This window comes from Primulina eburnea, chromosome 16 (genome assembly GCF_022965805.1).
Source record: "Primulina eburnea isolate SZY01 chromosome 16, ASM2296580v1, whole genome shotgun sequence".
NCBI classification, from domain to species: domain Eukaryota; kingdom Viridiplantae; phylum Streptophyta; class Magnoliopsida; order Lamiales; family Gesneriaceae; genus Primulina; species Primulina eburnea.
The window spans coordinates 29725173-29797261 of NC_133116.1; the positions used below are offsets into that span (position 1 = coordinate 29725173).

General features: G+C 36.7%; 1 protein-coding gene and 1 pseudogene across 1 annotated transcript; both read right to left on the reverse strand.

Annotated features, from left to right (window-relative positions):
- Window positions 1-10872: 10872 nt before the first annotated feature.
- On the reverse strand, window positions 10873-22701 carry LOC140817399 (uncharacterized). The gene is made up of 4 exons (XM_073177061.1): window positions 22409-22701; window positions 22222-22341; window positions 11536-11766; window positions 10873-11449 (listed from the first exon to the last, which is right to left on the reverse strand). Exons 1-4 carry the CDS (start codon window positions 22601-22603, stop codon window positions 11084-11086), a joined length of 912 nt encoding a protein of 303 aa, XP_073033162.1. The 5' UTR covers window positions 22604-22701; the 3' UTR covers window positions 10873-11083.
- Window positions 15067-17855, reverse strand: LOC140817228 (uncharacterized; annotated as a pseudogene).
- Window positions 22702-72089: the final 49388 nt, after the last annotated feature.

A 72089-nucleotide genomic window follows, 5' to 3' on the forward strand; every position in this document is an offset into this window, starting at 1 on the left:
ACGGAACGGAGTGGACCGGGAAGGGTGAGAAAGACGCAAAATATATGAGCAAGGAGGTGTGCTCGCGCACATGCGCGAAGTGATGCGCGAGCCATGTGCGGAGTGGACAGAAGACCCCGCGCATATGCGCGGCGTGTGGGCGCGCATATGCGCGAGGTGTCCAGTATCCTAGTGGAGTGCTCGGCGCATATGCGCGATGTGAACGGCGCATATGCGCGAGCAGGGCAGTGGGTTCGGCGCACATGCGCGACGGAAGGCGCGCATCTGCGCGAGAGATGCCGAGACACACGCGCCGAGAAATTGTGTCTCGCGCATATGCGATGAAATATGTCGCGCATATGCGCGAGACCTGTTATGCAAAAGAGGGGGCCGCTTCCCTTGCTGCATTCGTGATAATATATATATATATATATATATATATATATATATATATATATATATATATATATATATATATATAAACATTCAAATTGCTTCAGAAGAAAGAAAAAGGAAACGAGGGAATCGAGAAAAGTTTTAGTAAGATTGTAGAAAATCCTTACGCCTTTTGTGAGCAATCCGTCCGTCTGATTTTGAATCCGACTTCAGTACTGGATTCTTAGCGACGACAGCTACAACTGGACGTAAGTTTTGTTACGTTTAGACATGATTTGAAATTATGATATTGTCAGAATCAAACATGAATCATATATGGTGTTTCTGATACATTAGACATTGTATATTTGAAGTCAGATTGAAGAACAGACTGTTTCTGTAATTGTTATGATTTTCGGAGTCGATTTGACTGGGATTTGATATCAGATTTGTACTGTGATTGAGATTATGAATTGTACTGATATTGATTTTGAGTTCTGGTATTATGTCTGTGATGTTGAGACTGACGGGGTTATCGAGATTGTATTATTATGCCGTCGAAACATCCGTAAATTTATATTGATCAGATTTAGTAATGATTTCGATTATATCGTGATATCGTCGATATAGATTAGATTATGTTTTGAATTGAGTATTGATCAGAACAGGTTCTGAATTGAGTGATATATTGATATTGTGTCTGTTCGGTATTGTTATTACCAGATTGAGAATGGACAGGGTTGAATTCAGGACTTCGTCTTCGTCAGAGCGGGAAGATAAAGGTATAAGTCAATGTGGTATTGGGAGATCGACTTGAGTCGGTTTAGACTTGAGTTTCCCTAAATCACATACTTTACTTTATAACATTGATATTGCATTGATTGAATTGATGTACTTGTTCTTTTGATTTATAGATAGCAGGTATTAGAAGAGTAATCTTATGACAGAAGTGCCTGATTGTGGTAGGATCGCCACGGGCACATTGCACGATGTCATAAGATAGTGTATTGGCGATTGTGCCAAAGTCTGTCACTGGAGGATTGGCTATCGATGTGGATAGAATTGTAGCTTTTTCTATTACTGGTGATCGGTACCGTATCGATGTGGATAGAATTATAACTTCTTCTATTACTGATGATCGATGTCATACCGATATGGATAGAACCGGAGTTTCTTCTATTACTGGTTATCGATATTATGCCGATGTGGATAGAATCAGAGCTTCTTCTATTACTGGTGATCGATACTATATCGACGTGAGTAGAACTGGAGTCTTTTCTATTACTGTTGGTTGATATAGTAATGCCAACTTCTAAAAACCGGGATCCCTAGACTAGGATTGAGTCTAGTCTGAATTGTAGAGTTACGAGCATTGTCGACAGTCTGTGATTGATTATGTTTCAGATTTTGATACATATTGATGTTACCTGTTACATGCTGTATATTTGTTTATATGATTACATGTTTCGTTGATTTATACTGGGATTTATTCTCACCGGAGTTATCCGGCTGTTGTCTTGTCTGTATGTGTACATGACTACAGGTGGGACAGGTTCAGGGTTGAGGAGATGAAGAGAGATCGTGATTAGAGTGGCGGCTCCGGACTTGGATTAGAGATAGGGTTGGACACTTGATATTAGCGGTTAAACCTTAGTTGAATAAATGTATGTGATACAAGATTTGTACTTTTATATACTGAGATGTATATATATGTTTTTATGTCACTACGTTCCGCATTATTTTTTAAAAAAAATTTAGACCATGTTTATTATAATTGATTAATTAAGGCCCAATGATGATTAAGAACATGATTAGCGTCCGGGTCCCCGCAGAACCCTGGCTCTGATACCAGCTATAAAGGCCCGAAAATTCGTGTTTGAAAATTTGTGGAAAAATTTGAAAATTTTCTCTTTAAATAAATAAAAGGCCTCGTTCATAATTAAATTGATAAATAAAGTTAAAGTTTTAAAAATGGCAGCGGAAGTATTCAATGTTTGCAAAATAACCGTAAAAAAAATAATCCAACGACAGATAAAAATATTTGATCATAAAATAATAAATGCTGAAAAATGAGGTCCTCGGGTTCCACTACGGCCGACCCAAGCTAACTCACTGGTCCCCGCCCTCGTTCCCGACATCATCAGTACCTACAACAATCAAGTCTAGTGAGTTTAAAGACTCAGCATGCATATATCGTAAATAACAAGTAAATAATATAGTAAAATTTGCATGGGATAAAAATATCATGTCATGAGGCATAATGTGAAAATAACTTGCCATGAGCAATTATAATACGAGCATAACTGAAATGAAAATCATAGTGAAAATGTTTGCTCCTTGGAGCCCTGTAATAAAATAGTATGTCTTATGTTGAGATTATGGTCTACGCAAGTGGCCTCTGAACTGAACTGAACTGACCGGTAACTGGCGACCGGACCGGTAACTGCCGACCGGATTTAATAATGCACCTATAACCGGTAACTGACGATCGGACCGGTAACTGCGACCGGATTTAATCATGATAGTAAAGTGACCACAAGAAATATCGCATAAATCTCAAAATGAATATTTTGCACGTAATATAATTAACCAACATAATTAAATATGAACAATTTCGATCTTCTTCCATTAAAATCATGTACTTGCGATATTTAAAAATACCTATATAGCTTGATTGAAGAGGGAAAGAAGATATAAAGATGCCTTGGTTTGTTTTGACATGAAACAAACGAAATAAAGACGCGGCGCGGCGGAGACGGAGTGCTCTTCACTTTCTCACTTTTTCTCTCTTAGTTCCTTTAAACAAGCATGCACCATAATTATTATAATAGCGTAAATATCATAAACGTGATGCATGAACATTTAAAAATATCATGATTTGTGCTTAGGACGCTGCCATGACTCAAATCTCACCTCGGGTGCAAAATGACCATTTTGCCCCTGGAAACCCAAATATTATCGTTTTAACCCTGGACCCTCTAAAATTGACCCGAAGCTTACCCAACTCATTAAAATGTCCCAAAATTTTTTAAAAGAATTTCTTAGACGTAAAATCGAGCTCAAATTCATAACTTAACAGATTCGTTTTAAAACTTGGACCGAGGTCCCGGTTTTAACCCGAACCGAACCGAAACTTAACCAAAACTTTCCCAAATTTTTATCATATTTTAAATACACTATAATGGTCCTAAAATCTTATCCTCAGGCCCTTGAACATACGGCTAATAGTCCAGCAAGGCATACAATTCTCGGCCAACCCATAATTGATTTCCTATCACAACACATGGCCCCCAATCCTTAACCATTCGGTCCCCTCCAATCTCCCCACTTGTCCAGCATTTTAATATCATTCTTAAGGCTCTAAGAGACCCCCTAAACCAAGCTTAGCCGCTGTCGAGCAAACGAAAGTAGAAATGATCGCTTACACCATTGCAACAGAAGGCCCTATTCCCTTGGCTCGCAAGTTTCGATCCTAGCAACCCGATGGAACCAACCACTAACCAAACTCAAGCAGACCACCAGCATATAAAACGTATGTGATGCGTAAATAAGTGATACAAATGCGTGCCTGCTGATTTTTGAATGAACAAATGCTAGAAGAGTCACGGCCGAGACACGGGGAAGGCTTGCTCTCAAAGGACAAAATGAAACCGTCTCCTTGCTGATGCAGCTCACGGGGAGAATGGTGAGTGGAGGGGGTGGGCGGCTTTTTAGTGGTAATTAGGTTTAGGGTAGGTTTAGCATAATATTTAATTAGTTAATCAAAATATTATGGGCCTAAATTTGGTTTTAAAAGATATTAAAATGGGTTGGGGGTCCATTTAGCTTAAAAGTAAGCCCATTAAGTCCAAACACAGAAAAATATTTCGTATTGGAAAGCTTTTGAAAATATTAGCCGAACCCTCAAAAAGTCCCCCGATTCGATAAAATTTACGTACCGTTAACAATAAAAATCATGCGAGTAAAAATACCCAATAATTCTCATTCTTGAAAAATACTTTTAAAATAATCTTATATTAATTAATAAAAATTAATCGTGCAATTAAAATAATTTTCTTGAAAATTTCCCCATCTTCGTTCCTCGTTCGAGCGTGAAATGCGTCTAGAAACACTAATGCATGAACTTCTAAAATTTGATTAAATAAATCCTATCATGTATGAATTATGCATAAAATGGATAAAAATAATTAAAAATAAATTAATGAAATAAACATGCATTTAATGCTTTAAAACAATTAAATAAAATACCAAAGAAGTTTAATGACTTGCATGCATGCCAACTTTTTAAATTATATTTACTAACATGTTAAATTACCACTTCTTAAATAAGTCTTTATTAACTTATCTCAATACTCCATCTCCAGTCCGGCCTCACTTATTTAACTGAAAAGGTCACAATTAAACTACTGCGTAAAATAAATAAATTTAAAGAAAAGAATTTAAATACTCATGCAATAAAAATCATTTTATTTAAATACTAGAAATTATGCATGGCTTATACGCAGTCCAATTTGCGGGTTCTACAATTTTACTATTTATGATTTATTTATGCTCAAATAATTTTTAATGGTTTATTTATGTTCAAAAGATTATTTTAAATAAAAATTTGATTTTTAAATGTATGTGTTTTTATTAGAGATATTTTTATGCTTTATTTTTATTGTTAGCCGATCTAGGAATTTTTGGTTAGCCGATGATTTAGGATTTTATTTCATGCACTTGGAGATTTAAATTGTTACATTATTTTATTTAGTTTAGTATTTAAAATTTATGATTTATGATTAAAAAAAATCGAGGTCGTTTCAATATCGCCGCTTCATTATCATATCAGATCAGAAGATCAATGCGGTTCAGCATCAGTTGAGTCTAGTTTTGAGTCAGCTCGACCAGTTATCTAGCAAAGAGATCGAGTTCAAGTCAAATTAGCTGCTCTTCTGGCAAAGAAAATAAAAATCGCTGCAGCATTCAAAGCTTTCAAGGCGACAAATTGTTAGTAAATTCAATTCCATTTTGTAAAACTAACCGACATTTGATGATATTTAAATTCTGCTATTGTAGTACCAATTTCCCTTAGACTCGCTGGTGAGAGTAAATGTATGATACAAGGGATGCCTATTTGATTAAATAAACATCATGTTTATCCAGTTAACCTTCATATAACTGAACTGTTATCTTAATATTTGTAACCTAAACTGTTTGAATGATAAAAGGTTGTTCAATGACTTTTGAGCGTAGATTATTTTATTTTCGAATAGAGGAGTTTTTAATTCAGTTATTGAGAGAGCTTTCTTATCCCTCAAACTGAAAGTTTTCTTTTTACTCAGTTTTTGTTTAAAAAATCATCTGTTGAGGGGGAGTTTCTTTGTAAAAAGATCCCTCAAGCTGAAAAATGTTTTTAAACTAGTCATTAACTTAGTTCTTGAGGGGGAGTTCTCTTATTTATCCATCGAACTTTAAAATTCCTTTTAATTGTTTTATTTGTTTTTTTATTCTCACAAAAAAGGGAGAATCGGTTATATTTTAAAATTTTAAATCGCTTTAATTGCTCAAGTTATGTAATCATAAAAAAGAAAGAGATTGTTTCAACATTTCATGTTTGAAATCTTGATTTTGATGTTAATTGTAACGCCCCAGATTCGATGACTGTCCTCACTGTATCAAGACTTGTCTTTCCAGCTTGCTTATGTACTCACTCACACGCACCCTAAGAAAATTCCCAAGGGGTCACCCATCCCAAAATTGTCCAAAGTCAAGCACGCTTAACTTTGGAGTTCTTATGTGATGAGATACCGAAAAGAAGATGCAACTTCTTGATATGAGTAATACATATCAAATCTTTTAAGCCCTCCTCAACTGCACAGTCTCATACCTGAACAGTTTCGGAATCCCTCTCTTTCCGATGTAAGATCGGTTCATCCATGTTCCCTCCACCTAGAAGCTTGTCAGGAGCCGCTCATTGTCCGTGCAACCTCATGGCACCGACGATCACCCCCGCCCTCTTCGGCCCCGGGCCTCACATTAACAAAACTTGTTATTTTGTTCCTAATGATTTACTGTAGTGCGCAGAATGCTTGAACTTATCAGGCTTCGAATTGATCAGTTAAATTGAGCCAAAACTGTAGTTATCAAGACACAAATGAAAGTGCTAGCGGATTACCCAAACTGAATCGGCATTACTGATATATCAAAGAACAATTCAACTAATTATTCAGCTGATAGGTGGTTCAGAAGGAGAACTTCAGAAGCTCGGCCAGCTTATGAAAAGCTCAACTGGTGAAGATCTCAGCTGATCAGTTCAACTGAAGAAAGAGTGAAATCAGTTCAACTGACGAGTCAACTAATCTCACCATCCTAACTGAATATCAATTCAGATGACCGATTAGGAGCATCAGTTTGGAATCAATCAGTTGCAGATCAAAACAAGCTTATCTAAGTGGATTCCAGCTACGCACAAAAATACAAAGCATCTGTACAATTGATAATACAATAATGGACGTTGCAACAAAGCATAAAGCCAAAATGTTCCAGAAAACTGTCGGAAAATTCGAGACACAAATTTCAAGGAATACATTCAAGCTGCAACAGATACAATTATTGAGTCTCACTGTACGATAAGTTTCTCACCTATAAATAGAAGATCAGTGAAGACCAATAACAACAAGAAGAAGAACAAGTGTGTGAAAATACATAGAGAAAGGACATGCATATTGCATATCAGCTTACTAAAAACAATTTTCCAATAGAGAAAGGGCACACATATTGCATATCAGTTCATCGTGTTATCAGCTTTGTTTAGAAGCACAATTCCCTCAGTGTATGAGAACAACTTCTTGTAGTGTTCATTGTTCAGTTCTCACACACACATATACACACACACCACCACCACCACCCAAAATACAGTTTTTCACAAAGACATTAAACTTGTGTATTTAGTCTTTGACTCACAGACGCTAAACAAGTGTTGTCTGGGAGGTGATGCCTTCAGTCTAGTCTAGGCATTCAGTTAGGCAGTGGGTAAGTCCTAAGTTGGGTGGGTTTGTACAAGGTGTTGTATAAATCAAAGTTTTCTAGTGTATCCTACCCGAGGAGGTAGAAGGGCTGACGTAGAAGCAGTTGAAATCTCCGAACATCCATAAACATATCTTGTGTCCTTTAACTGTTTAACTATTGTTTTTAACGGATTGGATCAATTAGAGCATCCGTCAGTTCAGTTGTCACCATAACAGAACTGATATGTACCACAACTGATTCACCTATTTTCAATTATTCAATTGCACAGTATATAAAATATATCATTTTTTCTTAACAAATGATTACTTCGAGTGTTTTCTCTTTGATTCTTAATCAAACTCGATTTAATTCATCGGTGTAAATATTATTAGAACACGAGCTAATGCAGCTCTTGGAGAATATTGTGTTTGAAGCACCTCAAGGTGGCAGTACCTTCAAAGGACCAAAGATTATATGCTTATGTTTAGACGAAATGAGAATTTGGGAGTAATTGGTTACTCTAATTCAGACTAAGCTGGCTGTATTGATTCACGAAAATTCACTTCAGGATATATTTTCATGCTAGCTGGTGGAGCTATATTTTGGAAGAGTCTAAAGTAGACATTGACCGCTATTTCCATTATGGAAGCTGAGTTTGTAACTTGTTTTGAGGCAACCTCACATTGTATATGTTTGAAGAGTTTCATTTCAAGGTTTAGAATTATGGTTTCTATATCTAGGCCCTTAAGAATATATTGTGAAAATTTAGCTGTTTTTTATGGCTAAAAAAAGTGATAGTCGAAGCAAGCACATCGACATTAAAAATTTAGCCAAATGAGAATATGTTAAAGATAAATTAACACCTTAGCATTGAATTAATGACTAAAGATCATTTGACAAAAGGCATGCCACCATTGAAATTTAAGGATCATACCGAAGGGATGTGACTCGGTTTATTTATGTAATTTTGTTGTAAGAACGAAACTTTGATGTGCTATTTTCTCATATTTGTTGTGTACATATTCATTGATTCGAGAAATATCAATAAAGTTGTACCTAGAATAAACATAAAGTTTATTCATTAAGCTATACAGATTTGAAATACATAACACATTGTAATATATGGAAGATAATACTCGCTTTTAGAGAACATATCACCATGATTTGTGTTTTGTTTTCTCTTTTGGTAAATGAGATATGTATGAGCAAAGTGGGAGAATGTAAGAAAAATGGTCCATATCAAAAGAAAAATAAACGTATAGGAAATGACGACGGCCATAAACCTATATTTTTTGACAAACGTTACATATGCCGCCTCAACTTTAGAAAATCGCATGACGAGACATGCATGTGCCTCTTCTTTTGACTCTCGAGCTCCCGATCAACTCATTGACGGTATGAGAAATGCCTATAAATAGCGGTGACTGAGGTCCCTAAGCACATAGAGTTGGAGTGCTTAGAAGGCTTCAATAGGAGGAAAACAAAATACTTACAAATTATTCGATGGTCCGAGGCAACACTCGATCAACTTTCGCATATAGTTTATCATGTTCATAGATGTGTAGAAACATGATTTTGTTGAAAAACTCTACTATATGCTTCACTGTAAAAGCATCCTTTTTTTCAAAGGGATCGATTGGAAGAATTTGAGGACATGAATTCATCCTGGACTTGCTTTGGAGCCGAGAGTATGATATTTTTCTTGAATTTTTTCGTCAAAGAAGGAAATGCAAAAAATATGATTAATATAGAATTCACGTCTTAAGCCAATGTGAAGAAAGTCTAATTTAATGGCTTCATCTCACTTCTTGCAGGGTTAGATTACTGGAGGTGAAGACCAAGATTCATCATGGAAACCATCAAATGTTGGAGATGGTTCAGCCAAAATAAATGATGTTTACATTGGCACCACGTCAGTTTCTGAAGCTGGTAGCATAACTAGGCTTGCTTCGATTGATTCTTTGATACGAAAAGTAATTACATTTTGACGATGCAAAACAAAGAGCCTTGCAGTGGAAAAAGGCAATCGAGGCGATGAATATTCTATCTGATTTGGATACAAGAAAATGACGGAAATACACACCGTAATTCCACGAACGGATGGAAAGCTCATGTTGAGGAAAGTTAAGTCATTGAAGTTACAGAATTGGCGCCAATCAATCTTATTTACATGAGCGGAAGCTAGAAAGAATCAAATCATTTGATTTATTAATTAATTGTTATATTTTATTTTGACAAGCAAGTCATTGTATTGATTTATTAGTGACTAAATTTCTTTGTGATCTTTAGTTTATTGGTTTTGATTAGGCTTGTTAGAAATTAAATAGACGCTCAATACACCTCTCGTCCATCCTCGAGAGCCTGACCTCTGCCATTTTTAAAAAGTCTTAAATTTTTGTGTCTTCACATTCAGATGTAGTTTCTCTATTGATCCTTTACGCAAACACTAGAAATTTGTTTGGGGCCATATTTTAATCTCCTTGGTCTAAATTTTTTGCTTGTTTTTTTGCTGTTGGCTGATTTGTGCTTCACAAAGATCTTGCAGACCAATGTTCTAAACCTTGAGAGGAAATCTTCCGGGTGAGATGTTAACTGTAATCAAATGGTTCTCATCGGTATTTGAATCCCCAAAATAGTTTCGAGACAGGTATATGGATACTATCTTCGAATCTGCCCTGATAATTGAACTTGGAAAGCGAACAATACATAATCGGGAATCAAAACTACTCAAAAAACTCTTAGCATGCCAATGAGGAGATTTTTGGAAGCCACATATGTTGTCAATTTTACACTCAAAACAACACGAGTCTTAAAGTAATTATGATATTTAAAAATGGAATTTGGAAAAGAAACAATGTATTCTGAGGAATGAAAACTACTTTCAAAACACAACAACATGCCAATGTTAAGGTTTATGGAGGAAGCCTCACATGTCATCGTCATTGTCTATAGACAATTGGTCAATATCATGTATGAGAGGTGACCAACATGTCGCAGAGGAGATTTCGGGAACATCTTATTGTTTGTCCCATTATATATTCATATATCTCGCGGGACATGTCCCAAGAATTCCATTTTTCTCTTTCCAACTCAATGAATCCAACCATTTGCTTTTCTTTTTCCTCGTTTTTCTTTTTCTAGCAGCTCCACTGCCCCTGATCCTTCTTTAATTGCTTCAAATGGATATTTTACATTACATTTGGTTATAATGGTAAAAGATATTTTCTAGACATGGTAGATCATTTGTCTAGAGCTACTTGAATGTTTCTTGTACATTTCAAGACTCAAATTTGGAGTTCTTAGCTCATTTCAAATTGATTTTCAATTAGCGTTTGAACAACAAATAGATAACGATTAAGCAATGCACTCAACTGTTGGTGACTGTCGCTACCAACCATTAGAGTTCCAGTGCATACCCTATACATGGAACAAAATCTTAGGTTGACGACCCAGGCTTATGAGAGAGCATCACCATTATTTAGGAAGGAGGCACACACACCTTTACTCATCACAGCTTTTACCCAAATAAGAAATCAAGTCGTATTAAACAAGTAATCTGAGGACTGTTTTCAACAGAGACATTTGCAGGTTTTTATTTGAAAAAAGCAAAGTATGTTTTCAACAACAAAAAATGAAACCAACATATTCTTCTACTTCAATTTTGGGGGTAGAAAGAAATATTAGGCAATTTCTTGGAGGGTTTTGGTCAAATAAAGAAAGGCAACAAATTTTGGAAAACTTATGAGTTTGAGCTTGTGGAGAAGTTTTTGACAGCAAGAGGTTCATACCATTGAGGTCCAAATCCAGCAGCTCTTCTTGCTGGCTCATTGAAAGGTGGCTTGAGTGGCCCCTTGAAGAAATCCTTGACAGTTGCATGAAACTTCTGAATCACTTCATCCTCCATGTCCCTCAAAACTTCATCGTTGTTGGAACACATCAAAAGATTCATAGATCTCGAACATACATACCTAAACCACTTTACTCCAGCACCACAGTGAGTTATCTCTTCTGGATATACTATTTTCTCCAATAAATCAGCAGTCTTATCGTCTCCTCCTTTCCTGAAACGAGATATAGTTGTTGGCAGCACATCAAGCCCTCTAGCCTGATAATATTTTGTAGACGCATTATTGAAATGGCACCAAATTTTCTCTTATATTTTTCTTTTCAATTAGAGATAGCTAAGGATACCTCATGAACACAATGTTCAACTGCTAAACGCGCTAGCAAATCCTTTGAAGTCGCAATAGCTGAATCCCACAGACCATCATGAGCCAGCAATTCTCCATAGAAAGATCCGAGTTCCTCGAGTCGTGCTGCGAGCAGGATGAAGTGTCGACCTTCATCTTGTGCCACTTTCACAAAATCGGTGAAAAAGTCCATTGGCAAGGACTCTTGCCTACCAAAGCGAGCAATTATATCCTATACAGAACACATGCAATTATAATATATGTGAAGCTAATGAGCTAACAAAATAGCATCAAGGACTAGTATGTATTACCTAAGACAATGGGCATTTGCATTTGGAAATATTACATACCCCCGGAGTAATCTATTCAACTAGGTATGTAAATTAAAAATGTGATTTTAATGTTTACAAATGCATCCCCAACTTTGATTGTCAAATGAATATTATTGTGTTGCATGCAAATATTCACCATGATCTTGTGAGGTGGGCATGTCTTGTGTTTTCCTTCAATTCAAAAGATGATGAAACACAAGTACTCATATTAGAGAAGTATGGGACAAAAGTACTTGGCTATTTTAAGAGCATAGTGAAGTCCCCACCCCCATGCAGTGAAACACATATACTTGGCAAATTTGGCCATAAATTTTCAAAATATTTACCAATGATCTTGTGATATTTTTTCAGTATTATGGTAAAATTTGCAATCATATCGAATCAATGTTCTTTGCTGCATATTGTTATCTGCATCATTACAAAAAGAAAAAGAAAGAGACTTCAATGAAAAACAAGGTATGCAATTTATTTGATTTGATAAGATAAAGTAACTTGCAAGTTTAGTAGGATGATATTTTGGGGGGGGGGGGGGGGGGGGGGGGTGTCCTTGTACAGTCCTAGATAGGAGTGATCAAATTTTTTTATTAACCGCCCGAACCGAATTGCACCGCACTGCTTTTCATAATATTTTAAAAAAACCGCGATTAAAAATAGTAATCGTAAACCGCACCGCATACGTGGTTCGGTTATTATTTTTGCCAAAAACCGCACCGTCTAAACCGCTTGCCATAATATTTGGCCTAGAATTATAATAATTTGTAAACACTATATTCAAATTAAGAAATTGTCATTCATTAAATCTCAACTCTCTTCAAAATTATTATTTTTACAAATAAAACTTATCTTCTTCTTAATTATTCTTCATATTAATACTTTATTTGAGTATTTATTTCTTTTGCCACAATATTTAGTTTGAAGTTTGAAAGTAGAAAAATGATAAAGTAGTATAAATGTCATTTTTGTTGTGAGTATGTTGTATTGTTAAATTATTAACTTAGTTTTAAATCTTGATTATTGTTTTATCTATTTTTATCTTTATATGCTTTGAACTATAATTTATATTTGAAGACACTATATAATTAAAATATATGTTCTAATATTTTTCATTAAAAAAACCGTAATCCGACCGCAACCGCTAAAAACCGTAATACTAATTCTTCATGTAAAACCGCGATTAGTTTGTCAAAATACTAACCGACCGCATATGGCAATTCGGTTTGTATTTTTTTAAAAAACCGCACCGTGATCACCCCTAGTCCTAGATGTTTGGGCCCTCTCATAGTTCGGCCCATGATATTTCGGTCTTCCCGAGTTAATCCTAAACGTATCAACAATTTGATTTAGTTGATCATTCCATTAATTTAAGGTTAAAAGTAAAAGTAAAGATTTATGTGCAAGTTCCGAAAACCCAAAATAGAATCCGTAATTTCAGTCCAATTTCGTGCCTTATTTCTGGAAGGGACTTGCAACTCACGCTCATTAATTTTTCTCCACCTCGAGGAATGAAATGGATGTTGCACACAATTAATCTCTAGCACATAACTCCGGCTTCCTCTCACGCACGATAACCACATTTTGTTCTTTTCGCAATCGAAATATCGATTGAACTTTAGAATCAGGTTTTTTTATATATTCGGTTTTTCTAGATAGTGTTGTTTTTTGTTTTGAATTTTGTGTTTTTGTTGATTCATTGTGTTTTTTTACCGTTCCGTTGAGGTTCTTTTAGGATTGAGGTTTCGATTTTGAGAATTAGGGGTTTTTTATAATTTTGATTTTTATGGAAATTTAAGTAATAAATTAACTAAAGCTTTGAGGCAGTTGATGTTGATTAAAACTCTCCTTTATTTCTGTTTCGTGTAGAGAATAAATTTTGATTCCTTAAAATGGTGAGCCTTCTTTATTTGAAGTTTTAGGGAAACTTTGAGCACTAAGGGTATTGTTTCGATTTCAGGTGGTTTTTGGAATTTTTTTGGGCGTGACTGGCACGTGGCTTTTTACCATTATTTTAACCTTTAAACTGACGAATGACATATTTGGTCAAAATTCGAAAGAATTAGGATTAAATCGGGAACATTGAAATATTTGGGACTGAACCAGAAAAAATCCCAAAGATCTTGGACTAAACCGAGACTCACATGTGTTTCTCCACTGGAGTTTGTTTTTGTTTTGATTTGCCGAAATAATTTATATTTGAATACAAAATGGAGAAAATCTTATCTCCTCATTGAGCTTCATAAAATCCGCATAAAATTTGACATTTTGAAGTTTCACTTCCTTGCGATTTGGTGGCACTTTCCCGACGTCATCCTATGGGTACCTTATAGGCTTGACAGAATCGAGCTTATATGTGTTTAGACTATGATTTCTTGATTCGGTTATGCCCAATGGATGGGAATACGACCCGACCCGACCTGACCCGACCCGACCCGACATGCATTGTATACATATAATTTATCGTGGATACGTGTTGTCTTTATTATGATTGTTTCTTACTTGGCATTTGCTCATCTCCAACGGAAACTGTTGTCTTTGTGTGTGGACAATAGCAGACATGACAAGTGGCCAGGAAGCGGGAGAAGTTACTTCTGGAAGGAACAACTTGAGATTATTTTGGTAGAGTCTATCCCAATATATATTTTATATGGGGCATGTCCAATAAATATGACATGTTCGTGTATATTTATTCTGGTTTAGTTATGTGTGGGATGTTTATTATTTGATGGTTTTAAACAAGACATTATATTATACTATTTAGTATTGAAATGACAACCAATAAATGATTTTAGTTTCACGTTAAATAAAATTTTTACATTGGTTTCCGTCATGATAAATTAACCTAATCATATTGCATGTTAATATCGAGTAGGAGTTAAGGACCCCAAACCATTTTCCATGATGTCACCGTGCTGGTATCAAGACACCATCTCAAGGTCCCCACAGAAGGCCTTTCCGAGAACACCGTAAACGACCAGGCCATAACTAAAGACAAATGTTGGGTGGCAAACTAGCGAATTGGCAGCATCATAAAAAGATTGATGCGCATGACTACCAAGTCCAATCCACCCTAGATCATCCAGGAATATAGGCATGGCTACTTCACAAAGGAAAAAATTGAGCAGATTGAACAACACACAGCCATCTCATTCTTCAGGCTCTCAATCTCTCCGCAAGAACTACTGCCAGGTCTTATTACATGACCCAATCTGGTATCTTTCTTCAGTCCTCATTTCTCTTTCTATTGGCTCTTGGATTGTTGATTTCAGGGCCTCCAACCATATGACAGGAAATTCTAGTTTATACTACACTTACACTCCTTGTTCAAATCACACTATTGTTAAAATTGCTATTGGTTTTACGACTCCAACTTCCGGTACTGGTAGTATTGGTCTATCTCAAGATAATATCCTAAAATATGTCTTCCATATTCCCTTCCCTGAAGTGCAACCTAATTTATGTGAGTAAGTTCCAAGGTTCTAAAATTCGCTAGGCGCCAGTCGGGCGCTGGGGGACTAGGAGCCGTTAATCGGATTCTACGGATTCAAAACATAATAAATCACATACTAAAACTTCAACACAATAACATCAAATTTAAAATAACTTCAAAATATTCCCAACATAGTCTAATGTGTCATCTCAATAAAATAAGAAAGAATTAAGACTTCTTCCAAAATTCACAATGAAAAAGTCTAATGTGTCGTCACAAATTTACTTAACTTTTCTTCTCCGAAAATTTCAACAACCTGTTCTTCATCAGACACACAATCAATATCATTATTGTGATCATCATCTTCTTCTTCAGATTCAAAATCATCCTCATGAAGTTCTCTAACTCTAGAGCTTCTTCGGGGTTGTAGATTTTCATCTGCCCCAGCTGTTTCATCAGCTAATTGCCAAGTGAGCTCCGAACCTGGTTCAACTTCGTTTTCTTCCCCACCATCCACAATCCAACCTTGTGCATTTGAAGCATCTTTTTCAAGAAGGACGTCGACATTCCTTTCTTTCTCTCTTTTTTGCTTGTTAAACAATCTAACATTAAATTGGACAATACTAGATTGTTCAACCTATCTCTTTTCTTTGTATGAATCTAAAAAAATCGAGAAAGTAATTAGTATAGTTATGAATATTAACATACACTTTAAAAATCATTAATAAATTATTTTAATTAAAGTTTAAACTTACTCCTTCAAATGCACTCCAATTTCTTTCACATCCAGATGAACTTGTCGTTAATGAAAGAATCCTCAATGCCACTCTTAGCAAATTGGGTGTGTGAGCACCGTAGGTACTCCACCATGTACATGGATCAAAGGTATTGTCATTTTTTTCACATGCTTTTGCAGCCAATGCTTTCCCAAATATCCCAGTCTTATATCTATATTTTGAAAATTCCTTGTTAATAATTGTATCTTGCAATTCAAACTCATCGGCATGCAAAAATTCCATGCATTCAAAAATCTCTGTCGCGACCTCTCCATAAAGAGCAATAGAACTATCTTTGTAGTAGAAGTAGGGATTCAACAAAAAGGCATTGGTATGCAATGATGTATCAAGTCTATACTTCATTTTTTACTCAAAAATCACTATGATAGATTGATAATTTGATTCGACATAGTTCAGGGCCACCTTGAAATCTTCTTTAGCTCGAATAAGCTCCCCATATAGAAACCCCATGGATGGCTTTCTATCTCCGTCAACCAATCGGAGAACTCTTACCAAAGAAGCAAATATTTTCAAACAAAGTGTCAAATCATTCCAAAAACTCATGCTCATCATAGTAGAGTAAGCCAATTTCCTTTTGTTTGTCTTTGACCATTTACAGTTCTCCAACGTATCACTTGTAAACATGCCCTTAAACTAGATTATTTCTCAATCAAACTTTGCAATGTGAGGATGTTTGATGCAAACCTGGTAAGTCCTTGCCGAACTATGTCTTTTTTCTTCGTAAAACTTCTCATCAATGACAAAGTTTTATGGTGAGCATAAATGAAAATTGTAAAAAACTTGGCTTGGTCGATAATCTTTTCAAATCTTGGAAGCTTGCCAATACTTTCAAACATGAGATTAACAGTATGAGTTGCACATGAAGTCCAAAAAATCACAGGCAGCTTTTCTTTCATCAATTTAGCCGCGACCATATTGTTGGTGGCATTGTCTGTTACAATCTGAACAACATTCTGAGCTCCTACTTGTTCAACACACTTGTCAACATACTCAAAAATAAGTCCAAATTTATGTGCCTCGTCTGAATACTCTTTAGACTCTAAAAAATACATTACCGTCCTTGCAATTAACACACAAATTTAATATACTTCTTCTTTTTCTATCACTCCATGCATTTGTCATAATCGAGCACCCATTTTTTGCCCATTATTCTTCGTGCTTCTTCAATAGTTGCTTTGTTCTTTCAACTTCTGCTTTTTATGTTTCCTATCAAAAAAAAAAAAAATTCTGCTTTCAAAAGTGGCTCTCTATGTTGATATTGAGTTGGAGGAAACCTTGGCCCAAATTGACCTACTGCCTCCATTAGTTGCTTGAAGCTATCATTATCAAGAGCATTGAATGGGATTCCATTTTCATAAGCCCATCTCCCAACATATTGTTGAACTTGTTGAGTTCTCTCTTCGAAAAGAGTCTCATTTATATTTTTTGGCCAAACACTTTACTCTCATTTGAACTTACATCTTCTGGAGCAATCATCGATGCATATCTATCCATGGGGCCAAGTAGATGAGGTTTTTAAATTCCATTATCCCTTCAATTTCAGCATCTTCTTCTTCGTCTAGAGAAATATTCAACTCAGCTCACAACTTTCTTCTTCCAGTATTTTGTTCTTCTTTTTGTTCCTCCCTTCTAAAATAGCATGTTTTCACTTATTACGATCTTCTTCAGATGCATTTCGACAATCAAATACATTTCCAGTTATATTTCCTATGTGCTCCTTGATTCTATACACACTCCACCGGACATCATTTTCCCACCCAACTTGCATTTAACTTTGTCGAGGTTCTTAGGATCAATCAGCATACCAAACTCCCATCCGATGCCATTTGACTTTCTCTTAAGAATCCCAAATTCAAGATGAGTGACGGATGCAGTCGACGATGGATTGCTTGCCGTTGTTACCCTCCAAACCTTGCTGAATACGAAACACTTAAACCTACAAGTGTCTATATCAACAGATTAATAAGAAAGTGTAAAGTAATTACTGATATAATATCAAGGTTGAAAAGTCATGTAAAGTTGGTCTCCTGTGCTTATTTATAGGCTCCATTATTGTGAAATACCTAGCCTATGTGCGCATGTACTTTGGACCTCAATTAGAAGCATATATTATCCATCTTTGGCTCATGCAGGAGAGGGAGTGTCAAGTGTTAAACTATCATGGGGATACCTTTCCCGAGCTCGTGTTTTTGGAAGAAATGAATAGTTGAATATATTTAACTAATAGATCATGTGATGCAATGCTGTAAGTTTACTCCTCTTATAGAATTATGGATTCAGCTTTTAGCTCACGTTGAGCTGTCCCTGATAAGTGAGAACATGCTATAAACCTTTGAACTACAGACAAAATTGTTCTATGAACATAATACTACCGACACTATGTCATTATAGACGAATTTAGCCACTTCCATTCGCTTCTATACTGGTTAAACCCACCCCTAGAACACACCAATAACTAACAAATCACGTGTCTGGTTGTGATGCGGCCGCCTATGACTTAATTTACCCTACTGGTTAAAGAAGCAATTCATTTGCCTGTTATAGAACAAACACCTTAATGCAGTGTTGGAACAATAATCAGGGAGAAAAAATATATGCAAGAAACTGAGAAGAAAGAATAACTTCAGCCTCTGGAACGAGATGGAGTCCTGGAACGAGATGGAGTTTCTCTGTTTCTGGAACGAGGAGTAGTCCTGGCCGAGAAGGAGCCTCTAGAAAATAACGAGTAAGAAAACAAGAAACGCTACAGCCAGAAAGAAAAGCAGCAGACCTGGTGGGCCCAAATTTTATTTTTTTAAATAGACTTCTTAGCGGATCATTAAATTTTAGAAGCCCGAATTTTTTTAAAAAAAATCAGGCCCACCTAGGCGCCCAGCCTCTGCCTAGGTGCACCCAGGCCCGCCTAGCGCCTGGGTTAGCCGCCTAGCACCTTATAGGTGCGGCTGGCCTCCGCCGCCTAGGCCGCAATTTAGAACATTGGTAAGTTCACACACTATAATCATTAGGTTACTAACTGTGATCAACGAGAATACATGCTTAAACCAGATTCAACATTCAAAGAAGCACATATACTAACGTTATACTCACGGTCGTTTCAAGCACAAGAATAAGGAACTTGGTTTATAATTAATTTGTTTATTTTGTGTTGTAAATAAAATTAGAATAAACTATGTGATATATGCATTGATTAAGTTCAACATGTTATACGGGAGTCGGCCGTTATTTTAGGAGTTGGTCATGCAAGACTATTTGTATACTTAAGATGCTTATGGAAAATAAACAAAAGGCTATCAGCATATTTATCAAAATTCAGGTGAAGAGATATGAGGTTCTCTCATTTATTGCGCCTCATTTCAATATTTTACAATAGGCTGTCTCGGAAGAAACTCGAACAAGAAGAAAGAAACAAATACTGGAAAATAATGCAAATAGACCCATTACATAATCCATAGCACAAGCACGTGGCACTATCTTTTTTCCTTTATTGTCAATTTCAGGATCATGAAAGACGATTGGCAGTGCTAGGATTCACAATGGACATTACTCCTTGAGACTCCTCCGTCAGAAGGACTCCAAACTCAAGTGTCTATTGTTGCTTGTACTTCTGTTTCTAGTACGTGGAAATAATGTTATCGAATCGTAAACTTGGCCATCCCAGTTTTTCAAAGTAATGAATTTCATGTTGGAGAGATTGGACTCATCAATATGTACAGCCAAGCTTGAAGGGGAGTACAGATTGAGATAAAACTCCTATATGATTTAGTCAAATCATCAATATCAATTTATTTGATTTGATAGGATGCTGTAATTTCGCAAGTTTGTTTTGAAAATATTTTTGGTTCCTTGCTATAAAAATATGTATCATTTAACAAATATACAACTAATTTCCCTCTCATATTTTTGCAAGTACAAATATAAAATAAAATAAATTGAAAAATATTAAGCAATACAATGATATACCAATTGTCTATCATAATGATCGACCACATAAATATCAATGAAAGAAACTTATTTTCTATCCTCGGTCACCTAAAATTTTGAGCCCTTACATAGTTTGTTGCAGACTTTAAAGTGGGTAAAGTTAAAACTTTGATAATACTTAATTGTTTGTTATAAAAAAATTGAAATTTTTTATTTCATACCCAACCATAAATTTCAACTGATTATACGAGAACTTATTTTCCAAACAAAGATGGTAAAATTAACTAACTTGCAATTTAATTCGAGATGAGGACTCGAGGTCCCGTCCCATACTTGGTGTTGTAAATTTTTTATTTATACACAACATATTTGATGCATAAACCACAATTTAAAATACATAATGAAGTATTATAACTGCCATGAGATGCAAGACATTAAGACCCTGATCGGTACAAAAGAATGGAATAAAGTGGGGTGAAATGAGCTTTCGAATGAAAGAAGGAACCTGAATGGAATGGTATAAATATTTTATTTACAAATGATTGGTATCATAAGGAACGACAAAAGAATGGAATACAAAGATTGATTGGTAATTTGAAATAAAGAATGGAATACAAAGATTGATTGGTAATTTGAAATAAAGAATGACAGAATAAAATTATTTTTATCACCCCTTCTAACATTAAAATAATGATCATTCAAGAAGTTATTAACAAATAATTATTATAATTAAATGATTATTATTTTATATTTTATTTATTATTATCATCATCATCATCGTAATTATGCTTATTGTTAAATGATTATAATGATAATGATAATAATAACAATAACAATAATAATTATTATCATGGTTTTATGAAGATTTTGTTGTTATTGATATTTTTTATTATTGTTAAGATGACTATTAAATATATTGTGGTCATTACAATTATTCTTTTGATTATTATTTTTATTATTAAAATTAATATTTATTATCGATTATTAGTTTTATATTGATACAAATACTTATTTATCAGTACAATGTTTGCTATTATTATTATCATTATTACTATTATCGTGAAAAAGAAGATGATACCCTAATGTTTAGGTTGAGAATTACTTTGTGAAAGGTAACAGATAAAAGAAACAAATGGTTAATCCCACACGTTGAAAAATGGAATTCTAATTCCCATGAACATGGGAAAAGGCATTCCAAATAGAAATGATCAGTGTCATCATTCCTATTCCCGCGGTGTACCAAGCATGAGGAATGGAGTAAGGTTGGGAATGCCAATTTTATTCCCAACCTGTTCCTGTGTACGAACAACAGTCTTAGCGTGAAACCGCATGAAACCATCAAAACTGTATTAAATGTCATAGGCGATGATATATGGAACATTAAATCAATGGCTAACTAATTTTACATTTCGATTATATGTCACAAGGGACACCACGTAGATAAACGGAAGTATTTGCTACCAGCACTAACAGAATAATCTAATTCCAAATTATTATTTGATTAGTTTATGACTAGATGTCTTTTACAGTATTAAATCCATAATTGTGCGAGTAAAATATTCTCGGCCATACAATATGTGCCACATATTAATTATTATGCCACATAAACCTTGCGACATAATAGTTAGCTATTACTCCCACAAAACACCTTGAGTGGATAACTTGGCACCGATGCTAGCGGCTGCAGAAAAGACCACACATGACCGAATTGTGCATAGAACAAAGATTTATGAAAAATCATCAATTCTGGTAGCACATCCGAAAATCTTATAAAGTAATAATTGAGCATATTGATGGTTTCAGATACCCTTTTCTGAGTATACAGATCATTTTGATTTTGCTTCATACGTTACATGGAACTTTCGAGGTCAAAATAATCCCACAACTGAGGCTCTGAGACGCAAACTCTAGCCTTGCTTAGTAGATTTGGACACCTCGAGACAATTCTATATTTCAGTTTACTCGACACCCTTTCCCTATCGTAGAACCTATGCATATATAAATATACTCTTGACTATGTGGTGGTTACATCGAATGCATATTTGTTACTCTACATTTATTTCAAGTAACCTGGAACAGAAACCTCCGTGCATGTTAATCAAAGTACTCAATCCAAACACCTCTTATATACAACTACAGTAAAATTACAGGAAATAAAATGAAAACAAACGAAAGACGGAGAGTGAACGCTGAAGAAAAGCATACGTACGTACCCAAGACAAGTCCATAGCCCAGCTTTCAGTATGCACAAGACTATGCACAATCGCCTGTCTACTTCGCAAACTCCCAGCTTTTCCCAGCTTCGGCATCTCGCTGGGTGAAACCAATTTAACCTACATACGTCATAATCTCAGAAGCATTTCATCGAGCATTTGGGCGGGATGTGGTTTGATGTCTTACAATGGCGAGTCGTGCGGGTCTATCAGGTACGGGAAGATCCAGGAATTCATCGTATGGGCGGGTAATAATTCCTTGAAGCCATTTGTTGGCAACTTCATCACCGAGTCTTGCTTTCTCAAATGGGTCCGCTGTGTTCAACACTCTCAACGCCGCCTCCACCAGAGTCTCTTCCGTATCACTGGTGCTGCACATCATCAGAATCGGGTTGCAGATTGAAGATTTGGGCTGGACACACGCATTCTTAAATTGAAGATGAAGAATTGGGTCCGATTAGATATTTAATTTAGGGTAAACTTGTATTCACTACACATCTTTATTCTCAACTTTTTCCCAACTTCTCAATCCTTTATTTTTTTGTTTTAACTCTCCAATTTTCTAAAATTTTCAAAAACATCTTTTTTTCATTTGATTTTTGAATGTGACATTGGGGTTTTTTCTAAAAAATAATATAATTTTAAAAAATATATATTAAAATATTGCAAATATGTGGATATTATAAAAATATAACAATCCGGAGTATACAACTCCATATTCAAACTTTTTTTAAAAAAAATACATTAAAGAGTCACGGATTCCAAGAATCCGCGACAGACTGTCGCGGATTCTTGGAATCCGTGACTCCACATCCTAGTTTAAATTGCACCGATCACTTACCATTCGAACACTGAGTCTTCGGATTTTTTCAAGCACAAGTCTTCCGCATTTCTAATGCTTCATTAGTTTTTATTTTTTCGTTTCGTTTTTTCGGTCAGAGTTTCTGTTAGTTAAATTTCTTTTCGATCGGACGTTGTGTTCATAAGTTTTTTGTCATCGAAAATTGTCAGGTATTAAATTATTTTATTTTTATTGAATTAATATTGTTTTATAATATGTTTTTTATAAGAATGCTTAACATTGACAAGTTATTATATTTTTCATTGATTTGATCATTTATTTCATACAAGAGAATCTTAATAGGTAACGTTATTGATTTTTTTTAATTTAATTTATTATTGTTCGTTGATTTATTGAACTAAATTTGATTAAATGAATTTTATTATTGACACAATTAATATTATGAAAATTAGCTTAATGTAATAATAACAACATATTTTCTACTAAAAAATCATTTTATTTAATCTTTGTTTTGTAAAATATATTTTCATATTGCATATTACTCGAATATAAATTTCTCTAACATTTATTATATGAGCATCTTTGTTTCTCTAATAAGTACTAGGAACCACGACAAATTTTTGGAATAACTAATAGAGACAAGATTACATTACTAATACTAATGACAGTAATTTACCATGTAATTGTTTGAGAATTAAACAAATTATATATTTTCATGTTCCTCTTCAAAATATGAAAATAAGGCTTTATCTCATTCATCCTTAACATAAGTTTTTATTAAAAAATTTCATTAGTAATACTAATGACAATAATTTAAATATTTTTATTTATAGTTATTAAATTTAAATAATAATAGTATTAATTGTGTACTAATTTTTGCATCCACGCTTAAACAAATTTAGAATTCAACGGAAAATATTAATGTATTATGATATTAAAGATTTAACTAATCATTTTTATTTAGATTAATAATGGTCTTAATTCATAGAAGTTTTAAGTAATAACAATAGTAATAATAATTATTATAATTATTTTAATTATTATAAGTAAAGACAATATAATTATTTATAGTAATTAATTTATTTATATAAATAATGGTCTTAATTCATAGAAGTTTTAAGTAATAACAATAGTAATAATAATTATTATAATTATTTTAATTATTATAAGTAAAGACAATATAATTATTTATAGTAATTAATTTATTTATATATTATAAATTATTATTTATTTATTTTTTTTAAAATCTTATTACCTTTATCACATTTACGAATTAATCATCAGCATATACGTTTTATTATTTACAGCCGAAAATTACAAATAAATTTCTTTTAATATAAAATATGTAATTACATTTTGTTGATAAAATTATAATATTTGTTATATAATGGTTTTTTGTTGGCAAGATGGTAAATTACGGATAATGTGTTGTATTTGCGAGGTAAACACATATCAAATAATATCAATGCTGAAAACATAGATGCACTAATTCCTCCAAGCCGGTCTGACAAATGTCTTTGGAGATTTCATAATGCTAGGATTCACCTCCGTGTCTGCCTATATCTAGTACGCATGGGTTTCTATGGTGTCATTCAATGTGGCCCTATTAAAAATTATGATAATAATTTGCTTACAGCCATCGTTGAGAGATGACGTCGGGAGACACAGACATTTCAGCTTACAGTTGGCGAGGCAACAATCACCCTACAGGACGTTGCCCTTATTTGGGGGTTGAATATTGATGGCATGCCCTTCACTGGTGTAGATACCGTGTACGACAAACATACATTACAACAGCGTTGCGCAACTTGGTTGGGTTTTACGCCTACACCTTCTCAGATTAAAAGTGCACACTTTTATCTGACCGTTTTGTGAGAACATTGTCTAAATAATATGATTAATTATCAAAGCACTGAAGATGATGTGACACAATATTCTCGTTGTGTTGCATTAATGATCATTGGTGGCTGTATGTTTCCGGACTCGGAAGGTGCTGCTGTGAAACTTATGTATTTGCAGTTTCTTGAGGACATGGAAATGGTGGCTGGGGTTTTACTGTGTTGGCATATCTTTATAGAGAGTTGTGCGACACATCAATGGGATTAAAGGTCGATTTGTGTGGGTCTGTTCAGATATTGCAGGTATTTTTACACTTTTACGGTCATTATATTTGTTGTACTTAATTTTTGTTATCATTTGACTATTTTTGTTTTATGTTATTGCAGATTTAGGTATGATCTAGAATTACTCTTCTTTGCCCTGATAGAACGCAACAAGTATCTATGTCAGAAGAACAGGCTGCAGATGTACTTCAGGGTCTACCATTCTCACCATACGGCGCACGGTACTATTCAGAATTAATTAACTTGTATTATTATTATTTTGTTATGTACTTTTAATGATTGTATTGTGTACTTTTATAAATTACAGGTGGAGACATAGATTTTCTTGGATACACACGGCCCATCATTCGGTCGATATAATGAGAGATATGCTTGACAAGATGGTAGAAGGGCAGGTAGATACATAAATTAGTTATTTAAAATTTGGAATTTTTAAAAAATTCAGTCCGATTGTTATATTATCATCTCCATAATCTTTTTTTTTTGTTTTTATTCTTTTTTGCTTCAGTTTTTATGGGCAGTTTATGATATGGAGTCCCCCGAGATTGGTAGAATTCTTAATGCAAATAGAATTCATCTATGTCGGTCGGCATATGCATCGATCAATTTTCATAGAGTTGAGATGCATAAACCAGAGCAGTGTCTTCGACAATTTGGAATGCATTAGAGTAACCCGCCACCTGCTACTAACTTCGATAATTTCCATAAATTGACGCGACAAGGGTGGAACAACTGTGTTTGGGCGATGTATCACAAAGATTTTGTAGATATGTGGAATGACAGATATAATTTTGTGATTGGTGGGGATTATGTCATACTTGGTACACCCGGCATCACAGTGGACTATCACTACAAGAAAATACACATTCAGCAACACATCAAAGAGAACGGTTTTTATTAAAACTGTTGTGTTTTTTCTTTTAACAACGGTTTTAACAAAAATTGTTGCCGTAGCCTAAAAAAATCCGCTTATAGAACTGTTGTCTTTGATGTTTCCCCGCTTATAGAACTGTTGTCTTTAATGTGTCTACGACAACGGTTTTTAAGAACCGTTGTCTTTGATGTGTCTACAACAACGGTTTTTAAAAACCTTTGTCTATGAGCGTGTTTTTTTGGGCTACAACAACGGTTTTTAAAAACCGTTGTCTAAGAGTGATAGGAACGGTTGAAAGGTTGAAATGTGTTTAGAAGTTGGGGTTGAATAAACACACACGATTTTTGTAATATTTTCGAATGAAGTGTCAGTTCTGTGACAAACTGATACTAGGAATCTTGTCAGTCGATAACAATCAGTTTAACTGAATACAGTTGCGGAAATAAACTGACTGAAAGATAGAATAAATTACTGAAGTAATAACACGAAGATTTATGGATGTTCGGAGATTGAATAACTCCTACGTCACTCCTTCTATCACAAAGATAGGATATGCACTAAAAGACTTTGATCAATACAAAACTTGTACAGACCCACTTCAGTTTGGACTTAACACTGCCAAAACTAAAACTCTTAGTTTACTAACTTTCTCACAGTTCTCGACTGGACTTAGCACAACTGATCTAGTTAAGATCAAATAAGTAATACAATGATTTGTGCTAATAAGCTCAAAATGTAGCCTCAAATGCTACAAATAAATCGGATAAGAGTGAGCTTTTGATTCTTGAGTTAGAGCTATAATTTCAGCAATGTAACAACAAGCTTGAGAATAGATAGATCAATTGGTTGTTCAAGTATATTTCTTAACTGCTCTTCTCACCTATTTATAGGCTTCTCTTCAACGGTAAAATTAAATAATATTTTAATCTTTATATCCGTTGATTGTCACATCAATATTCTTCTGACAGTCGTACACTGTAAACTCCGAAATGCGTCATTCCACTACGAGTAGCAGTCTGATTTGTACTGTTGTCGGTTGAATGTCTGTTTCAACTGATGACGTGTACAGCTGAATGATCAGTTGATATGAAGACACTGATAAGCTCTCAACTGAATATATCAACTTATCAGTTTTCATCTGATCAGTCAGTTGACTTTGCAAATTTAGTTCGACTGGTTTCATTTGCCTTTAATAACCTGCGTATTAATCTTCAGTTAGGCAACTGTCAGTCGTGATCAGTTAGTTCAATTAATTTAATCTCTTAGTTTGTCAAGTTTCCAACAAAGAATGTTTTTTTTGCTACAACAACGGTTTTAACAACCGTTATCTATGAGGGTTTTTTTAAGCTACGACAATGGTTTTTAACCATTGTCTATGTATGTGTTTTTTCGGACTACAACAACGGTTTTTAAAAACTGTTGTTCTAATTTTTTTTAAAAAAAGCAATTTTGACATAGAGACGGTTTCATATAACCAACGCAATTTTAAATTAGCGACGGTTTTATACAACTGTCGTATTTTTAAATTAGCGACGATTCTGAACAACTGTCGCTATATTTAGCGACTGTTTCAATAAAATTGTCGTACTTTTAAATAAACAAATATTGCTAATAGCGACGGCTTATGTATAACCATCGCTAATAGCGACTATTTAAGCTTAACCGTCGCTAATAGCAATGGTTGAAGCCACTTTAAACAAAAACCGTCGCCAAATTGTCTATAAATATCCGCATCTTCATTCATTTTCTTCACACAATAAGTTTCTCTCTTGATTTTCATTCGCTTCAATTTTAAGTGTTAAGATTATAATTATTATTAGTTTAGTAAAATTGTAAGGTATTAAATTATAAAAGATAATGTTAATTTTTTCTCTTTAATGATTTGTTAAATTATAAAAGCAATTTTTATATTTTACAGGAAAACATTAGCGACAGAAATCATGTGAATAACCGTCGCCAATTTGCGACGGAAATCATATGTACAACCGTCGCTAATTAGCGACGAAAATAATATAAAATAATCGCTAATTAGCAACAGTTTTTATAAAACCGTAGCAATTTAGCGACGGATGTTTAGAAAAACCAGTCGCAATATTTAGTTTAACAACAATTTGTCGATACTACGACAACAGTTTTTCACCATCATCTTTAGACGTCTACAACAACGGTTTTTCACCGTTGTCTTTGAGTGCACCCTTTAACCATAGGACCTTTAAGAACGGTTTTACAAGACCTACGATAATGGTTTTTCACCGTCATCTTTGACGTCTACGACAACAGTTTTTCACCGTTGTCTTTGAGCACACCCTTTAACCACAAAGACTTTAACAACGGTTTTATTTGACCTACGACAATGGTTAAAAGCCGTTGTCTTTTACCTTTTTTTGTAGTGTATATTGGTTGGTATCGTCGCATTTCACTAATATTTCTCTCTCCGACACTGGTACCTTATAACATCATTGACTACCATCATGTAGATGCAAACTACCGACAATTTATTGTAATAAATGTTCAATTTATCTAATATGTATGTGTATTTAATTTATTGTATAAAATAGAGGTTAAATAATATATGCATCTATGTCACAAACACGCCCAGCTCATGTGCAAACTCCACCGACGTGGACACGAAATGAGTTTGAACCCAGACCATCAACTTCAAATATTGCATACACTACTCTGCCCATGGGTTCAAGCTTTCCATCGTATGAGTATGGTTACCACACTCCATTTGCCGGTAGTTTTTCACAATTTTACAAAGTGACTTTCGATCGTTTATAAATGAGAGTTGCCCTACATTAAACACGTCACCAATAACATATCAAGAATATTCAGATACAGAAGGGTATGAGGCTGGTGGGAACATTTCTGATACCAGTAAATCTGCAGCCCAAACACGTACGCACGGAGATGCTAAAGAGATGTTAGTTTGTGGGCGTAGAGTCATTAGAAGACCTCAGTGTGGAACTGGGGGGCATCGTTACCATCATCATTAACTATTTGTTCCGAGATGCAACTTTACTTACGTTGTATTATTGTATATTTTTCTATTTTTTTATTTTAACTTGAAGTTGTTGCTGCAACATTTGATTAGTTATTGGTCGTATCGTTAGTTGTTTTCCTACCAGTGGTCATAACGGAAATTAAATGTTTGTAATTTTTAAAATACTACTGTAACCTTATATTGGAATAGTGTATATAATTTATTATTCATTTTTAAAAAACAATATAGTGCATGTGATTTATTAGTCGTTTATTAATAAATTTACGAATAAAGTTATAGTAATGAAAAACCTAAGTACAATTAATAAATCAAGTCAAATAAGTCAATATACTTGATATTCAAACATATTTAAAACAATACAACACTGAATACAATTTATTACAACTTTTATTAAAATGTAAAATATGTGTCATAAACATGTGTATTTGCCACTGTAACTCGATCTTCTCACGTGCACATACATGCAATGGACAAGATTTATTAATAAATATAAAATTTTAATACACAATTTTGTAATTACATTAATCACTTCACATGTTATAAAGTAAAAATAAGGTACAATATATTATTGTAGATTTTTTACCTCCTACGTTGTCTCTCCCTCGATGATGGTTGATCCATCTCATTTCTTATGTGTGTCCTACGATCTTTACCAGCTTGCCTCCTTTGTCGACGAACAATATTGTGTTGTAGTTGGAATGTAGGTTCTTCCTAATATTGTTCTTCATGAATAGGGTAGAATCTTCCATCGTATGTGTGCACGTATTCGCTCAATGTAAACCATGGTTGTACAAGCTGTGCGGGATTTAAACCAAACCAGTTTGCTGCACATATAACATGTGAACAAGGAATTCCAAATATTATAAATTTACCACATGTGCAATCACGCGTAGAAATGTTGACAGCTTGTACGTGATGTTGATGACTTGGTCTTCCTCCTGTCGCGATGGATGCTGTTTTATCCCTTTGGTCAAATCTTACTACTCGATGTTCAATTGACTTTTTTGACCACATATCAAATTTATAGTATGCATAGTCAGTCCATGGTTGATTTTTTTCCAGCATCTTATCACTTCGCGCTTGTCGTTGAATGAAATAGTGCACGCATCGCTGTAAGATCAGCTCCACTATTGCAGTTATTTGAAGACGTCGAACCCATTTTAACACACCATTAATACACTTAGACATGTTCGTTGTCATTATCCCTTGTCTCCATCCACCATCATGAGCCAACGACCATTTTTCTTTTGGAATGTTTGACAAATACGTGAAAGCTGCTGCATTATTGTTCTAATTGCCTCCATTGTCGCATTAAATTTTTCTACTTAGTGTTGTATCCCTGCTTCCCAACGTAAGTTTTTCAAATGAATGTTTTTGAACTTAATGTTTAAATTAGAGAAAACATGCCTCAAACAAAAACGATGAACACCACGAGGAGGCTTGAAGTCAGGGAGATCTTGCACTGCACTTGTTATACCCTCATGTCTATCAGATATAAGGCACACACCACTACACCCTCTGGTAATATGTCGTGCAACGTTACTGAGGAACCAATGCCAAGACTCATAATTTTCTTCATCAACAAGCGCAAATGCTAGCGGCAAAACCTGGTTATTGGCATCCAAAGTTACTGCTATGAGTAGTTTGTGCTTATATTTGGTGTACATATGGGTACCGTCTACGCTGAATATGTTGCGACAATGTCGAAAATCATATATACGTGGTTTGAAGACCCAAAATACAAAGTTCAAAATTTTATGTGGATGGTCATCCGGTCGAAGATGCTTCCATTCTACAATAGTTTTCTAGATTGTACTTCGACAAAGCTCCCATATATTTAGGAAGCAAAGTTACAGAGCTTTCTCATGTGCCATAGATTACCTCCACCACGCGTTTCAAACTCTGCCATGCCTTAGCATACGATATATCATACCCATATTTTACTTTAATACTTTCTCGCACATATTTGATCTCGTATGCAGGATCACAACGCACGATTTCCAAAAGTGTACTAGCTATCATGTTTACGTCAAGGTTATGGTGATCTATATCGACTTGGGTAGACATGCATGTGTGATAATCACCATATTTTGTGATCATGAAGTAGCCTAATTTTTTTTTTCAACGATGCTCGAAGTACCCATCCACAATTGCCACCTTCGGACCAGTTCTTGCATTTGACCTTCCAAATTGTCGGAGAACTTTGGACAAAGATATATTCACGTCTCAAAACCCGAACAGAAAAATCCTTCATTGAAGCTATTAAATCAATTTTGCTCTTAAAAACCATTTTTACACCGAGCTTTGGCCTTTCAGGATTGTAAAAGTTTGTTCGTGATGCAGAAGAAATACCAAATGAATCTGGAATTTGTTCATCATAGACTTAATTGAAAATTTTGGAATTTCACATAAATGTTGCTCCGGTGCAATAGGAATGTTCTCTGTCATTGTTTCTCCAGAAATTAACACACGTGTTGATGTCCCTTCATTTGCATTGTCAACATGATCATAATCTTCTCCGTCAATTGATGTAGTACACAAATCATCATTGTTATTCATGACATAATGCGAACTGTCTCCAAATAAATCATCTTACTCAGACATGTGTTCTGTAATTGGGGTGAAAATATTTGTAGCCCCAATAGAACTATCAAAATGTCTGACATTTGTGGTATTTTCTTCATTAGCCCATGAATTTAAATCCAATTGGCATGTTCTACTAGAACCCCATGCGACATCAACTCTTGATGGAACCGTGATATGATGATCCCAACCCCTGAAGTAAAATCTCATTCTTGTGTTCTATTCGTCGCCCATGCATAGTCTTCTTCAGTGTGAGCCGTGATATGGTGATCCCAAGGACCAGTGTCGATCCCAGAGTATGTCTGAGCTGACTGTTCATCGACGTGATACATAGAAGGTCCCGCTTCATTTAAACCTACTGTTCCCAAACCTAGCGTTATTACCGGCATGAATGCATCAAAATCGTAATCACTTATGTTCTGTAACACTGGCGATGAATCAACATACAAGTACATTCAATCCAGTGTCGGAAACTCAAACATAAATTGTAGACTATCATCATCTGTGATATAGACATGCTCTTCAATGTAATGAGACAACAAGCTATACCAATTTTTGGTTGACAATTTGATGCAGAATTTTGATTGGTCGATCTCCAGCTTGCAATGCACATAATTCACCAGTTGGAAAAATGTAGTAGACCGAGGGATTTTGATGGGCTTGGTCGCGGGTATGGATGTAATCGAGTCGAGCCGAGCCGAACTTTTGAATGTTTGAGCTTTGTTCGTTTATAATCGAGCCGAGCTCGAGCTTTATTTAACGAATATATGCATGGCTCACGAGCTTATTCAAACTTTTATCGAGCCTAAACAAGCTTAATAAATATGAATTAAACATTTAAATTTTCATTAAATTAATTAAAAAGTAAATTATATATTTAAAGAAAAATATATTATTCTTATTAAAATTTGTAAATTTATTATAATAAATAAATTTAATAGATATTTCTATATATTTCATAAATAATATGAAAAATCAATAAATCAAATATCAAAACTATTATTTTTTCATCTAAAAGATTACTCATGAACTTACCAACGAACATGTTCACGAGCTAACGAGCCGAATACTGTAAAGCTTGAGTTTGGTTTGTTTATCTTAACGAACCTCATTAAACGAGCTCAAACGAGCTTTTATCATATCGAGCTTCAAATAGCTCACAAACGATTTGGTTCGTTTACATCTCTAGTCGCGGGGATACTATATTCAACCCTACCTATCTTCAATAATTACATAGCCACCTACGTAAAGTAAGGCCCTCACAGTATCCATGTCTACACCGAAAAATATGACATAATGTATACAATCATAACAACAAAAATTGAAAAAAAATTTAGTCGACTACGTAAAGTAAGGACCTCACAGTATCATGTCAAGCCTATATGTCGTGACTTACATTTAAATAAATTTTTTCAAAAAAATTTATCAATTCATGTCACGCCTAGATTTTAAATTTTAATAAAAAAATTATTTCAATCCATGTCACACCTAAATAGGCGTTACATGATTTTAAATTTTAACTAAAAACAAATATTTCAATTCATGTCACGCCTACTTCATTGGCGTTACATGATTAAAAAAATTTTACTAAAAAAAATAAGTAAGTAAGCATGACTTATTTATTTTTAAAATTTTAAAAAACAAATAAGATGATATAAAAATAAAAATCACTCCAATTTAGTGAGCGTGATACATTAATTTTGCAATTACTTTTTACTTGCTTTATTTTATTAAATGATTATACTTAATATACGAAACAGTGCAAAACCCCTAATATTAACTAATTCTCATATTTAAATAATATAATTACATTTAAAATACGAACTTCAATTTTTTTTTTCAAATATCAACAATTTATATTTTTTATTAATTTCTTATTAATATTCCTATTAGTAATTTTATAATATGATTAATATTCATATTTTAAAATTTAAAAAATTATACTTAATAGTATTATGCAACTGAACAAAATTATAATTACATTAATACAATATAAATAATACAATTAAAATATAAGAAATTAGTGAAATTACCTTTTCAAATGTGGTTGTATGGAATTTGTAATTGAATCAGCGAACGATGTTTAATAGCTGCAATAAATTACAAAAATTAACAGAAATATTATACAAAAAATACATTATAAAACAATATTAATTCAACAATAATAAAATAAAATAATACTTGACAAGTCTCGATAACAAAAAAAATTATGGGCATAAAAAACCTACAATAATTATTACCAACAAACGGAAATATTGATGTTGCACAAATAAAAATACCGAAAACGGAAGAATATGTCACCGATGACCCAACAAATGCAAATGTCGAGGACAGCTAACAAATCGAAAAAGCGAATGGAATGATCAGCAAGAATGGTAGGGTGCAAATAAATAGAACGGAGGAGGTCACGAGATTCTTTAAAATCCGTGACCTTCTGCCACAGATTCAGAATCCATTGCAGTAGGTTATGGATTCTAAGAATCCGTGACCAATTTTTTTTTTTTAAAAATATGAATCTGGGAATATGATTACTGGATTGTTACATTTTTACAACATTCTCACATTTGCTATATTTTATTAAATATTTTTAAAATTTATATTATTTTTTTTAAAAAAAGCCTGTGGCATTTTTATACCTATCGAGCCTGTTCTTGAAGGCATATAGCCCAAGACATGCAGCTACGCAAGGTTTTCAGCCTATATACCATTCTAAAATGATAGATTTTTTTTAATAAAAGGCCCATCATGCTTCCGTATAATAAATTGAACTATTTACCTCTTTGACCTGAATGTCGTCGTGTTATATCCACCGGGTTTTACAGACTGCTTCTCACAAAATAACCACGTAGTCGCAACAGATGGTTCCTGACGTAGATTTCTTCAACAGCACATAGCACAACCTTGTTTTGTTTCCTATCTCAGAGTGTATAGTAAAATAGTTTAATTTGAAACTAATACATGAGAGGGGCAAAGTGATGGTTCTTTTATTCAAACATACAAACTATTATTACATAGTGACCTCCTGTAGAGGAGGAGAATTTTGTTTAGCTACTAATCGTAGCTGAACTTACAGTACACATAAACTTGAAAGAGAAAATATTACAAATATTTTGAAGAAAAACGAAGAGCTTGAGTGATTCCATCATCTTTCTTCTATCTTCTTATTTATAGAAGCCCTTCGGATTTAATTTTCGTACTTCAAATTCTTGCCATAGCTTTTCTTTATTGGCATCCAGCTTTGTTTGTCATTATCTCTTGAGTGGTTGATTGATCGATCCCTCCACCTTTTCTTAATTTTTGTAGATAATTAATCTAGAAATAGATCGTTCTTCTGATCTTATCTCCTGGCATAACCAATAGATATGAGTTTGTATTATATCAGCTGAGATCTCGTTCCCTTCTTCTTTTAACAGTTTGTAGAGATCTTTAAAATTCATCAGCTGCTTTCTTATTGGTTTAATCCATCTTTTAGAAACCTTAAGATATGTAGCATACATTTTTCTTTGGTTCTAAATTTCGGTTTAAATCCTATGATTTTCTTATTCCCATTTATTCTTTATTTATAGTTGTTTGGGTCCAAGTTTTCTTGGTCATTTAGTGGGTTTATCACATGCCCACTATCTCCTGTCAGGGAATCTTTTAGCTTTTGTAATCCCCAAGGAAAAGTGATGGTATTCACATGTCAATTTATTTTTGTCGAGTAATCTAAAACTTTTGATGTCCCCGAGGAAAACGTGGTTGTGGTCCTTCATCACTTGGTCATGTGTCTGCAAGATGCTTCCTGTCTGACCGAGGTCTGAAACCCTTTGCCGAATTCTTGTTCTTTCTGATTCGGGCATTCTGGGTAGATCTATTCTGACAATCTTCCCACATGAGACATATTGCAGAATTTCCAACGAGTTTCTTTACTCCCCGGCAGCTTGCTATTCTACAGAAGATTTTTTTTCTTTTCGAATAGATCTTCTACAAAACTTGTGATTTTTCCTGTCATAGTGTTTAACAGGAATGATCCGTTTACAAAATTATGATAAAATTTAAACGGAAACTTGACTTTGTCCATCTCAGTTAGACAGACACATAAACCACATGCTCTTCTGGTAGATATATCTTCTTCAGTAATTGAAGAAACAAGGGGTGTTTCTTCTGACAGATGATCTTTGATAAATTTTTGAACATTTGTATCTGGCCTCCTTAACTTGATAAAAAGAAATGCTTCGTGAGAGTCTTTTTCTGTTGGTTCTGGTATTGTACAAAAAAAGTATAGCTCTAGAATATCTCCTCTGGACAAATAATCGTTATTTTCCCAAGTTTCATGAACAGTTTCCTGGATTCATTTTGGTAGACCTGAAATTTCTCGGAAGCTTGGTGATGTGGTACAAAATGAGACAAGAGCCCCAAATTAATACCAATCGTTGACCTCCTTTGGATATGAATTTGGTTTAATCAATGAACTATGATATTTTCCTGCAACATCAACCCTGATAGTAGCTGGGTTAATGCCTACTCTGGTTTTCAATTTCTCCATAGGAGAAATTGTAGCTTCATTAGTATCAACCTTAGATTTACTGATGCGAACTCGAGTGGTCAAGCTCCAAGGAAAGCATGGGATCCGTTAGAGTTGCCAGAGGGACCAATCATGAGGGGACGTCTGAAGAGGTTCAAAGAAGCATTGAATGGGCTTTTGAGCTATCAAGGAGGGCTTACGTGCAATGAGCAAAGTGCCGAAGGGTTCGTGGTGCATGGGAGTGAGTTCGGGAACCAAAGAAATATTTTTCAAGCATATTTTTGAAGGACCGAGGCTACACCGACCCGAGCACAGACCTGTACATGGTGTCCGTTTACATCACACCCGAGAATGAAGAAATCCAGAGTCTACACGGACCCAAGCACAGACCTGTACACGGGGCCCGTGTCCTATATTTTTCCGTGAAGACAGTGTCTACACGGACTCCCTTCCGGACCTCTACACGGGGTCCGTGTACTAGGCGGCTTGGCGAGAAATTTTATTTCTTTAGCATTTTGATTTTTTTGGTAACTAGATATTGTTATCTTTTTTTATATGTAAAGGGGTTGAACGAAATTTTTACACAATTCAGATTTTATTGATTATTGCTTTGTTAAAAATCAAACTTATCAAAGTTCATACTTTGTGGCGTTTGTCGATCGCTCTTACGCGGATTGTCAAAGACGAGTTCTTTGAAGGTTTGTTCGAGTGTCGATTGTTCTCTTGTGATTATTCGTTGCTAAAATTTTAATAGTTTTAGAAGTGAATATCACACAAATTTCATACTTGTTTCAAAAGATCGGGTCAACATCGATCCTTGTTCATTATTGAATTGAATGCGCGATTCATATTTAATCGTGTTTGCTTTTCTTCATACGAGGATTCACATTATTTGGTATCAGATCTTAGGTTCATTGAATTCAAGTAAGTTATCGCTTTATTATCTCGTTCTATTATCATATCTGTTATCATTTCGTTTCTTTTTCAGATCTGTCTTTCTTATATTGTTCTTCGTCAGTTTCTGAAATTTTTGTTGATTTTTTTGTTGGGATTTGCGAGTAAGTACTCAGCAAAAAAAAAAAAAATCCAAAAATTCACCATTAGTTCTTTTGAGTATCTTGTTCTACTTCCTTTAGAGAGTCATATTCAATTGCTTCTCACAGTCAAAAAAAAGTTATATAAATTCAAATTGCTTGTCTACGCAGTCTAAGTGAGTCGATCCCAATTGTTCACAAGTTGAACTTGATTGTTTGATATATCCCAATACAAAGCTTGAGAACCTTGAGGGAACTCTCGAATTTGAGTGAAAACACTTGTGCGAGTGAAATTTCTTTGGAGTGAACGATGAGTATTTGTTGTGAGTAAAAAAAAAATAAGAGAGGAGAGACGAGTGAATTTTGTTTGGAGTGACCGTGAGACTTTGAGTGAGAAATATTTTGCTTTTCTACTAACGTTTTCTTGCAGGTAAAAATTTGAAATTAAAAAAGAGAGGGAGGTAGGAGATAGTTCGAACCAAGGTTGTCTAAGTTTCAAATGGAGGCATTATTCGGTCATTTTAGTAAGATGATGAGGAACAAATTGGAGCCCTTACATGAGAGGTTGGATAGGCTTGAAGTTAGTACTAGTGGGGGTGAATCTAAGCCTAAAGATGTGGGTAGAGGAGAAGAAGAGGAAGAGTATGATTTGAGAGGAGATGAGGAGAGCCAAAACAAAAATTGGGGTAGGAATGGAAGAGGTAGCAGATTAGGGAGAGGAAGAAGAGAAGCCGTACGGGGTAGATGTGATGGGAATAGGGAAGATGGTAACATGGGTAGTATTAAGATGAAAATTCCATCGTTCCATGGGAAATATGATCCGGAGGCATACTTAGAATGGGAAAAGAGGTCAGAGTTCGTGTTTGAATGTCACAACTACTCCGAACAAAAGAAGGTTAGGTTGGCGGTGGTTGAATTTCTAGACTATGATCTCATTTGGTATGATCAATTAGTGACCAATAGGAGAAGGTATAATGAGAGACCCATTGAAACTTGGGATGAGATGAAGAGGGTCATGAGGAAGAGGTTTGTAGAGGCCCGAAATTCGTATTTGAAAATTTGCGGAATTATTTAAAATTTTCTTTAAATGTAAATAACTTGCTTCATTCAATAAATAAACTCATAAAAAGATTCAATGTTTAAAGTAGCAGCGGAAGTAAATAATGTTTTGAAAATAACAACTTAAAATAATTCAACAACATAAAACTGAGTTTGGAATAAAAATAGTAAGTGCTGAAAATGAGGTCCTCGGGTTCCTACTACTGCCCACCCAAGATGGCTCACTTGTCCGCGTCCTCGGCCCCGACCTCATCAGTACCTACAACAATCAAGTCTAGTGAGTCTAAAGACTCAACATGTATATATAATAGATAACAAGTAAATATATCATAAAATTTCATGACATGTAAAGATTTCATATCGTAAAGCGTAACGTGAAAATCGTGTCGTGAATAATTATAAATACGTTCATAACTGAAAAATCGTACGTAAAATGTTTTCTCAATAGAGCCCTGTCATAAAATAGTATATCATAAATTTTCTGTTGAGAATATGTTCTACGTAAGTGGCCCATAACATGAACTGAATCGTCTGATCAGACTAAACCATAATATACTGGGCGGTAGAGATCATCATAGCCTCTGGGACTGGATATCCGCACCCATACATGAAAATGAACCGGTCAGTAGCCACCGGATGAAGTAATAATCCCATAAGCTGCAATCCCATGAGTGTGAAGTGGCCACAAGACATATCGCATATATCTCAAAAATAAACTTTTACATTTTTTTATGCACGTAATATAATTATTATTCTGTTTTATTTTACCAATGGAGTTGGATCGTTCCCAGGCTCGCTGTGACCTAATTTTAACATGAAAATATATAAATGATTTTTCCTTGAGAATAACTTAGTCATTGATCCTAAAAACGGGTCAACTAGACCAACAACTAGATTTCTAACCATGACTCTGTACCAACACCGAACCATCGTTTAGTCATGGTCAAAATATGCCTAAAATAATGAAATAATGCTCCTAAAAATTGTAAAACTAGAAATTTGGTGAATAGAGGCCAAAATCGTGAAACGCTCTTTCGAGAGTCACTTTGGCACATTGCACTGTAATTTCTTGTACGACCTCTAAACTTAACCAAATCGCAAACGGCAAAAAACATGACCTTCCTAACTCAATAGGGCACTGTTCAGTCCAAGGCCATAGGCTAAAATCCAAACAAGAATTCAAACGAGCCTCTGAACCGAAGCACAAAGTTGCTGTCAAGAAAATTACAGCTGCAGCTATTGCGCTTCCTTGTGTCGTTTGCAAGGCTAATGGCCATTGGGGCTTGAACCACCGACCAGAGCCTCTTACCAACATCCTAAGGTATGGTTTGAACCATGGTTAAGGGCTCTAGGCCAACCACAATCCAAGCCACACTCGAAACAACCCGCGCTTCCACATGAGAACTCATACTTCACACGCGTGGGGTGCAACGCTTGCTTGCTGTCTTGGTCACTCCAATGGCCATATGATCGACCATGGCTTGATCTAGACATCATGAGGTATCGTGTGAACCATGGCTAAGGGCAAGAAGCCAACCAAGATCCACACAACACCTTAGAAATCGAAAGCAACTCACACAACCAAATCAGAAAATGAGAAACCGAGGGGCTTGTGTTGTTTGTTTTAAAAACCGAGGGGACCATGAACCAAGCCATGAAAGGTCATCTTGGTCACGTCCCTAGGACAGCCAAGATCTGAACCCTCACCTTAGTGCATAAACCATGCAATTCGAGACACAAAAATGCCATGATGAGGAGTTTCTGTCAAAACTCGTTTTTGCTGGGGGGGAATGGCATGCAACCAGTGGACTAATCCCTTCCTAACACACCCTATAATATGAACATAAGCAGCCTTGAATGCCTGGAATGAGCCAACCCCTGAAATCAGAAGAAACAATACCAAACGTGAAGCATGAAGGGAACCAAAAATCTGTGCAATTTTTTTTTGTTCTTTTTGCTGTAAAATTTCGGTTTTGCCTTCTTAATCATGCACATGAAATGTTTTAAAAATAATTATATGACTTGATTGAAGATCAAAAGAAAATATAAACATGCCTTGGATTTGTTTGAAGCAAAAACAAATCAATATGACGACGCGGCGTGGCGGAGACGGAGTTACTTTTCTTACTAGTTTTCTCTCTTGTTTTTCCTCTACCCTCTCACGATTTTCCTCTCTGAAAAATGCTCTGAAATTTCGAGAATGGTGAGGGAGAAAATGTCTAGGAAATGAATGGGAAGGTTGCAAATAAATGGGAGATTAAATGGCAAGATTAAATCTTTTCTATCCTAGAGTTTGAGGGATAAGGAAATGGTTTGATATGATTTGATTTGAGGGATATTAGAGGGGTGAATGGCCGATTTTATCTTTCGAAATGTGGTAGAAAATTGCTTATTTAATAATTATTGAGAATTAAAAAGAAGGGAATTATTTTACCAAGAGGAGAATAAGGAAATGAATCAAAATGGTGAGTTGTTAAAACAATTTAAATTTACCAAGGAGGTGGCCGATTTTTGCTTATTAAAAATGTAGGGAGATATTGCTTAAATAATGTATTTTAAATCTTTAGAGTTTTATCTACCCATTAAATATTTTAGTGAATTAATAAATTAATTATTGAACCTAAAGGAATTTATTAACTACTTATCTCAAAATACTTAAATAAATCCTTTAAACATTCTTTTACATTAAATTAACTTATTATTTATCTTAAATAAATTCTAGGAATGTTTTCTTAATATTAAATTTTATCTTCATACTCCAACTCCAGTCCGGCCTCACTTATTTAACTGAAAAGATAGTAACTAAACTAATGCGATTTAAAATAAATAATCTAGACTAAATAACTTTAAAATGCCTAAAAATAAATAAATCATTTTTAATTTAAATACTAGAAATTATGCATGGCTTATACGTAGTCTGGTTTAACGGGTTCTACAAGGTTTGTGCCCAATCACTACTATAGGGAGATGTTTAAGAGGCTACAAACTTTGAGGCAAGTGTTAAAGAGTGTTGAGAACTACTATAAGGAGATGGAAGTAGCATGGTTAGGGCAAATATTGAGAAAAATAGTGAGGCGATCATGGAACGTTTTCTTTGTGGTTTGAACAGAGAGATACAGGATCAAGTGGAACTGAGGCACTTCTTGGATCTAGACGAGATGGTGCAAATGGCCATAAAGGTGGAGCAACAACTCAAGAGGCGATGAGTTGGCCGCACCAACCAAACTGGGGGTTCGTCATCTTCTTGGTGACCAAATGTGGCAAAACGTGATGAAAATAAAGTGGTGACCAAGCCCAAGATTGAGACCAAACAAGAGGCGCCTAAACAAGGAGTGCAAGGTAAATCTGAAACTCCTCTTAATCGATCTAGAGATACTAAATGTTTTAGGTGTCAAGGGTTAGGTCATATTGCTAGTCAATGTCCTAATAAAAGGGTAATGATTTTAAATGACTATGGTGAATATGAGTCTCAAAGTGAGGGAGATGACGAGGGTGATGATGATGAGATGCCTGCATTAGAGGATTCTGATGAGGGTTATAGGGCGGTGGTAGGTGAAGCACTAGTGACTAGGCGTATCATGAGTGCTCAAGTTAAGGAGAAGAAGACTAACCAAAGGGAAAACTTGTTCCACACTAGATGCTTTGTGAATAGCAAGGTTTGCAATCTTATCATAGATGGGGGAAGTTTCACCAATGTGGCTAGTAGTGAGATGGTCGAAAAATTGGGTTTACCTACATTAAAGCATACTCAACCATATAAGCTTCAATGGTTGAATGATTGTCCGGAGGTGAAGGTGATCAAACAAGTGTTGATGTCCTTTTTTATTGGGAGGTATGTGGATGAGGTCTTGTGTGATGTGGTGCCCATGCATACTTGTCATATCTTGTTGGGTAGACCATGACAATATGATAGGCAAGTGACACATGATGCGTTCAAGAATAGGTATTCATTTGTACTAAAAAAGGAATCAATTGTATTACTTCCTTTGTCCCCAAAGCAAGTGTTGGAGGACCAATTGAAAAAAAAGAAGAGAGATTGGGCCGAAAAAAAAGAGTGAACAAAAAAGTGAGGTGGCCTTTGAAAATAAAAAAGAGATGGCTGGAAAAAAGAGTGATAAAAAACGTGAGATAGTCATACAAAACAAAAAAGAGAAGAAAGAAAATGAGAGAAAAGGAAATGAGAGGAAAGAGGCAAAAAAAAAACATATATGGCCCAAAAAAGTGAGTTAAAGCAATTGATGCACACACATGAACCACTTGTGTTGATTCTTTATAAAGAGATCCTCTTTAACACAAGTGATATAGCCGGGTCCCTTCCGAGCATTGTTGTTTCACTTTTGCAGGAATTTGACGACATATTTCCAGAGGAGCTACTCAAGGACTACCACCATTGTGGGGGATTGAGCACCAAATTGATTTTGTACTCGGGACTGCATTTCCAAATCGTCCAGCTTATATGAGCAATCCGGAGGAGACTAAGGAGCTTCAACGGCAGGTAAGTGAGTTGTTAGATAGGGGTTTTGTGCGTGAGCTCATGTCTGCTTGTGCTGTACCTGTTTTATTAGTTCCTAAGAAAGATGGCTCATGGTATATGTGTGTAGATTGTAGGGCAATCAATAACATAACCATTAAGTATAGGTGTAGTGACCCGTTCCAGAATCACCTACTAGGCAAGAACTAAGCATGCAATTAACCTAATTAACAATAATCAGAGATAACAGCGGAAATAGTCAACAAAAATAATGGTTATACAACCCAATCGAAGTCTAGAATAACTCAAAATAAAATACCCAGTACAACCATATCGAATCAAAACAATACCGATAAACTAAACCAACCAGCTACTCAACGTCCTCCTCCTGCTCCTCCTGAGCTGTCCAACCTGAGGCCTGCCCCGTGGGAATGGGGTGTCCAAGAATAAACAAAACCGAGGACGTGAGCGATAAGAACGCCCAGTACAAAAGTATGAGTATACAGACCTATATGAAATGCACATGCTATGATCATGATACCGGGGTAGTCAAGAAACAGGAGTCACAAAAGGATCTCAACAATGCTCAGTCTAGAGGCGCCAAGTGGATAGTGCCGCGCGGTACACCTCTGGGTCACTGCATCCACTACAAGACAGACGTGGACCTAAAATGTCCCGGACCACCGAAGCCCTCCCGACCCGTCGGCCACTGTGTACTCTCGGTGTCCATGCGTCCACAAGACAGGGCTGAGCGGCCCCAAGATATAGCTTATCTCGAAAGAGATACAGCTCAACAGTAAAGGCTATCTCGAAGAAGATACGGCTCAACATGAAATGCAACGTGCAGTAATAAACGTGACATAATAGCATGCACCACATAATCATGCAACACATATAAGAATGTATACTCAACCAGGATATCTCGGATAGTACTTTCGTACCTCTATCACAGCAAGCCTAGCCTTACGCAACACCGCTAATCAGGTCTAGAACAAGCCTACGCATCAAAAGCATACTCAATCAATACTACCATGCTCGATTAGCAAAACCAGTACTCCCTAGTACTACCAAAGGTTTAGGGTTTACCTTCGTCCGTCGACAGCCCTTTGATGTCGATTGCCTCGTAACTCAGGCGCCGCTACGCTACTACTCCTGGCAGCTCTTGGCTATCGCTCGACTAACAACTAACCCTAGAAACCTTCCAAACTCTCCAAAATGAGAGAAAACTCAAGAAATTGGCAAGTCAAAAATGAGAAATCCGAGCACTATTTATAGGCCATGTTCGGATCCTCCGAACAACACTTCGGAACGTCCGAACGCTACGTGTCCATTGGCTCTTGACAGCTCATGATCGGATCCTCCGATCATACACTTCGGACCGTCCGAACATGCACGTGTCCAGCTGCTCTTGACACCTCATGATCGGATCCATCGAACCCACTTCGGACCTTCCGAACTCTTCGGTGCTTCCGAACCATCTTCGGTCCGTCCGATCATGACTCGGTCAAAATTACACATTAAACCTTCTTAATCACCATTACTCCGTTAATTACCCAATTTGGAATTCGGGCTACTACATTCTTCCCCCCTTAAAAGATTTCGTCCTCGAAATCAAGTTTAGAGAATGAACAAAACGAAATAACAACATCATTACCCTCAAAATCTAAGGGACAACCCATCACTAGACGCTTGGCTAAAACCGAATGACCCATCGGAGTAGAAACGGAAAGAATGACGTCTATGATCGTCCTGGTCACCCCATCGACCTACACTCCCCTGACTACTCCCGTCACCAAAGTGGTCAGCCATTGCTACAACATAGAATGGGGAAACTAGTAAATTGGTCAACGGAAATCCCAAAACAGAATCTATATCCCAAAATCGTATGCATGCTCTGATACCATAAATGTAGTGACCCGTTCCAGAATCACCTACTAGGCAAGAACTAAGCATGCAATTAACCTAATTAACAATAATCAGAGATAACAGCGGAAATAGTCAACAAAAATAATGGTTATACAACCCAATCGAAGTCTAGAATAACTCAAAATAAAATACCCAGTACAACCATATCGAATCAAAACAATACCGATAAACTAAACCAACCAGCTACTCAACGTCCTCCTCCTGCTCCTCCTGAGCTGTCCAACCTGAGGCCTGCCCCGTGGGAATGGGGTGTCCAAGAATAAACAAAACCGAGGACGTGAGCGATAAGAACGCCCAGTACAAAAGTATGAGTATACAGACCTATATGAAATGCACATGCTATGATCATGATACCGGGGTAGTCAAGAAACAGGAGTCACAAAAGGATCTCAACAATGCTCAGTCTAGAGGCGCCAAGTGGATAGTGCCGCGCGGTACACCTCTGGGTCACTGCATCCACTACAAGACAGACGTGGACCTAAAATGTCCCGGACCACCGAAGCCCTCCCGACCCGTCGGCCACTGTGTACTCTCGGTGTCCATGCGTCCACAAGACAGGGCTGAGCGGCCCCAAGATATAGCTTATCTCGAAAGAGATACAGCTCAACAGTAAAGGCTATCTCGAAGAAGATACGGCTCAACATGAAATGCAACGTGCAGTAATAAACGTGACATAATAGCATGCACCACATAATCATGCAACACATATAAGAATGTATACTCAACCAGGATATCTCGGATAGTACTTTCGTACCTCTATCACAGCAAGCCTAGCCTTACGCAACACCGCTAATCAGGTCTAGAACAAGCCTACGCATCAAAAGCATACTCAATCAATACTACCATGCTCGATTAGCAAAACCAGTACTCCCTAGTACTACCAAAGGTTTAGGGTTTACCTTCGTCCGTCGACAGCCCTTTGATGTCGATTGCCTCGTAACTCAGGCGCCGCTACGCTACTACTCCTGGCAGCTCTTGGCTATCGCTCGACCAACAACTAACCCTAGAAACCTTCCAAACTCTCCAAAATGAGAGAAAACTCAAGAAATTGGCAAGTCAAAAATGAGAAATCCGAGCACTATTTATAGGCCATGTTCGGATCCTCCGAACAACACTTCGGAACGTCCGAACGCTACGTGTCCATTGGCTCTTGACAGCTCATGATCGGATCCTCCGATCATACACTTCGGACCGTCCGAACATGCACGTGTCCAGCTGCTCTTGACACCTCATGATCGGATCCATCGAACCCACTTCGGACCTTCCGAACTCTTCGGTGCTTCCGAACCATCTTCGGTCCGTCCGATCATGACTCGGTCAAAATTACACATTAAACCTTCTTAATCACCATTACTCCGTTAATTACCCAATTTGGAATTCGGGCTACTACAATAGGCATCACATACCTAGACTAGATGATATGTTAGATGAGTTGCATGGTGCATGTATTTGTAGTAAAATTGACTTGAAGAGTGGTTATTACCAAATTAGAATGAGAGAAGGTGATGAGTGGAAAACTGCTATTAAAACCAAATATGGGTTATATGAGTGGATGGTCATGCCTTTTGGCTTAAGTAACGCTCCTAGCACCTTTATGAGGTTAATGAACCATGTTTTGCGTGCATACATAGAGAACTTTTTTGTGGTATACTTTGATGATATCCTATTGTATAGAAAAAACTTGGATGAGTATGTTAATCACTTGAGACTTGTGCTAATCACACTAAGGGATGAAAATTTATATACTAACTTAAAGAAATGTGATTTTTGTACAAGCAAACTTGTCTTTCTTGGTTTTGTGGTAAGCTCGCAGGGAATACATGTGGATGAAAAAAAGGTAAGTGCTATTCGAGATTGGCCAACGCCTACTACTATTGGTCAAGTCCAAAGTTTTCATGGTCTTGCAAGCTTCTATAGGAGGTTTGTAAAAGATTTTAGCACGCTGGCGGCACCTATGACAGTGGTGATAAAGAAGAACATCCCATTCCATTGGGGAGATGAGCAAGAGAAGTTTTTAATATGATTAAGCAAAAATTAGTTAATGCTCCTTTACTTGTTTTACCTGATTTTTCTAATACTTTTCAAATAGAATGTGATGCTTCAGGTGTAGGTATTGGTGGCGTGTTGATGTAAGGAGGACGGCCGGTGGCTTACTTCAGTGAGAAACTTAATGGAGCAGCGCTTAACTATCCTACGTAAGACAAGGAGTTGTACGCACTTGTGAGGACGCTAGAGACGTGGCAACACTTCTTGAGGCCTAGGGAGTTTATGATTCGTACTTATCATGAATCCTTAAAACACCTTAAGGGACAACAAAAGCTAAACAAGAGACATGACAAGTGGGTGGCGTTTGTTGAAACCTTCCCCTACATAATCAAGTACAAGCAAGGTAAGGAAAATGTAGTGGCCGACGTACTATCACAGAGGTACATACTAATCTCTACCTTGGAATCTAAAATTTTGGGGTTTGAGCATGTGAAAGAGTTGTATGTGCTAGATGAGGATTTTAAGAGTGTGTTTGAAACTTGTATGCATGGTCCACATGAGAAATTCTATTTGCATAACGGTTTATTGTTTAGAGAAGATAGGTTGTGCATCCCTAAATCTTTCATTCATGAATTACTTGTTAGGGAAGAATATGGGGGTGGTTTGATGTGGCATTTTGGTGCGGCTAAAACTTTAAGTGAATTGCATGAGCATTTTTATTGGCCACATATGAAACGTGATGTTGAGCCTGTGTGTGATAAATGCATAACTTGTAGACAAGCTAAGTCTAGAACGCAACCACATGGATTGTATACACCACTTCTTGTCCCTAGTGAACCTTGGATTGACATACCTATGGACTTTGTTTTGGGGTTGCCTAGGACTAAGAAGGGGAGGGATGCGATACTTGTTGTTGTTGATAGATTTTCTAAGATGACACATTTTATTGCTAACAAAACTGATGATGTATCTAGCATTGCGGATCTGTTCTTTAGAGAAGTCATTAGGTTGCATGGCATGCCTAAGACTATTGTTTCTGATCTTGATGTTAAGTTTCTGAGCTATTTCTCGAAAACTTTATGGGCTAAACTTGGCACAAAATTGTTTTTCTCTACTACTTGTCATCCTCAAACGGATGGACAAACTGAATTTTTTAATAGAACATTAGGAACACTTTTGCGTGTTATACTTAAGAAGAACTTAAAGAATTGGGAAGATTGTTTGCCATTTGTTGAGCTTGCTTATAACCGTTGCATGCATTCTACTACTAGTTATTCGCCATTCGAGATTGTGTATGGTTTTAATCCTTTAACTCCGCTGGATTTGTTGTCTTTACCTGTGAGTGAAAGGTTAAATATGGATGGCAAGAAGAAAGCTGAATTTGTTAAGAGTGTGCATGAAAAGGTCAAGGCTAACATTGAGAAGAAGAACGCACAATATACAAGGCAAGACAACAAGGGGAAGAAGAAGGTGGTCTTTTAGAAGGGTGATTGGGTGTGGCTACACTTGAGGAAGGAAAGGTTTCCTGAGAAGCGACGTTCAAAACTATTACCTAGGGGCGATGGACCATTTCAAATTCTAGAAAGAATCAATGACAACGCCTACAAACTCGATCTACCAGGTGAGTACAACGTGAGTTCCACTTTTAATGTTAGTGATTTGACGTTGTTTGTTGTAGGTGATGAACAAGATTTTAGGACAAATCCTTTTCAAGAAGGGGAGGATGATGCGAACACGGATGGTCAAGCTCCAAGGAAAGCATGTGATCCGTTAGAGTTGCCAGAGGGACCAATCACGAGAGGACGTCTGAAGAGGTTCAAAGAAGCATTGAATGGGCTTATGAGCTATCAAGGAGGGCTTGCGTGCAAGGAGAAAAGTGTCGAAGGGTTTGTGGTGCATGGGAGTGAGTTCGGGAACCAATGGAATATTATTCAAGCATATTTTTGAAGGACCGAGGGTACACGGACCCGAGCACGGACCTATACATGGGGTCCGTGTCCTATGTTTTTCCGCGAAGACAATGTCTAAACGGACCCCCTTCCGGACCTCTACACGGGATCCGTGTACTAGGCGGCTTGGTGAGATATTTTATTTCTTTAGCGTTTTGATTTGTTTGGTAACTAGATATTGTTATCCTTTTTGATATATAAAGGGGATGAACGAAATTTTAACACAATTCAGATTTTATTGATTAGAATACATTATTCTTGAGTTTTTCTTTCAAACAATTAAAACTTTTTCTTTGCTAAAAATCAAACTTATCAAAGTTCATACTTTGTGGCGTTTGTCGATCGTTCCTACGCGGATTGTCAAAGACGAGTTCTTTGAAGGTTTGTTCGAGCGTCGATCGTTCTCTTGTGATTATTTGTTGCTAAACTTTTAATAGTTTTAGAGGTGAATATCACACAAATTCATAATTGTTTCATAAGACCGGGACAACATCGATCCTTGTTCGTTACGAATTGAGGGCGCGATTCATATTTAATCGTGTTTGCTTTTCTTCGTACGAGGATTGTGGGGACCCGTACTTCATTTCTTAATCATCTTTGGAGAATAAATGGATCAATTAATTAAACTGGGTCTAATTTTTTTTAAATACAGAAGTGCGGAACATATAATAATCAATCTTATCAAAAGTAAAATTACAAGTCTTGTACGAAATACATTCATATCAACTAGGGTTCAACAATTACATATCAAGTGCTGAAACTAATTCTACTTATGGGCCCAGATCTCCACGTTAATCTCGATCTCTCATCCTCTTCTCGACCCTGATCATGTACCACCTGTTATCATGCATACATACGAACACAACAACAGCTGTTAACTCCGGTGAGAATATATAATTCCCAGTATAAACCAAGTATACATGCATTTCATATGAACATATAAAAAGTATATAACAATTATCAATAACATATATCAAATATGAAAACATGAAATGGTATAAAACTGTAAATCAAACTCATATCTCTGACTCGACTCTGATCTAGTCTAGGGATCCTGGTTCCCGGAAGTTGGCATATTATATCGAATATCTGCAATAGAAGTCGATCTACTCCTAAGCACATCGATATAAACCAAACATCCAGTGTCTTGGCACCTCTGCCGAAGACTTGGCACCTCTACCAATGACTCGTTCTCGATATTTATCTTCTGTTCTCTGTTTTTCTATAAATCAATGGAAATAGCATTCACATTCAAAGAATACAAAGTTATTAAAACAATAACAAACAAGTATGTGGTTTTGAGAAACTCAAGTCAAATTTAACTCGAGTCGTATCTCTCGGTTAACATTGATTTATACCTTTCTTTTGTCGATCTGAAGAAGTAGAAGTCTTGGATTCGAAGCTGTCAATACTCAATCTGGCAATGACATTCAAAATATACTGTATCAATACACAACTCAAATCAAAACATCTCAATCTTCTCAAATTCTGACGGCATAACGGTAAAATCTCGAAATACCGGTAATACAATATCAGTATATACCAATCAACAACTCATAACCAATAACAACTACAATCTGATACCAAATCGGTATAATCTCAATCAATTCAAATCTGAAAATCATAACAATTTCATACGGTATTTGTTATTCTATCCGGTTTCGATTATACAATGACTAAATTATTAGGAACACATAATATAAATCATACTCTGGTTCCTTCAATATCAAGTTTTCAAGTCATAACAAAACATAAGAAAACTTACGTCCGTGTAAATCTCTTGACTGGAGAAACACAGTACTGAACTGGGATCGAAAATCAGACGGGCGGATCTTGCGCAAATCACAATTTACAACGTCAAACTTGAAAATTCTATGAAATCTTCCTCGATCTTCTTTTTGCTGGAATCTGAAGAAATGAAAGGGTTTACATATTAAATATGCATGTCCAAGCCATGTGGCTAACTCATTGTACTGCATGTCTCGCGCATATACGCGACCATCTTCGGCACATCGTCGCACAAGAATTTCTCTGCTCGAGCATATGCGCGCACTGTCCCCACGCATATGCACGAGACCTACTGTCTCGGCATGTTGCATCTCGCGCATATGCGCGCCTCGTCTCCACGCATATGCGCGAGACCTTCTGTTCTCACACTTAGAGATTTTCCTATGCTCGCGCATATGTGCGCCCTGTCTCGCACATATGCGCGAGGTCTTTTGCCATGCTCGCACATATGCGTGCCTCTTCTCCCGCATATGCGCGAGGTGTTCTGTCCTCGCCCATATAATCATGTCTTCTTGTGTCTTTCTCGGTCCATTCCTTTCATAAACACGTCAATTAATAAATCAATCATCTCTGATTAACAGGATATAAATAGAGATGACAATGGGCCGGGGCGGGGGCGGGTTTGCCATTACCATCCCCATCCTCGAATTCCATCCCCACCCCCATACCCACCCTGATCCATGCTTTCTCGGGTTCAGGCAATCCCCAAACCCGAAACTTCGGGGATCAACTCCCCATCCCCGTTTCAAAAATATTAATATGACGAGACGACGACGAATTCGGAGATTTTCTCAAACCAAAAGTTATTATTATATATTATTATTAGAGACAATATTAATATTAATAACAATATCAATATTAATAATAATATTAGTAATATTTTAAAAAATAATATGATTATTATATGATTAATATGAATAATAATATTATTTTATTACTGATATTATTTTCGGGGCGGGTTCAGGGATTTCGGGGATGGGGATAGTAATCCATACCCGCTCCGAATTACATCGGGGATTAAAAAAATCCCCGAACCCGAACCCAAACCCAAAACTGTGGGGAAAGTTGTCATCCCTAGATATAAATCTCGGGCATTATATTTCTCCCCCCCTAAGATCTGATTTCGTCCTCGAAATCACAGGCAATCAATTCAGATAAGGTAGGAAATATATATATAACAGAAGCTAAACAGAAAACTCACATCAATGAAATAACTCTGGGAATTTCTGTCTCATATCTGATTCAGTCTTCCAGGTAGCTTCTTCAATGCCATGACAACTCCACTGAACTTTCACAAGCGGAATATTCTTCGTTCTGAGCTGCTTTTCTTTACGATCGAGAATCTGAATCGACTTCTCAAAATAACTCAGAGTCTCATCAAGTTCTGCCTCGTCTGGCTGAAGAATATGAGATGTATCAGGAAGATATTTCCGCAATAAAGATACATGAAAGACATCATGTATTTCAGATAGAGATGGTGGTAAAGAGAGTCGATAAACGCGATCACCTATCTTCTCTAGATCTCATAAGGACCGATATATCGTGGAGACAACTTCCCTTTCTTGCCAAATTTGACAATGCCTCTGAAAGGAGAAATCTTCAGAAGTACTTTGTCTCCTGCCTCAAATACCAACGGTCTTCGTCGATTATTGGCATATTTTTCCTGTCTATCCTGAGTTGTTCTCATTCTCTTCTGAATCAGCTTTACTTTCTCAGTCATTTGTCGAATCATACCATGTCCAACCTCAGGCACCTCAGAAATATCATCTCAATAAAGAGGGGATCTGCATTTCTTGCCATACAATGCTTCAAACGGAGCCATCTCTATACTCGTCTGATAGCTGTTGTTGCATGAAAACTCACAAAGTGGCAAAGAATCTTGCCAACTAGTGCCGAAATCTAGCACTATAGCTCTAAGCATATCCTCCAATGTCTGGATAGTCCGCTCTGACTGTCCGTCTGTCTGAGGATGATATGCAGTACTCAGATGTAACTTCGTACCTAGAGCTTGTTGTAGACTGTGCCAAAAGTGTGAAGTAAACCGAGGATTACGGTTTGATGCAATAGACTTCGGCACTCCGTGCAATCTGACCACTTCTCTGACATAAATCTCTGCCATCTGGTCATGTCTTTACATCATTTTGTACGGAATAAAACATGCTGATTTGGTCAATCTGTCAATCACAACCTCGGGAGGAACGTGGTAACTTTGTCACAAAATCCATGGATATATAATCCTATTTCCACTCTGGAATGGATAAGCTATGCAACAGACCTCCTGGTTTCTGTTGTTCTGCTTTTACCTGTTGGCAATTTAAACATCTAGATACAAACTCTGCAATATATGCTTTCATCAGTTTCCACCAGAACTGTCTTTTCAAATAATTGTACATCTTTCTGCCACCAGGATGAATACTGAATCGACTACTTTGCGCTTCTGACAATATCTGCTGTCTCAAATCTGAAACATCTGGCACAAAAAGACGATTATTCACATACAACACATCATTACAAACCTGATACTCTAGTCGATTACCTGATCTGACCATCATAATCGAGTTCTGAATATTATGATCCACTTTCTTTGCTTCTTTGATTGAGAATCCGCTCTGGTTCAACTTGAATGGCATATAATCTCAACGGTTTACCATCTGTTTCAAATAATAATCCAGAAAGACAGCATTCTTCCATCAAATTTGAAATACTAATCGTCGATAGGGATAAAGAACATACCTTTCGACTCAGTGCATCCACTGCTGCATTTGACTTTCTCGGATAATATTTGATTTCACAATCAAAATCTTCAATAAATCAAGCCATCTTCGTTGCCTCATATTCAGTTCTGACTGTGAAAATAGGTATTTCAGACTCTTGTGATCAGAATAGATCTCAAACTTCTCACCGTAAAGGTAGTGTCGCCAAATCTTTGGTGCAAAAAACAATGGCTGTCAATTCAAGATCATGAATTAGATAGCGAGACTCATGTGGCTTCAGTTGTCTTGAGGCATAGGAAATAACTTGTCCTCGCTGCATCAAAATACAACCCAATCCTCTGTGAGAAGCATCACAATAAACAACAAAATCACCAGTACCTGATGGAATAGTCAACACCGGAGCACTAATTAACCTCTTCTTCAACTCTAGGAAGCTGGATTCAAATTCCTCTGACCAAACAAATGGTGCATTCTTCTGAGTCAGCTGAGTAATCGGCTGAGCAATACTGGAAAAATATTTAATGATTCGAGGATAATATCCTGCTAAACCTATGAAACTGCGTATCTCGGGCACTAATGTCGGTCTAGGCCAGCTGATCACCACCTCAACCTTACTAGGATCAACAAAAATACCATCTCTCGATATAATGTGACCCAGAAATACAACTTGTTTCAGCCAGAATTCACATTTCGACAGTTTGACATACAATTTCTCAGCCCTCAGAATATTCAACACAATTCTCAAATGTTCGGCATGATCATTCAAATTCTTTGAATAAATCAGAATATCATCAATAAAAATAATTACAAAATCATCAAGGTACTTCTGGAATACACGGTTCATCAAACTCATAAATACAGCTGGAGCATTTGTTAAACCAAATGGCATGACTATAAACTCATAATGATCATACCTGGTTCTGAAAGCTGTCTTCGGTATATCAGAATCTCTGACTCTCAGCTGATGATATCCAGATCTCAGATCGATCTTGGAATACACAGAAGAACCCTGCAACTAATCAAATAAATCATCGATATGAGGCAAAGGGTACTTATTCTTTACCGTAGCTTTGTTCAGTTGACAGTAATCAATGCAGAGTCTCAATGAACCGTCTTTCTTCTCACAAACAGTACTGGAGCACCCCAAGGAGAAACAATCGGTCTGATGTAACCCTTGGCCAGTAAATTTTTCAACTGATCTTTCAATTCTTTCAATTCAATCGGTGCCATTATGTATGATGTTTTCGAAATAGCAACATTACCTGGTACCAATTGAGGGCGCGATTCCTATTTCTTTTCTTTGTACGAGGATTGTGGGGATCCGTAATTCAGCCTCCTAACAACAGTTGAAAGAAAATTTAAAAAAAATTAAAAATGTATTCGCCCTCCCTCTAAACTTTTTCTTATCCCAACAAGTGGTATCAGAGTGGGGTTTTCTCAAACATCAATATCTACAACTTATACATGGCGTATTTCAACAAAATTCCTATGTTTTCTAAAGAAGATTATGTGGACCGGAAGATTCACATGCAGGCACATTTAGAAGCACAGGACGATGACATGTGGTATGTCATTAGTGATGGGCTTGTGAAGATTTTGAAAGTTAATACAGCTGCGATTACAACCGAAGGTGCTCCTCAAATGGTGGAAAAGCATCGATCCGAATGGACAGCTGGGGATAAGAAGAAGGAGAATCTTGACAACGTCGCAAAAGACATTCTCTACAAAACTCTGGATAAGAACATGTTTGCCAAGATCAAAACTTGCTCCACAGCAAAGGAGATACGGGAAAAACTCACACAACTATGTGAGGGAAACGACCAAACCAAAGAAAACAAACTGACAGTCGCTATCCAGAAATTTGACAATGCAAAGATGAAGCTAGAAGAAAGCCTTGCTGAATTTGATTAACGGTTTAGTTATATTATTATTGAACTGAATTCACTAGGAAACGAATACCCTAACCGTGAAATTACCATAAAGGTAATGAGAGCTCGTCCCAGAGAATGGGATGTGAAGACAATAGAGATGCGAGAATCCAAAGATTTGAACAAGCTGGAGCTCCACGATATCTTTACCAATCTTAAAGCATACGAGTTCGAGCTTGGTATGCGAGCTGAAGATGAACCATCCACTTATCAAACAAAGTCTCTTGAAGCTATCGCAGTGACTCTTCCAATCGAAGAGTCGACTAGAAAGAAATCAGCTGAGCAACTGAGCAATGAAGCCATGTCCCTATTCATAAGGAATTTTAGTAAATTTATGCGTAAAAATAAATCTCGGATGACTAAACCTTTTCAAAAAGGACCATATTGATGATGGTCAAAATTAATTTAATTGTGGAAAAAGTGACATTTTATTACAGAATGTAATAGGCCGAAGAAAGATGAAAAGCGACCAGTTGGTAGGAGACGGTCCCGAGATGATAAAATTTTCACCAAAAAGAAAAAGCAACGAGTTTTGATTGCAAAAGAAGATAAAAGCAAGTGGGCCGACTCGGATTCAGAAAGGTCCATCTCCGATGCATTTACGAGTGAAAGCGACGATGAGACAGTAAAATGTCTCATGGCTGATGAAGACTCAGAATCCACGGATGAAATTGTATTTGATTTCAACTCTTTTGAATTTAAACGAGAAGACTTGTCACAACACTACACGACATGGTGAATGAGTTTAAGGGACTACCGCAGCAATTTGATGAAGTTAAAGCAGAAAAACGGGACTTAAAAACAAATTAACTCTCTCAAGCTGCTTGCAGCAAAAAGAGGTTGATAGTTTGAAAGTGAAGTTAAGTCTGTAAGCTGCTGAGAATGATGACTTGAGTAGAATGTTCCATGCCACGATTAAAGAAATTAAACAGTTGATGAACACAATCAACACCTCTTGAAAGGATGCATGAGATGCAAAAACCGGCTGGAGACAAAACTGGCTAGGTTATACATCAATGAGTGCAGCACCTCTGAAGCAAAAACTCAACCGCTGCTAGAAAAAGACAGTTTAAGATCAATTAAATTTGTCATATTTAGTATGGTATATTAACATAACGAGCCTGAAGTCCAAAGCAATCAGAACATAAGACTTGAGAACAATGAAAGGCGACATGGTATAGGATATGTCAAAATTGAGAATGCTAACTCCAACCGATCGTGGCTTAGACGCAGGCCAAATTCAACCGATCATGACGGCTCAAATTGGTTCAGCAGAAAGCCATGTTCAATCGGACATCATTCAAAAATAATACCTAACAAATACCACAACAGCTGACCGGTTCAAAAGAGGTACAGATTGATTGACAATGACAGACGGCCAAGAAAATTGCACACACTACCAGATTGTGCACCAAACCGCATCAATCTTGGGACACACCAAAGAAAATCCCTTAGGATAATCCAAGTGTGAGTCCCTAAGGGTCTAATCAGTTCATGACTCAAATAGAAAAGGTTACCAAGTTCCTATTTTTAATGATTTCAGGTATTGAAGAGGAAGAATTTGAAGTTTCTAGACAGTGGTTGTTCAAGACACATGACAGGAAACAAAAATCTTCTATCAGAAGTTATTAACTACGAAGGACCAAGAATCACCTTTGATGATAACTATAAAGGTAAAACTGTAGGTAAAGGTAAGATTATCTATGGTAATATTATCATTAAAGATGTTTTCCTAGTCGAGAATGTGTGTTATAACCTAATTAGCATAAGCCAATTATGTGACAATGTTTATACCGTTGAGTTTCACAAGCAAACATGTACTATTAAATCTGTTGTAGGTAACACTGTGTTGATTGGGCTTAGAGAGTAGAATACATATAAGTTAAAATGTAATGATGACAGTTTAAATGCACCTACCTGTTTTATCGCATAAAATGGTAAAAAATTGGATTTGGAACAAACGAATTAATCATCTTAATTTAAAATCTGTTGTCATTCTTAGCATGCTAAAATTGGTATCTAGTTTGCCTAACATTGACTTTGCAAAAGATAAAATCTGCAATGCTTGTCAACTAGGTAAACAAGTTCACTCAACCTTTAAGAATAAAGGAAGAAACTCATCAGCTAGATGCCTGGAACTACTTCACATGGATTTGTTTGGACCCATACCGGTAATGAGCTTAGGGGGAAAGAAATACACCCTTGTGGTAATTGGTGACTTCTCCCGGTTCACATGGGTAATATTCTTAAGTTCCAAAAATCAAACTGCTGCTCAGCTCATCAAACTTCTTAAGAGACTCCAAAACGAGAAATATATAGCAGTGGACAGGATGATGAGATAGGTTTAAGAAGAAAGATTGAGAACATCTATGAACAAAGTCCAACCGTCCAAGAACAACTTCATCGGGCAGTTGAACCGGTGAACAATCACCCGCAGAAAAATGATCAGTCAGAAGAGGAAATCGTGGAACAAGAAGATGTAACAGGTCAACCAACCGAGCCCAATCAATATGGACCATGTCTCCTGTGAAAAAAAATATCATCCACTCGAGCTGGTTATCAGTAACCCAACCGCTTCCCTTAGAACCAGAAAACAAATTATTGATGAATTAATGCATGTTGCTTTCGTTTCTCAATTAGAACCTAAGAAAATCAGTGATCCATTGAATGATACCAACTGGATAGAAGCTATGTAGGGGGAACTTATCAATTCGAAAGAAGAAAAGTTTGGCATTTAGTTCCCCGACTGCTAATCTGCATGTAATTGGCACTAGGTGGGTATTTAGAAACAAAATGGATGAAAATGGTTCAATTATTAGAAATAAAGTCAGATTAGTGGCACAAGGTTATAAAATGGAGGAAGGTATTGAATTTGATGAATCATTTTCCCCCGTTGCTAGACTAAAAACAATTAGAATATTTCTTGCATTTGCATCATTCAAATATTTTAAGGTATATCAAATGGATGTTAAGTCTACATTCTTAAATGGTTTGCTCTATGAGGAAGATTACGTAGAACAACACCCGGTTTTGTCAGTCACATTCATCATGATCATGTTTACAAATTAGATAAATCATTTTATGGACTTAAACAAGCACCAAGAGCATGGTATGATACCTTAACTAAATTTTTGATTAATCATGACTTCTTGATTGGAACGGTTGACAAAACACTGTTTAAATTTTCAAAAGATGATCATTCATTATTTGTGCAAATTTATGTTGATGATATTATATTTGGATCAACTAATCCTAAATTGTGTGAGAGATCTCCAAGCTAATGCAGGAAAATTTTGAAATGAGCATGATAGATGAATTAAATTACATTTTAGGACTACAGGTCAAGCAGTCAGAAAATGACATCTTTATTCACCAAGCTAAATATACACGAGACATGCTAAAGAAGTTTGGTATGAAGAACTTCTCGAAAGCTGCTACCCCAATGAGCTCATCTATCAAATTGGACAAAGATGAAGGGAGAATATTAGTAGAAACAAAAATGTACAGAGGATTGATTGGTACACTACTCTATCTGACGTCTAGCCGACCTGACATCATGTTTGCGGTTTGTTTATGTTCACGGTTTTAGGCTAACCCTATGCAATCTCATTTTACTGCTGCAAAACGTGTTCTGAAATATGTTAAAGGTACTACTAATTTGGGTCTTTGGTATCCTAAATATTCAAGTTTTAATCTTGTATTTTACTCAGACGCAGACTACGCTAGTTGCAAAATTGACCGGAAAAGCACAAGTGGCTCATGTCAGTTCTTGGGCAATATACTAATATCTTGGTTTAGTAAGAAACAAACATCTATTGCCACATCCATCGCTGAAGCAGAGTACCTTGCAGCTGGAATTTGTTGTGCTCAAATGCTAGTTATACAACAGCAGCTCAAATATTATAGAATTCAAACCGCTGAATCTCATATTTTCTGTGACAACACTAGTTCAATAGCTATAACATACAACCCTGTATTGAACTCTCGGACAAAACATATCGATATTAGACATCATTTAATCCGAGAACATGTCATGAATAAAGAAATTTGTCTTGAATATGTCTCAACAGATCAACAGGCAGCAGACATATTCACCAAACTGCTACTAGACGCTAATTTTTCTTACTTTCACAATATTTTGGCCTTAATTGATTTGTTTTAATCTTGTTCGCATTTTTATATGTCAATTCTTGTTGTTAATTAGTTATTAACAAATTTGAATGCAGAGATAACAAATCAATACATCAATAAATAGCAATGGACAAAATATAAATTTATTGATAAAAACGAGTTGCTATTACATTGTTGAGTTCCCTATCTACTGCATCCTGCCATAAGGACATCTAACTGGATATCCCTTTGGAGGAGGTTCTCCTGAAGCTTTCTGAGAAGGCAATCCTTCCTAGAACCCTCTACCGATGAGCATCAAGAAGTAGATTCCTTCATCTTTGAAGAGCTCTAAAGTATGAGCGATGGAGAGGCGCCGCTTATACTTGATATCAGTTTACACTTGTTCACTTGTGGCAAGTAGTCCCTCCTTTCGGATGGACTACAGCTCCTAGATCTTGGTCTAGGTGGACATTGTCTTTCCAAAAACAAAGTCTTCAATCTCTTTCTTCCAAGCTACCTCGAATGGCAGCCTCTTCTTATCTGCAAGATCGGGTTGCTTGGAACTGCTAGCTTTGTCCATTTGTTCTTGATTTTTGTTATCTGCTGAATTATTTTGCAAATAATGAGATTGATCTTATTTATAGAGAAGTTTCATACCATCTGAAAAAACGTACAGAAGAATATGAAGATACTTTAGTCAACCATCTACACATGATTCATATTCCGAGGATAAACGTATTTAATGCATATATTTAGGGGGAAATATCGACTAAGTCAATAAATTAATGGGTTAAAGAAAATATGTTTTCAACCGCTTAGGTTGACAAAAGAATAACCCATGTTTATTGAGTGCTCAACCGTTTACCTTCTAATCGCATTAAAGCAATTGGTTTGGTTCTATATGAAGGGCCTGTTTATCCACGTCTTCGTAAATATTACTTAACTCTGTAAATGCCCTAAAAGATGTGATGATTATCTTCTTAAAATTTGAATCAAATCATTATACCGTCGTCTGAAATTTTTCAAATTTTGAAATCCCGCCACTTACCGTCCTCCATGTGGACTGATCGGTGACTCTCCGAACCAAACATACACACGTTTTGAGATATTTTACATTATCACTCTTATTCTAACAGTGAAATTACTACCTTCATACTTGGTTATTTCAAGATATTTTGCTCGTAAAAAATCATCCTGTAGATTTTATCATCTCCATCACCAATAAAATGGTTGCATCCATTGCTCATAACACCATCGCTATCAACTTCGCATCTGTGCTCGCCTTGACCAACAAACCAATGCAAGATATGTTCAGAAAGCTAGAATCCTCTGGCCTTCGTTTCTTTTTAGGATGCTGTGAGCAGTACTCCGAGATCCTGTTGAAGGAATTCTTCGATACTACTTATATGGAAAACGGAGAAATAATATGTGTCGCTCAGGGAAAGAATCTTCATATCACCAAAAAGATGTTCGCTGAATTGTTTAAACAACATACCAAATAATTCAGGGAAAGAATCTTCATATCACCGACTTCACCACTCTTACAGAAGGAAACATTGAGCTTTGGAGACATGAATCTCTGAATCCCTGATTTCTTCTCCAACATACCAAAAACGAGATCTGGAGATTGAATTCAGGTTGTTGGCTGATATAGTGGCGAAGGGGGTTCTCTCCAAGGCCCGTGCATATAACAAGATAACTCTTGAAAAATTTCTTGTCATGGCCACCATCGCATCAACTCTGAAGGTCAACTGGTCTGATGTCTTGTTCAAGACACTAGTTGTGATGATAAAGAAAGAGAACCAGTCTCAAGGCTTTGAGGTTCAAATCTGCCATCTGCTAACTAATGCAGGAGTTCAACTGGTGGGTATGTTTGAAGTTGGAAGACCAAGCTGTTCAAATGGCCAACGGTTGAAAATTTTATCAAGAAAAATCGTCCAACCGACGAGGAGATTGTCTTTATCAAAATGGAGACTAGGGTTGAATTTGTTAAGAAAAAGAAGATTGACTTGACTCCCAAAGGTACAGAGAGAAAGATGGTTCTGAAATACAGCTCCGATGATTAATCAAGGGATGATGTACCGATTTCTCAAGTTATCAAGAAGAGAAGGCCAGAAAAACACAAAACTACAAAAATCAAGATGATTAAGCATCTTGATTTTTGTAGTTTTGGGCATCTTTGTGCACCATTGGTTCCTCCCTCGATCTCTGCAATCACAGCAAAAAAACTCAAAGAGATCCAGATTGTTGAACTAGGAATCACATCCTTCTTCTCAAGAATCCCTTTGCTTCACCCGACAGACAAGGGGAAGAAAATTCTGATCGAGGAACCACCAAAGACCAACTCCGTTCATACTGCCATTGTTCTAACCAGCAAACGAGTCAATGAGATCGTTCAGAAGAAAATGGAAAAGTTTGATCAATGGGTTCAATTTTGAACGGTCACAAAATTCGATTCACTAATTCAAACCGGAAAGATCAAAGCATCTGCCAAACTTGAACGGTCCATATTGGAATGGACAGAAACATTTGATATTCCAACCGCTCTACTTCGTCGAGATTTCTAGGAAATTCAGATGAAAAAAAGTGCTCTCCGAGCAATGATTCAACTAAGAAGGAAAAATTTTTTTCTTACTTGTCCAACCACAAAATATGAGTCATCTGTCATTTCTCAACTTGAGATTGACACATTATTGTTGCTCAGTAGTGGCAGGAACTTAAACTTCCTGCGGTTGAAAAAAAGGGTAAGCTAGACTCAGAACTGAACTTTGATGAAGAGCTGGGTTCCGAGACCTTCAACGTCCAACCACACTCAGGAACAAACATCTTCATCATCTACTTTGCTCACCAATTCTCAACCTTCAGAAGTACCGGTTGAAAATGCTATGACCGGTACTGTGGTCAACATACTACCACAAGATGAAACACTTATGCCAAAGGATGTTTCTATTACTGAGCAACTCTGCCAACAAGATGAACCAGACATCATGCCAACCTCTCACACGACCCTTGAAGAAGATGCATCTGTTCAACAGACTGACTTTGAAACTTTCACTACTCGTTTTTCTTTAAAATATACTAGAAATATTTTTTTTCTTTCTGAATTCGGCTGAAACATATATATACATATAGGTAAAATATTTTGACATCATTTTAAAATAAAAATCCCAACTAAATTTTAAACTTCAAAGAAAGAATTCACAACATAAAATCGTCATTTGTTTTACTAAATCTTAACTTAGCAATATACAAAAATAAAGCTAACTCTAAAAACTACTCAAAAGCATCATAAAAAACGTAAAAATCTTTATCATAAACTTTTAAATCATAAATGCGAAAAACTAGCGATGGTCCTCTGTTTGTGTGCACCTTTAGTCCAGTAAGATCAACCATCAAGTCCCTAAACAACATCAACATCATGCTCACCTGCATCGATCACAATTAGTGATTCTATTGGCTCAACAAACCATAACCCTAATAACAAGTAATACATATACAATTGCATGCAACAGTGAAAATACTTTTACATAACATAACTTTTCATGAACATGCATAAATTTAAACATTTTTCCTTTTATCATAAACATTTTCCTTTTCCACATATTCGTATACGTTTTCCTTTTCGTTGAATTCAGATCGTTAATTGTGACTTTCGTATTAGCTGGAGGTCAATGGATCCATATACGTATTACCACAGTACTGGGCGGCGGGGACATCAACGACACTCTCACCCGTCAACTGAGCCTTGACCTTACATATCATCGTATTAGTTACAATTACTGCACTTCATTCAACATTTCATATTTTCATCACTTAATAAAAATTAAAGTATGCATAAATCATCTGTCTTTTAAATCAAGCATGCAACATTTCTTTTAGCATTAACGTTCCATACAAAATTTTCCATAAACATTTAAAATGATCATATTAACATATTTTATAGCATTCAGGACACTGTCAAGACGTTCACTATTTTTCATGTGTAAAATGATCGTTTTACCCATAAACGTACAATTTCTCGATTTTGACCTTTTCCTACTTTCATCGACTCTAGACCATTCCAAATAATTATTTAGGCTTAAATTAAATTTCTTATACTTTTATTTTGCTTAAATTCATGGTTTTCTATTTATTTCATAATTATTAATTCTAAGGGCATTATTAAATTGCAAAATTTTAAACATAGACTTTTTATTGCCTAAATTACCCTTGTGAGCCAAGAGCCCCTCCGGTGGACCCACGGTTCAAGCCTTTAATCAATTAAACTCAAAATTGAACCCTAACTTGACCCTTCGAGCCATCTCACAGTTTCCATCGAGCCAAGCCTGAACCACCTCGATCTAAACTCTGTTCAGACCACCTATGGACCCTAGTGACCAGCCCTGACCCATGGACCCAACCCCTAGCCCACGCCTTTAGTCCCAGCATGAGCCGCAACTGTAGCTTGTTTTCCTAGGACTCTAGTTCAACAAGGACTCTTCGCCCGAGACACACCCGAGCCCCGGCCCTCCAAACCAACCCTGAACCATCCTCAGACCTAGCCTAGACAACCCTACCCACGCCTGGACCCTCCATGTAGCCGCCCCTCGCGGCCGTACCCTATGTGCATGGGAAGACTCCATGCGATCATGGGCTCTTCCTTAGAGACCACCCATGGCCTAGGACCCTCCCAGCACCTTAACCATGACCCTCATCGAGCCCCAGCCCAGCCCTAGCTAAGCCCTCGGTGCAAAACCCCATAACCGAACTCTTGTGAACCCATACATGCAATATTTCGCTCAGGCCCTCTCCTATGCGTGTGCAGCTAATGGTTTGTCACTTATGGACCCTTACTGTGTTGGAAAAACATCCTTCCATGTTACACTACCATGGCAGCCCTTTTATGCATCATTAGAAAGAATTTGAAATCAAAAAAACACGTTATATGCATGTATGATCAATAAAACAAAAATACAACTTGTGCAACATATTTTTCATGCAAAATTAAACAAATATACATAATATGATGTGAAATATGTTTGAAATACGTATTTTACGCACAACAAATAAGTTGAGATGCGATGAACGGCGACGAACGGAACCCTTGCTTGGTTTTATCTCAAAGGCGTGGCTTTATCCTTCAAAATTTACGTGTATGTGTGTGCTTTTGTGCTGCTAGGAAAAGTTTGTGTATGTATGGAGAGGTGGGCGTGCATATGAGGGTTTAGGGATGGGGTTTTGGGTTTTAAATAATAATCAAACCAAGTGATGGGAGCTTGGGCCCATTAACATGTTATTTTAGGCCCATAAAGCCCATTAGTGAATATTTAAAATATTTTGTTTAAGGAATTTCGGGAAAATATTAGCCGAGTTCTCGAAAAATTCATATTTTAGTCGAAAATCGAATACCGTTAAAAATTACGATTCGTCGTATAAAATCACCTCCAAACTCCTTATTTTCAAAAATATCAAATATCATCAACCTTATTTTAAATAATTAAAAACAATTATTTAATAAAAATATTTTCCCGTTTTCAGCCATCGGTCTCCATTCCTCGATCGCATCTCGAATAGCTTTTAAAACATTGTTTTAATGCATCCAAGTAGAAAACTACATCCTAGCCATATAAACATATCTAACGTAATTAATTTATGCGGTTAAAATCATTTAATTAGCTATTTTTCATTTTCTCTAGATTTGCATGCAGTTGGATTACGTTATTTTATTTTTGGACCTTACAATTCCTCCATCCCTTAAATAAAATTTCGTCCTCAAAATTAGAACTTACCGAATAACTCCGGGTAGCGAATCCTCATGTCCCTCTCGGTTTCCCAAGTAGCTTCTTCCTCCGAGTGATTTAGCCGCTTAACCTTGATCATTGGTATGGCTTTATTTCGGAGTCTTATTTCTTGCCTAGCCAAGATTTGTATGGGTCTTTCCTCATAAGTTATGTTTGGAGTCAATTGCAGATATTCATGATGTAGTACATGTAAAGGATTTGACATGTACTTCCGCAGCATAGATATGTGGAACACATTGTGTACTCTGGATAGCATCGGTGGCAATGCCATTCTATAGGCTAGTGTTCCAATCTTCTCCAAAATCTCAAATGGCCTTATGAATCTGACTAAGTTTTTCTTTCTTGCCAAATCTCATAACACCATTCATAGGTGCTATTTTCACAAAAACGTGGTTGCCTACTGCAAACTCTAGCTCTCTTCGTCGCTTGTTGGCATAGCTTTTCTGTTGGCTTCGTGCAGTCTTCATTCTATTTCGAATGTTGACTAATAGCTCTGTTGTTTGCTTGATCAAGTCCGGATGAAATTCTCTTCTTTCACCAACCTCATCCCAATGTATGTGTAATCTACACTTCCTCTCATATAGTGCCTCATAAGGAGCTATCCTAATTGATGATTGATAGCTATCAGTGTAGGAAAACTCCACTAGTGGCAGCTTCGGTTCCCAACTTCCTTGAAAATTAATGACACAAGCTCGAAGTAGATCCTCCAAAATTTGAATCACTCTTTCGGACTGACCATCGGTTTGAAGATGGAATGCTATACTTAATAATAATTTAGTCCCCATCACTGCTTTCAGACTCTTCCAGAAGGATGATGTAAATCTCGGATCTCTTCAGAAACAATAGATATGGGAATCCCATGCAGTCGAACTATCTCTCGAATATACAAATCGGCATGCCATGTCATGGTGAATTTCGTTTTAATAGGTAGAAAATGCGCTGATTTCGTAAGACGATCCACTATCACTCATATAGAATTAAACCCTTGATAGTCCTTGGTAATCACACAACAAAGTTCATGGTAATATTTTCTCATTTCCACTCAGGAATAGAAAGTGGCTTAAGCTTTCCCGCTGGTCTCTGATGCTCGGCTTTGACTTGTTGACATGTCAAACATTCAGATACAAAATGCAGGATGTCTCGTTTCATGCCCGACCATCAATATAATAATTGAAGATCTTTGTACATCTTCGTGCTTCCAGGACAATGGGAATATGGCGTGTCATGAGCTTCCTTCATAATGACCTCCCTCAAAGAATCGCTAATAGGAATCTATATTCGATCTCGATAACGAACTATATCATCCACCTCAGAATACAGCTTCTGGCAATTGGATTCATTTCTCACTCTCCACTTTTGCAATTGCTCATCAGTGGACTGTCCTTCACGGATTATATCTCTCAAAGTCGATTGTACCGTCAAGGTGGCAAGATTAGGGACCTCGTCCCTAGCATATACTGCAGTGGTCTTTGAAGTGATAATTGAGTAATAACTACTATAATGCCTGTGATATGATTGCTTGAGATTTCCAAGACGAAATCATGTCTCAAAGGGGGAGAATTGTAAGGCCCGAGATTATATGATTTTAATCCGAGATTATTTAATTTATGAATTTTGGAATGATGAATTAAATTCCACGATTTTTGTAATTAATTAGGATTGAAATGGAATTAAAAAGAGTTTTGAGGACCAAATTGCAAAGAGTGAAGAATTCAGGGGCTAAAGTGAAATATTGGATTGAGTGGGACACTTGTCACCACCATACAACTTGATACATATATCACAATCTCCAATTCATTGAGCAGCAAAGAAAATCGAGAAAAGCTCCAGAGAAGTGATCAAATTCCTTGTGATCTTAGAAATCTATTTGTGCATGATTCGGCCATCAGAATTTCTATCCAAACACAGTTCTGTGCTCCTCTCGTCACCTACTACACAAGGACGTAAGTTTCATTACTTTCTTAAATGGTTTGAAATTTAAGTATTGGGAGAATTATTATTTGATCATTATGATGTGTTCTGAGAATACTAGACATTGCATAATCGAAGTCAGATTGAAAAACTGACTGATTATGGAATTATTATGATTTTCTGATTATATTGATTTGAAATCGGACAGATTTGGATTATGAATGAATTACAGATTGTATCGGATATGAGTTATGATTTGTAATTGATTTCTGTTGATTTGCTATTGCCGGGAATACTGAGATTGTGCCGTTATGCCGTTGATTTGATTTAAATCCCGATTAATCAGATTCAGTGTTGAATTGAGAATAGAACATTGATGTTATGATACTCGATATTTCGTTTTAGATTTACAAAGACAGTCTTGAGTTCAGAAAGGTTATTGCTTCAGACTGAGACTACGAACGAAAGGTATAAGTCAATGTGGTATTGGGAGATCGACTCAAGTAGGATATACTTGAGTTTCCCAAAATCACATACTTATTGTTATTATATGCATTGATTTGATTTGATATGCTTGTTCTATTGATTTATAGGAAGCATGTATTAGACGAGTGATCTTGTGACAGAAGTGCCTGATAGTGGTGGGATCGCCACGGGCACATTGCACGATGTCACAAGATAGTGAATTGACGATAGTGCCAAAGTCTATCACGTATAGGTCACCAGACGATTGGCTATCGATGTGGATAGAATTGGAGTTTCTTATTACTAGTGATCGATACCATATCGATGTGGATAGAATTGGAATTTCTTATATTACTGGTGATCGATATGGAATGCCAACGTCTGGAAATCGGGATCCCTAGACTAGGATTGAGTCTAGTCTGAGTCGTGAAGTCACGAGGATAATTGATAGTTTGATATTAATTATGTTCAGACTTTGATATATATCTGATATCTACTTCATGCTTTATATTGATTATATGATTGCATGTTCATTGATTTATACTGGGATTATGTTCTCACCGGAATTATCCGGCTGTTGTCGTGTTTGTATGTGTGCATGACAACAGGTGGGACAGGAGCAGGGTCGAGGAGATGACGAGAGATCATGATTAGAGTGGAGACCACAGACTTTGATGTTACTGTAGATAGGGTTTGAACACTTGATAGCTAGTTGTTGAACCTTGGTCTGTATTGAATGTATGTTGTACATAACTTGTACTTTATTTTATACTGATATGTATACTAATATGATTTCCATTACGTTCCGCATTTAAAAAAAAATTTAGACCCTGTTTATTATAATTGATTAAATTGTACCAATGATGATTATGAACTTGATTAGCATCCGGGTCTCCACAACAGGTGGTATCAGAGCGATAGATCCTTTAGATTGAGATAGGAGCTAATGAGTGGGGTAGATTGAGTTTTCTTTCCTACTTTTGAATGCTAGCATGTTATACTGCTTTAGTACATGTTACTTGCTTATCTGATTTGATATAGTAATATGTTTTATTAAGAATGAATCAGTACCGATTCTGGATCAGCAGTAAGATGATCGGAGGAGGACTGAAATAGAATTCTTGTTTGGGGTTACTAATCCATTTGATTATCAGATATGCCTCCGAGAAGAGTACCGGAACTGGGCAGTACTTCGAATCCTCCCATGGACGTTACAGCCACTCCAATGGATACATTGTTAAAAAGGTTTCAGTCATTTCATCCACCAACTCTGAAAGGTAGCGATACTTCAGTGGACTGCGAGAGTTGGCTAGACGATATCGAGATGTTGTTTGAGTCCCTGGTCTATACTGATGAGCGGAGAGTGAAACTAATTGGACACCAGTTGCACGATATTGCAAAGAACTGGTGGATTACCACGAAGAAGGCCTTAGAGCATCGAGGTACGACTATTACCTGGAATGTGTTTAGAACTGAATTTTATCAGAGATTCTTTCCAGTGTCGTACAGGAAGGACAAGGGGGGCGAGTTTGCTAATTTGAGACAAGGCCAGCTGAACATTGAGGAATATGTGGCCAAGTTCTCGACCTTGTTGCGGTTTGCTCCACATGTGGCTGAAAATGATGAGGCCGTTGCTGACCAGTTCATTAATGTCCTAAATTCTGGAATCTTTACCTTGGTGAATACCGGGAGGCCAAACAATTTTACTGATGCCTTGAATCGAGCCATGGGAGCAGAAGCTGGTCTGATGAGACAGAGAGGAGCTTCGTTTGTGCCTCCAGCACCGAGACCAGAACAAACACCTCCTCGATTCGAGAGTGGCGGTGGTAGTGGAAAGAAAGACTTCCTGAAAGCAAGGGGGAAGCAGTTCAAGAAGTCTTGCAACAGTTCTTCCAGTTCTAGTGGCTCGAGATAGACTGGTCAGGGCCAGAGTTATACAGAACCCTATTGCAGCACCTGTGGAGGGAAGCATTCCACAGAGCAGTGCCGAGGAGTGTTTGGCAGATGTCGTATTTGTAGACAGCAGGGACATTTTGCACGAGTATGTCCACAGAGAGGTGTCCAGAGATCCCAGGCAGCAGAGTCATATGGATCAGTGGCTCAGACAAGAGACGACCATCTGTTGTTCATTCTTTCCAGCCAACACCGTCTACTCAGTCACAGCAGAGGCCAGGAGGAAGCTATACAGTGAGCCAGCATCCGAGACAGCAGGCTAGAGTGTTCGCTTTGACTGAGGAGCAAGCACAGGAAGCACCTGATGATGTTGTAGTTGGTAACTGTTTTATTTCTGGTTATCCTGCTTATGTATTGATTGATACTGGTGCATCACATACATTTATATCTGAGCGATTTGCATTGAGTCATGCATTGCCTATTGAATCATTGTCTGCAGTATTGTCTGTCTCTTCTCCATTGGGGACATGTTTGATATCAGTAAAGTATGTTAGATCTTGTATGCTGCAGTATGATGGGCATGAGATTGAGTTAGACTGTATTGTGCTTGGGATATCTGATTTTGATTGTATTATCGGTATCGATATGTTGACCAAGTATAGGGCTACAGTCGATTGTTTCCACAAGATTGTAAGATTCAGACCTAAGATGGCTGACGAGTGGAAATTCTATGGTAAGAGTTCTCGAGCCAGAATTCTTTTGATATCTGCTATGAATATGACTCGGTTATTGCAGAAAGGAGCGGATGGATTCCTTGTTTATTCAGTGGATTTACTGAAATTGAGTCCATCATTGGCGGACTTGCCAGTGGTGTGTGAGTTTGCTGATGTCTTTCCAGATGAGATTCCTGGATTGCCTCCGATTCGAGAGATAGACTTCAGCATTGAGTTGATGCCAGGTACAGTTCCGATATCTAGAGCTCCATACCGAATGACACCGATTGAGTTGAAAGAGTTGAAAGAACAGTTGGAGGATTTACTGGCCAAGGGGTATATCAGACCGAGTGTGTCTCCTAGGGGTGCTCCAGTCTTGTTTGTGAGGAAGAAAGACGGTTCAATGAGACTCTGCATTGACTACCGGCAACTGAACAAAACAACGGTAAAGAATAAATATCCGTTGCCTCTCATTGATGATCTGTTTGTTCAGTTGCAGAGTTCTTCAGTGTATTCCAAGATCGATCTAAGATCTGGATACCTTCAACTAAGAGTCAGGGATTCTGATATCTCAAAGACAGCATTCACAATCAGTTATGGACACTATGAATTTATTGTCATGCCGTTTGATTTGACGAATGCGCCAGCTGTATTCATGGGATTAATGAATCGTGTCTTTCAGAGATATCTTGATGATTTCGTTATCATATTGATTGATGATATTTTGATATATTCGAAAAATATGATTGATCATGCGGAACATCTGAGGATTGTTTTGAGAACTCTGAGGGCTGAGAAATTGTATGCCAAACTGTCCAAATGTGAATTTTTGTTGAGACGGGTCGTATTTCTGGGTCACATCATATCTGGTGATGGGATTTCTGTTGATTCAAGCAAAGTTGAGGCCGTGATCAGTTGGCCGAGACTGACATCGGTGCCAGAAATATGTAGCTTTATGGGTTTGGCAGGATATTATCGTCGATTTATCAAAGATTTCTCCAGCATTGCCAAACTGATTACACAGTTGACTCAGAAGAATGCACCGTTTGTTTGGTCAGAAGACTGTGAATCCAGTTTTCTAGAGTTGAAGAAGAGGTTGACCAGTGCTCCGGTGTTGACTATCCCGTCGGGTACTGGTGATTTTGTGGTTTATTGTGATGCGTCTCACCGTGGATTGGGTTGTGTCTTGATGCACCGAGGGCATGTGATTGCTTATGCCTCGAGACAGCTGAAACCCCATAAGACTCGTTATCCAATTCATGATCTTGAATTGGCAGCCATCGTCTTTGCATTGAAGATATGGCGACATTATCTTTATGGGGAAAAGTTTGAGATTTATTCTGATCATAAGAGCCTGAAATATCTGTTTTCACAGTCAGAGCTGAATATGAGACAGAGAAGATGGCTTGATTTACTGAAGTATTTCGATTGTGAAATAAAATACTATCCAGGAAAATCCAATGCAGCAGCTGATGCACTGAGTCGAAAGGTATGTTCTCTATCTTTATCGACTATGGGTATTCCAATTTGATTGAAGACTGCTGTTTATCCGGATTAGATTTTGAAACAGATTGTCAGCCATTGAGATTATGTACTATTCGGGCCGAACCAGAACTGATATTGAGAATAAAAACGGCTCAGAAATTTGATCAGAATGTTCAAAACTTGATTGCGATGGTCAGAGCAGGACATCGATCAGAGTATCAGGTACGTGACAGGGTATTGTATGTGAACAATCGTCTAGTTGTGCCAAATATTTCAGAGTTGAGACAACAGATATTGACAGAAGCGCACAGTAGTCGATTCAATATTCATCCTGGTGGCAGAAAGATGTACAATGACTTGAAAGAACAGTTTTGGTGGAAACAAATGAAGACTGACATTGCAGAATTTGTTTCCAGATGTTAGAATTGCCAACAGGTGAAAGTAAAAAGAAAGAAACCAGGAGGATTGTTACAGAGTTTGTCCATTCCTGAATGGAAATGGGATCACATTTCCATGGATTTTGTGACACAGTTGCCACGTTCCTCCCGAGGTTGTGATACGATTTGGGTTGTGATTGACAGATTGACCAAATCTGCATGTTTCATTCCATACAAAATGACGTACCGATATGATCAGATGACCGATATTTATGTCAGAGAGGTGGTCAGATTGCACGAAGTGCCGAAGTCGATTGTTTCAGACCGTGATCCTCGGTTTACTTCGCACTTCTGGCAGAGTTTGCAGCAGGCTTTCGGTACGAAGTTAC

Excerpts from the sequence above, each read along its gene's own strand:
- LOC140817399 (XM_073177061.1), bottom strand. The coding sequence starts at position 22,603 with ATGATGTGCAGCACCAGTGATACGGAAGAGACTCTGGTGGAGGCGGCG. Across the intron at positions 22,342-22,408 it reads GACCCGCACGACTCGCCATT|GTTAAATTGGTTTCACCCAG; the intron begins GTAAGACATCAA and ends TGACGTATGTAG. Across the intron at positions 11,767-22,221 it reads GGGCTATGGACTTGTCTTGG|GATATAATTGCTCGCTTTGG; the intron begins GTACGTACGTAT and ends TGTTCTGTATAG.